At 37.1% G+C, this 72,089-nt stretch overlaps 1 pseudogene; it reads right to left on the reverse strand.

Annotated features, from left to right (window-relative positions):
* Positions 1-12,865: 12,865 nt before the first annotated feature.
* Positions 12,866-51,653, reverse strand: LOC148999585 (DNA mismatch repair protein MSH3-like; annotated as a pseudogene).
* Between the last annotated feature and the right edge of the window lie 20,436 nt (positions 51,654-72,089).

Raw genomic sequence — 72,089 nt, forward strand, 5'->3', positions numbered from 1 at the left:
AAATTGTTAAAGCAAGTGGTGAGGGAGGTTGGAGAGAAGAATGTGATCCAGATTGTGACTAATAATGGCTCTAACTATAAGAAAGTTGAGTTGAAGATAATAGAGAATCCTAGGTAACAAAACATTCTTCTATTTTTGGTATTAATTTAAATACATATTACATTTACATACATACTTAATATTGTTGGTTTATTACTAATTTGGACATTTTTATCTGCACAGATATAAGCTCTTTTGGACTCCACGTGCTGCTCATTCCATTGACCATAAGGGTCATGTCAAGCTTGTGAATAAGACCATGGAGCAAGCTCAACATTTCAGCACCTTAATCTATAATCATACCTATACACTATAGATGATGAGGGACCGATGTCAGGGTGAGTTGGTGAGGCCCGACATAGCCAGATTTGCAACCATTTGGATTGCCCTACCGAGCTTTGAGAGTAAGAATGTTGGCCTTAGGACTATGTTTGCATCAGAGCAGTGGTATAATTGGGAGGGTTCTTCAACCACAGGAGGGAGGAGAGCACTGAATACTATACTCAGTTACACCTTTTGAACTAATGTGAGTATTACTATGAAGATGCTTGAGCCTGTGGTGCATGTTTTGATGATGGTGGATCAGCAGAGAAGACTTATTTTACCATACATATGGGCCGCAATAGATAAGATGAAGTAGCAAGTCACTCAGACCTACCCACGGGGCAACAAGAAAATCCTTGATATCATTCAAAATTGGATGGGAGAAGTAGCTGCCGCATACACTACATAAGGCTGGTGAGTTATTTAAGTCTAGTGGTGGATTTAGTTTTCATTTTATTATCACACTGTTCACTCTTAGTCTTGCTTTTTGTCACACAACATACTATCTAAATCCTAAGTACCACTACAAAGACATGCTTGGGATAACGCAAGATTTGATAGATGCTGTCTAAACTATAGTGGAGAGGATGGAACCGGATCCATCTAAGTAGGCAGTCATCATTATGGAGGTGAGATTGTGATTTCATAATTCACAATTCATAGTTTCATACTAAGTTATTAGTTATTAACCTAGTTAATGTTTTTACTTTATATTAGATGAAGGCATTTAGGGATGCTACTGGGAGTTTCGATCACCTCGTCGCCATATTGAGACAGGAATCCACCTTGGGGATAAGTTAATTCATTATATATTTAATTAGTTATATTTTATCTTTTAGTTAGTTACTCAAGTATTGACTTCAAGTCTATGTTTATTGCAGCTGAATGGTGGTTACAATATGGCTGTGACTCACCCCATTTTGAATGTGATTACATGTAGAGTGCTCTCCCAGACATGTCTTGCCACTGGGTAAGAGTGGAATTGGAGCACCTTCAGCCTCATCCATTCAAAGAGGCTCAATTGAGTGGGTGAAGCGTCCTGGAGGACCTTGTCTACATACACTGTACTATGAGACAGCGGAAGGATCATATTAGACAATGGATGGACAGAAAGAGTAACGTGATTGAGTTAGATGATGATGATAACCCAATGGTTGAGTGGATTAGGGATAGTGGAGAGCCATTGTTGGATGAGGAGGGAGGTCGTTCTAGTGGACATATTGCAAAGTGGATGGGGGTTGATGTGGATGACGACTTCTTGGCACAAAGGGAAGTGCACATGCAATCTTTGCTCATCCCTTAGTGCCACACCCCAGTGCATCTACCTAGAGTGAGGATTTAATTGTGTGGTCAGACACTAAGGATGATGCAACTTAAGCATCCCTCACTCAGATGATGATGAGGATGATGATAATGATGATGATGATGATGATGATGATGATGGAGGAGATGATGATGATGTTGGACCTTGTGATTATAATTTGGCCGAATCTAGGGAGAGACCTCCACCACCAATTGAGAGTCAAGGATGGGGAGGACGATCACTGAGATTCACAAATGAGATTTAATTCAGCCATGCGACACAGGATCAAACCATGGTGGAGCTACAGCTCGAGGTTTGTTCTGCTTCAATATATATCATGAAAGGGAAGGGGAAACAACCACGGAGGACACATCATCATATGGGTCTTACCATCCGGTTGATGTGGGAAGCAAGGTGGGCTCTATGGGATCCATGAGCTTAGATGATTCCAGAGCCTCCACCTTTAGAGGATCAGGATGGTATAGACCTGCCGATTCCCAGTCATATAATAGTGCTATTGAGAGTGTTGTAGCTGCTTCTGGTTCCAGTTATAGACCTTATGCTCATTATAGTGTCCCTTTTGACTACCAGGGTTCTTTGGGGGTCACGTACATTTGTGGAACAAATCTTCAATATTCAACCACCACCAACCCCTCCAACAACCTTTATTTATTTGGACTTTCCACCATCAGGACTTCTTAGCCATGTGGATGAGGTGACGTATAGAGTTGCAATTGTCGACTACCTCAACAACCATATGGTCCATATGTCATGGGATATGTAATGTGCTTGGTATGGGGCAGACATTATGGGGACACATGTATTAGACGGTAGTCTATCACTTTTGTTAATTTGTTGTCGACTTGTCTATGTACTTGTATTTCTTGAAACTTTGTAAGTTTTAAGTTTTAAGTTCTAACTTGAGTAACTTCTAACCATTACCATCCTATGTAAATGTAAACAGTTGGTACTTCTTGGTTTTTGTCATATGGTAGTATATACTTGAGTGTTAGCTTTTCAGTGGTTTTTTTTTTTTTTTTGATGAAATAGGAGTTCCATTTTGTTTATTATGCTTTGAATAGGTAGGAGACAAGAATTTAGGCCATTTGGAGGTCATATGAGGCCAACATCTAGCCACAAGACCTTGGTTTTGATTGAAATTTTCTCAATGGTTGGAAGGAAGAGGAATGGGTTAATATGGATATGGTTTGAGATACCCAAACACACCCAAGGATGATAAGGGAAGCCACTGATTGGGTCTTGGGAAAAAGATGGTCCTAAGGTCTTGCGGCTAAGGGGGAAGAATAGTTGATTGCCACAGGTAGGGGAAGGGGGCTGTGGGGCTTGCAATGGGAGGAGGGGGACTGGGGAAGTCTTTCAATGGGAGGGGGAAGGGGAAGGGGGAAGGTGCAGTTACAGGTTTAGGCAATGGCTGGCTGCTTGCTCCTGAGATGAAGATATTTTTGTTTCAAATACTAACTTGAAAACTACAGCCCAGACCATGAAATGTCTTCCATGAGTCCCAGCTTTAATTTCACTCAACTTCAACTGAATTTTACAAGGATATGTGGGGGCTATATATAGCTTAATATGATAGAACTTGGACTTGGGACTAAATCTTGAAAACCTAATTGGACTCAACCAAAAAATAAAATAAAAAAAGAATGCTTGTAAAACACCACAAAATTTACCAAAATGAAATACTAATTATTTAGAAGGAATCTTGTAAGTGGATTCCAACTAGGACTCATAAGTAAAATTGAATAAAACAAAACCAATTAAGAAATCAAAATAGTTTTGGATTCCTTAAGAGGCAAGGCGTCTTACTGGACCTAGGACACCCCAAGGGGTATGAAAAATGACCAAAATGCCCCTTAGGTCATTCGACCAGGCTTGGTTGCCGCAAGCTAAGGGGTTGTTTTGGGCCCAAACTTTCGGGCCTTATTGGGTCTGCTGACCCTAGCTACACCCATGGAGAAAATATCGGTCGAAACCACCAAGACCAAAATTTTCAAGTTTTGACCGAAATTTCGGTCGAAACCTAATACTTTATTCTAAAAGTTTTGACCTTATATGACTCTAATGGTCTGAATTCTTGCCTCCTACCTATTTAAAGCATAATAAACACAATGGAACTACTACTTTACTAAGAAATCATAGAAAAACTAACATTCATGTATATACTACCGTATGACAAGAACCGAGAAGTACCAATTGCATTACATTTACATAGCACGGTAATGGTTAAAAGTTAGAACTAAAAACTTACAACTTAGAAAGTTTCAAACAATACATAGGCAAGTAGACAACAAATGACAAAAGTGATACCCTGCTACTATGCTAGCCGACTAGTGCTAGGTCTAATGCATGTGTCCCCACAATCTCTGCTTCCCATACCAAGCACAATACATATCCCATTACATATGGACCATATGGTTGTCGAGGTGGTTGACAATTGCAGCTCTATACGTCACCTCATCCACATGGCTAAGAAGTCTTGATGGATAGATTGGTGGTTGTGGTTGAATGTCGAAGATTTGATCCACAAACGTATGTGACCCAAAAGAAGAACCCTGGTAGTCAGAAGGAATACCATAATGAGCATTACCATAAGGTCCTACTGATGTCTGACTTTGATAGCTAGGAGGGACAGCATAAGGTCCATAATTGGAATTAGAAGCAGAACCAACACTCTCAATAGCACTATCATGTGACTGAGAATTGGCAGGTTAATACCTTCCTAACCCTCTGGAGGTGGAGACTTGGAATCATCTAAGCTCATGAATCCTATAGACCCCACCAAGCTCCCGCATCAAAAGCAATACAACATGCTCCAAAAATTACAAATGTTCTTTTACTAATATTCTCATATTTTTAAATACAAAACATAAATGAACTAGTAGAAAATATTTTAATATTTTTCAAATAATTAACAACAAAAAATTTGATTCATTACCATCACAACATAGATTAAGTTGAAGCTAATACATCATGTATGCATATATATATATATATATATATATAATATATATATATATATACTATATATATCATGTATATATATATATATATATATATATACTATATATAAAAAATCTTAGCAATAGAAAAATTAGGTGTGAACAAAATTTAATTTTAACACCACACTATCATAGATCAACACTCTAGACTAAACATACTTTAATCCAAAAGCAATCCAACATGATTTAAGGCATGAACAAAACAAAAATAAAAAATGAGAAAGTTTTGTTGACTAACAAAAATAAAAATTGAGAAAGTTTTGTTGACTCACCTTGCAAGAATCTTAGAAATCCACCAAAGGAGGACCAAATTTGGCGTTTGAATGCATTGTAGTTCTAGAAATTAGGTGAAATGAGGGAAGAAAGTAACAAAAAGTGAACAAAAATCACAAAGGGGGTCGAAATCCCCACTGGCGAAACAAGGAAAAGCTTGGAACCTGCAAAATAGCACAGTTTCCGATTGAAAATAAGTACATTATAAGGTGGGAATGTGTTGTTTTGGCCGAAAATGGTTGAACCCAAAATTTTGGCCAGTTTCAACCAAAATTTCCCCATGTGTTTTGGTCGAAACCAAGTATTGGGACAAAAATTTTGAAATTTCGTTTCATTCTTAAAAAATTGCCGGTATGAAATTTATTCCATGGTTACATCACAGTTTCTTGCTTTGGGCAGTGCCAAGAACCAGGTTAGTAGGATCATCATGCAAGTCCACCAAACTATAGTTGCTACCTCGTGCAACTCGAATGAGGTTAGCATCCTTGATTCTAGACCCACCAGGATGTGCAACACGGAATTAAAATTGGCGAGGATCCATGAATATTCATACCCACTTGTCCACACAACAGAGAAGATGAATATGTTTTGCAGTATTTAAGCATGGGTGAGCCCTACCAACAAATCCTCCAAGGAAAAAGAGGAAGAGAAAGAAGATGGAAAAAAGGTTCTAGAACTCTGAATTATGGAAACAGAGTAACAGGAGCTGTTCTTAAAATTTACAAAAGAATGAAATAAATGGCAGAAAATAAAGTCATTCTAGTAGGGATTCAAAATTCACCATTCTGAATAATTTTGAGTAGGAATTAATAGTAGGAAAAAGCTGCTATAAAATTATTCTATTCATTATCATGCATTTAGCTGTCTGACCTAGAAGCCTTACGTTGACTTCAGTTGATCATGACTTCTATTGAAGGAACTAGAAGAGCTAGGGGTAGACCTAAGATAACCTTAGGAGAAGTGGTGAGAAAGGATATGTATAGCTTAGGCCTTGTATCTAGCATGGCCTTGAACAGAACTGATTGGAGGGCAAGAATCCATGTAGCCAACCCCATTTAGTTGGGAAAAGGCTTATTGTTGTTGTTGTTGTTGTAACGTGCTACAGATGACTAGAGGACGGACCATGAAAAAATAATCTTGACAAAATTTTTAACTCCCATACCGCATTGTAGAGAAATCTCCATTCTAAAGCAAGTTGCTTTAGATGATGACTGGTTAAGGCCAGTGCTCGGACAGCCAACTCTCGCATTGCAATGGTTCCCCCAAAAAAGCCAAAGAGTTTATTTAAAACATATCCTTGAAGTTCCAAAAATACAAGCTAATGAGTAAGCCAGCAAAACAAGAACTAGATAAACCAAATATGAAAACTCAATATTAGTAGCTTGTGCAAATCTGCACTCAAAGAAGGCAACATAATTAACCATACCTCAATCCCTAGCCAAGGCTTTTCCGATTCTGTAGCGTCTGAATTTTGCTTTTGATGGTAGTCCACTGTAGGACATTCCCTTGTCTTCTCCTATAAGGATATGAACTCAGTTAGTGCCGCACCATCACATAGGCATTTGCGTGATGCAGGCTCAACTTGAACATTGGATGCTGGCTCAGCATAATCGACCAGCAACTAGAGTTCCACAAATGGATGATTAGAAAATGGGAAACAATTGGAAATATGTATCAGAATGGCCTAAGATTGAGGAGCAAGATATGTAAACAAGCTTAGTTTCTGTTGCCACTGTATTTTAAATCACGACAAGAATCTAAACCTGTAAAAGAAAACTGGAGTTTAAAGCAGCCATGTATCCAGTCAAGAACTCAAGTTTGCAACAAAAATCAACAATAAGCATTTAGGGATCCAATAACCGAATGAAGAGTAAACAAATTGAATAGTTTTACCCAGACTTTAATACCATAAGATCACAAAGAATCTTCAACATATTCAAACATTTCAAAATGACCCCCCCTCAAGGCCAACCTCTCAACCATACATAATAAACTGAAATGAATCATAAAATATAGTCTACTTAGAGAGCATAAAATCGAGAGAGAGAGAGAGAGAGAGAGAGAGAGAGAGAGAGAGAGCACAAAACCATAACTGGAAAATCATCTTCAACAAATTGAAGCTGTGGCAACAGCAAACAAAAAAGGGTACCATCAAATTATTTAGAAGATATAACACATACAAATTTCAAATGAATATAAAACATAGCTGACTAAAGAGCACAAAACCAGAAAGAGAGTAATATCCTTTGACCAAGTCATTTAACCAGATACCCATCTGGAACAAATCGAGACCTTAGCAACAATAGAAATATATGAGCACCAATAGATTGTATTAAAAAATATGACACTTATAATTCTATTCACTGAGAATAGAGTCCTCTTACTCTAAGAGAGCAGAGAGAGAGAGAGAGAAATCCCTAGACCAACACCTTTAACTAACAAATCAAGGAATCATCACATTATACCAACACCCTTAACCAGGAAAATTTGAACAAATTGAGATCCTGATGAAAACTAACAAATCAAGGAACCATCACATTATACCAACACCTTTAACCAGGAAAATGTGAACAAATTGAGATCCTGATGAAAAGTAACAAATCAAGGAACCATCACATTATACCAACACCTTTAACCAGGAAAATTTGAACAAATTGAGATCCTGATGAAAACTAAGAAATCAAGGAACCATCACATTGTATTCAGAAATATTACTCTTATAAGATTCAAAAGAATCGAAAATTAGAATCCTAGTTCATTTGATAAGTTATCAAACTAAAATTGGAAAAGTTTGGTTAAAATGTTAGGATGTTAAATAGATGAATCCATGAGGGCTTTCTATTTCACATAACATGGGGTAAGCAAAGTATTTTGAGAATGAAAAACCTATATCATAATAGGAAATAGAAACTTCATGCAGTAATTGAGAAGGTCAATAATAACAACTCTTCCCGATTTGTTGTTTGACATCTCTAAAGATTTGTGCAACATCTGGAGACTAACAATTGCATAAGTAATTATAATGCATTTCATCTCAAGTTCCACACTTCCACTAAAGTGGGATACAATGTACATAGTTTAATGAGCTATGCTGTCTTTTGTGCATCTATTTTGCATATTCATATTATGATTTGTGAGTTATGTCATATTTTGTATGGCTAATTCATATTCATATTGAAATAGAAAAGAAAGTAAAAAAGGATGGAGAAAAGAGAAAGAAGGTGAACTAGAATCTCAGAAATATAATTTCAACCTTTTATTATCCTGAAGCCTAACATGCTAACACAACAATATGCACCTTGGGTTAAGTGAGTTGCATTTGCCAACTTACACAGATTTCCTGGTTGGATCAGCAAGAGGGCATGTGGATCCTCCCTGAGCCCACCTCAGTCTCGGGGCTCTATTGAAAGGCTGCCTGTCAGGTTTGTCGACAACGATTCTTTCCTCCACCATCAATCCTAATAGACACAAACATCAGAAATTATTTTTCACACTCTGAAATGATAGTTTCCTTGTTAATCATTTGCTATCACTATGAAGCGCTGAAGTTGTATCAGGCTTAACCTTCTCAGTATAGAATACATCATGATAAGATCTGGAACTCAGCAGACAAACAATGGTGGAATTGACACACAGAGGTAATAACAATGCTGAACTTTAATCAAATAATCTCTAGAACAGAGCACACTACAGCAGTAGGTAATCCTACTCTACCGGAGAGCAATTGCCCTCTCCCTTATTTCCCTAACAACTCAAAACGTAAGACTCTCCTAATCTCCTTTCTCATACTAATAGTAATTACTTTCCTATCATATCTCTTAACCAAATCACTCAAAATCCATTCCTAAAAGGCAGTCTGTATCTCAACAAAATCACCCCAAATTTATTCTTATAAAGCAGTCTATATTTCTCAATTATTTCCTTCCATCCTTTGCTGTTGTGCTGCAGATCTTGAATCTTGCTTACCCTGTTTGCAAGTATAGACTCGCGAGATAAGGGGTCTATCAATACTCCCCTCCAACAGTTCACCTTGTCCTCAAGGTGAAAGTCTGGAAAGTTGGACTGCAAGGGCATTAAAATCTTCTCATTTATTCTCACAAGAGGGAAGCCCTTTCCATTGAATCAGAACTTCCAACACCCCCTGAGCAGAGAAGCGAATGTTGACCAAATGTCCGCGGGCCGCACTGGTGGATGTGAGGTCGCAGACCTCATCCCCAACTCTGGTAGCGCCTTTGGCTTTTCTGGGCGGCAGAATAGGATGGCTGAAGCTTGGAAGCCGCATCCCGATCTTGGAGCCACCCCGGAGTTTAGATCCTTGAGATCCATCTGGGCCACCCGAGGTTCGTGTCATCCACGAAGGAATACATCAACATCATCTACCTTGGAGCGGCCATCCTCCCAACGCAAGAGAGAAGGCGGATCACGGCCATACACAATCTGGAATGGAGTCATTTTAGTGGCCGAAGGAAACATCGTGTTATACCAGTACTCCGCCCAAGGTAACCAATTAATCCAATCCTTCAGTTGGCGAGCGCAAAAACAGCGTAAGTAAACCTCAAGGCTGTGATTTACCACTTCTGTTTGGCCGTCTGTTTATGGATGGTAGGTGCTACTATACTTCAGGTGGGTGCCAGCTAATTTGAATAACTCCATCCAAAAGTGACTAAGGAAGACAAGATCTCGATCAGAAACAATGGAGCGCGAAAATCCATGCAAGTGGATAACTTCCTTAATGAATGAGACAGCCACATCCTTCGCGGAATATGGGTGCAAAAGAGCAAGGAAATGGGCGTATTTTGAGAGACGATCAACTACCACCAGCACTGTATCCCCGCCTCTAGTCTTGGGTAACCCTCCAATAAAATCCATACTAATATCCTCCCAAATGTGTTCCGGAATTGGCAGTGGTTGAAGGAGACCAGATGGCTTCATAGCAAGATATTACTGCATTGACAAGCATCACAACTAGCCACAAAGTCACGAACGGCAGTCTTCATTCCTACCCTCTAGACCACAGCCGCCAATTGCTTGTAGGTCGGCAAAAACCCTGAATGCCCACCGAATGGGGTGGAATGATACTTTGACAATAATTTGGGAATGAGTGTGGACCCCTCAGGGATGACTAACCTGTTTTTATAGAGTAATGTTCCCTGTTTTAGCTGGTAGCTAGGGTAGTCTTGGGATCCCTTCATCAAGGCTTGAATAATCTTCTACTAACGCTCTGAGGCGTGAACTTCCGCATCTAAACCCTCACTCCCGGCCAGTTGCTGCTGTCATAGAGAGAAGCTGCATATCACTCTCTGACCGTTGAGAGATAGCGTCAATGGCTTTGTTCTTGCTGCCCGGAAGATACAATATCCCCAAATCAAACCCCAATAGCTTCAAGACCCACTTTTGTTGATCAGTAGCCACAATATGTTGTTCCAACAAATATTTCAGACTTTTTTTATCGGTTCGTACTTTGAAATGTCTCCCCATCAAGTAGTGACGCCATTTCTGGATAGCAAGCACAATTGCCATTAGTTCTTTCTCATAAACACACTTGGTTTGTGCATGAGGTGACAACACCTAGCTCCAGTAAGCAATTGGATGGCCATCTTGCATCAAAACCGCACCTAACCTAAAACTTGAAGCATTAGTCTCCACCCAAAACTCCTTTGTGAAATCCGGCATAACCAACACAGGGACGGTCGTTATGGCTATCTTTAGGGCATTAAACGCCATTGTTGCCTCGTTATCCCATTGAAATGCGTCTTTCTTCAATAAGTTAGTGAGCGGAGTGGCAATCTTACCATAATCTTTGACAAATCTGCGGTAATACCCGGTTAACCCTAAAAACCCTCGTAGGGCTTTAACATTTTAGGGTTGGGGCCACTCCACCATGCACTTGATCTTACGTGGATCTGCTGCTACTCCGTCTTTAGATATGATGTGCCCTAAATACTCCATTGTAGCAAACCCAAACATACATTTTTTTCGGTTGACGACGAGGTTGTGCTGTGTGAGTGTAAAGGTGGTTCCTAAATGACCCACATGTTCCTCCATGGTCCTGCTATACACCAAAATATCGTCAAAGAACACCAAAATAAATTTTCGCAAATGTGCTCGAATTACCTCATTCATGAGTGATTGAAATGTGGCCAGAGCATTCGAGAGCCCAAATGGCATCACTTGGAACTCGTAATGTCCATTATGGGTACGAAAAGCCGTCTTTTCCTCATCACCTTCCGCCATTCTAATTTAGTGGTAGCTTGCTTTCAAATAAAGTTTGGTGAACATTGTGGCTCCTCCTAACTCATCCAACAGTTCGTCAAAATCAGGAATAGGGAACTTGTCAGGAACCGTAAGTTTATTTAGGGCAATAATCCACGAAGAAGCGCCACCCGCCATCCTTCTTCCGGACCAACAATACCGGACTGGAGTAAGGACTCACACTAGGTCATATGAAACCTGCAGTTAACATTTCATGTACTAACCTTTCGACCTCGTTCTTTTGAGAGTGTGGGTAACGATAGGGCTGAATATTAGGTGGTGTACTTCCCTCGGCTAGCCGTATCCTGTGGTCCTGTTTCCTCCTTGGCGGCAATTCAGTGCGTTCCGCAAATAGTTGAGCAAAATCGGTTAATAAATTGGATACAGCTGCACTCTCGTGTCCCTCTATAGCTTCACATTTGGGACATTGAGGTTGTAGCCAGTATCCATCATCGCGTGTCTAAAAGGACTGTAGCACGCTTTTCAATGTTGTTTCCAATCCCAACAAAGTCGGATCCCCATTCAGTTTCACGGGTCTTCCATGCCACTCAAAATTCATGGTTCTCAAACGCCAATTACTTTTGACCTCCCCGAGTGTTTGCAACCATTCTACGCCCAAGATTATGTCAATACTACCCAAATTGAAAGGGTAGAAATTCTGTACAAAGATCTCACCGCACAAGTGAATCGAAACATGTAGACAAACTCCAGTACCTTTGCTAATCGTGCCATCCCCCAAAGCTACTTGAAATTTTGTGTTATGTACCTCCAATCCCAACGGCTCCACCAACTCTTGAGCGATGAAATTGTGCGTTGCGCCACAATCAATCAAAACGATGATATCGCAGCCATGGATTTGCCCTGTCAGTTTCAGGGTATGTGGGGAATCGATTCCCACCAGAGAAGTATGCGGGAGTTCCGTCTCAAGCACAGGTTCAATTTCGACTGCACCACTGTCGACATCGAGCACTCCTACCGTCGCTGCAACTTCTGGATTATTGTCGTCGTGTAATAGCAGCAACCTTAGTTGCTCCAAGGGGCATCGATGGCCTTTGTTGTATGGAGCGTCGCACCGGAAGCATACTCCTTTGTCCATTTTTTCTTTAATTTCTTCTTGGGATAGCAACCGCGATGGTCCTGAGTTTCCTGTCGCCGCTGGAGTTGCAGATCGAGGCTGTGAGGAAGAAGAAGATGATTCGACTTTCTGCTTTGGTCGAGCCGGAGTGATGAGTCCCTGGTTCATTCCGGTTCCCTAAGTTGTACCGGTTCCTTTATAATGGGTGTTGGAAGGGCTGAAGTTTATGTAGCATGGGTTTGAAGTTTGGGCTGTTTGAGTGGGCTGTGCCCAAGAGGATTTCTTAAATTTCCCAACCTCATTCTTGGCCTCCACTGCTTGGGCTAGATCCATTATTTGGCCCAAATTAGTGGGTCCAAATAGACGAACCTCAGCTCTCACATCTTCGTTTAACCCAGCTAGAAATACCCCTTCCAACCATTCCTCTTCTACAGCTCTAGCAGCCGCTGCAAGTATCTCAAACCCCTCTCTATATGCTGCAAACGTCCCAATCTGCTTATGAGTAATCATCGCCTCTTGGGGAGTCTTCATTTGTGCCGAACTAAATCGCTGGATCATCGCCTCTTTCAAACCTCTCCACTATAGCAATGGCTGCTGTAATTCTCGGAAGTGTATCCACCCCAATGCTGCCCCTTCAAAACAAAGAGTTGCAGTTCGGGGTTTCTCTCCATCGCTCAGTTTATACAGATCAAAATACCTCTCAGCCTTTGCGATCCACCCCATCGGATCTTCCCCCATAAAAATTGGCATTTCAAGTTGCCTAGGAAGGAAGTCTCTCGGCTTTTCTGTTTCGCCCATTCTCTCGCCGTATTCTGGAGTCCCATCGATCTCAGTCACCTCCAGCATTAGGGTATGCACATCGGCTGATTTTCCTTTCAGAAACATAAACCTCAGTTCCTCTCTGAAGTCTTCATTCGCCTTTTCTCCTTTTTCTATTTGTTGTGCTAAGACCCCTACTTGTCCTTGAATCTCTTTCTTGATACTCTCCAATTCCTCTACCCTTTGCTCCATTCGGCTCTTTACCATTCCCTTGGAGTCGATGGCTCTGATGCCAGATTGATAAGACCCCGTACTCAGCAGACAAACAATGGTGGAATTGACACACAAAGGTAATAACAATGCTGAACTTTAATCAAATAATCTCTAGAACAGAGCACACTACAGCAGTAGGTAATCCTACTCTACCCGAGAGCAATTGCCCTCTCCCTTATTTCCCTAACAACTCAAAACGTAAGACTCTCCTAATCTCCCTTCTCATACTAATAGTAATTACTTTCCTATTGTTAGAAAACAAGCTTTAAATAATCAAAACAGCAATTGAACTTGACAGAGAAAAGAGAGAAGAAGAAGAAGAGGAGAGATGAAGAACAGAGAAGAGGCCGGATTCTTGCTAAGAGTCTAGAATCACGAGCCTTATTTATAGCTTCTAATGAATCTAATACAACGAGAGACAAGTAATGTCCTCTAGAAAAGGAAACAAAAATTACGACTTTAGTAACTTCCTAGCTCCTAAAATAGAAAATTCTGAAAATAGAAACTACCACCAAAATAGAAACTATGCTTTTTAAAAACTCTCAAAACTTATGTAGCAAGACTCCAACATTTAGAAATAGAAAGTAGAGTAGCATCACTACCATATCGCATGTGAACGAACATCCGGCGTCACGTGCGACGCAAAAAAACAGATTTTTACTGTTCACGTGAATAGTGTCGTGAACAGTAAATAGCCCAAGTGTATATACTTCAACACCTATCATATCTCTTAACCAAATCACTCCAAATCCATTCCTAAAAGGCAGTTTGTATCTCAACAGAATCACCCCAAATTTATTCATATAAAACAGTATATTTCTCAATTATTTCCTTCCATCCTTTGGCTGTGTGCAGCAGATATTGAATCTTGCTTACCCTGTCTGCGAGTATAGACTCGTGAGATAAGGGGTCTCTCACATCACTACAGGAAGAGACTAACCAAACCCAGAAACATAGTGCAAAATATCTTTCTTCAACATCGTTCATGCAAGCTCAATACATATCATAAACAATTCAGAGAAGGCATTTGACTCACTACGAGGAGCCACCAAAAGTCTCTAGCTTCTGTTGATGTGTCTATAACAAAAAGTAACTACAATTGAATAACTAATAACTAGCTTTACAATTACAGTCCAAGAACAGAGAAATATTTCACTAAAGAGTTAAGGCACCAAGTGCCAATAATATGATATGATATTATCTAAAAAATCAAAATGAAGTAATCTTACGTTCAATCAATCACCTGCATAAACAGGTTGATGATTTTATTCTATTGATTCTATTTACTAACAACAAGCACACTTTGTAACATCAAGTTTATACCAACTAAACAATTGAGAATAAACAGATGAGATGTCAAAATAAGAGACAAACAACGTAGATAGGAAAACAAGCCTTCCCAAACAAACAAAAAGAGGAAAAAGGAGGAAGAAGAATTTTGATGAGACTTCATGCATAAGAGGAGCTTAACTGAACCAATTTTTCGGAGGAATTCTCGTCCATAGTAAGAGTTAATTGTGTGAACTTTGGACCATTAATTTGAAACCACTAAAATACTAAGTATGAAGCAAGAGTAGAGCAGAGAACAATGAAATAGCGAAGTCATCAATAAAATGTACATACGATGCAAACTGAAATATTTTGTTACAGCCTCAATTCTAAAGTAAACAGAAATCAATTACTTAAAAAGAGAAAATAGAAGCATAAATAACACTTGAAATACCCAATATTTCAACAATACATTTATTGAATACCAATCACTAGTGAAATTATATTTTTATAAAATGTACCTACAATGCAAACTGAAATATTTTGTTACAGCCTCAATTCTAACATAAATAGAAATCAACTACTTAAAAAGAGAAAATAGAAGCATAAATAACACTTGAAATTCCCAATATTTCAACAATACATCTATTGAATACCAAGCACTAGTGAAATTATATTTTATAAACCTAGTTTCATAGTTCCGACTATACCTACAAGTACTATATCATAGCTATCTCTACCAACACGAATGCTGCCACTAATGCTACTCCCAGCCCAATGCGCCTCCTTCCCACAAGAGCTAGAATCCCACCCATGTCAACAAATTGCTCCCCATCTATTGTGATATACTCTCTCTGAATCATCTTTCAATCGTACCCCCATCGCTCGTGCAGTTTGCAACCGATTACCACCCCACCCATCTTCATTATGCCCTGATCTCTTTTTCCTTGGTGTGAGGCTTGGCCTTGCCAATTTACCTAACAAGAAACAGCATTCTCATATTAGAGATGACTAAAGAGAAGAACTAAGACCCCCAGGATACAACAATGAGTCTGTTCTTTGAGGAGTCAACAAATGGAGGATGGGGGAGAGAGGAGAGCCTACCTGAAACATCAAAATGGATGGACTTAAGAGAATTCCAGCACCATATACTGAGATACTACAAGTATTATATGTGATAATATTTTCCTCTTGATGTGTTAGATTTTGAAATAATCTCTACTTGACAAAGTAAGACAACTTGGGAATCATACGAAGAGAGATGTGATGTGCAATGACATGGGGTTATGTTTTGGAACTATGATGTGTTGCAACAATAGGTTATGTTGTGCCTACAACGATTGGGTTACATTGGTGTTAGTTGTGGTGGCCGGAGGGTGATGGCATTGTGATGGGGATGGGCTTGCAATAGTAAGCAATGGGGTTTTCCAACAGTGAATGCAGCGAGGTTGTGGGAATACGAGTCAAAGAGTCAGTATTGGTGATTTTGGTGGTTGATGTGGTGGTATAACTATATAAGTGAAGCATGCCAACTTTGAGACTGCCCCTCCTATTTGATCGAGTAAATTTTATTATCTGAATATCTGCAAATGGGTCCTTTAATTTGTTGAAGGTTGCTTGACACTTTGTGGATATGAAGATGTTTACTTTGCCAACATCTCACCTCTTGTTGAATCATGACCATGTTTTGAGTTTGGAGTGAAGTGAAAGATGGCCATTTGGGAGTTGAACTGATCAGCAAAAGAACCAGACATATCAAAATACAATGAGAGATCAGATAAATACATGAAAAATAGGCACTCACTCTCAAAATTGCTTTAGATGAACAAGACACCCTAGAACTAGGAAAGCAAGTACTAGAACTAATGAGAGATCAGATAGAATAGATGCAAAATTAAGGAGTCAACAAATTGAAAGGCCATACATAACCATCAATCAGGTGTCATATCCCAAAAAAGCCCATATTTTTCTTGCACAAAACATAACCTTAATGACAACTGATGAAACAGTTTCAAAATTTAGTCGGAAAAATAACACTGATAAATTGAACTAAATCATAAAATGCAGTCTACTTAATAGCATAAAATTAGAGAGAGAGAGTGATCATTTCACCAACACCTTTAACTGCAAACACATCTTTCACAGGAGACAAACAAGGACCCACAAAATTCTATTTAGAAATTACAACACACCTAAAATTCAAAGGAATCTAAGATAGAGCTAACTAAGAAAGCACAAAACTTGATACAGACTGATATCCTTCAACCAAGTCATTTAACCAGAAACCCATGTTTAACAAATTGAAACCTCAGTGAAAACATACATATAAGGGCACCATTAGATTGTATTAACACTTACAATTCAGAATATCTGAAAATAAATATTTTTTACAGAACATAGAGAGAGAGAGAGAGGGGGATAGACCAACACCTTTCGAAAACCTTCTGAACAAATTGAGACCTAGGTGACAACGGCCAAATAAAGGAATCAACAGGTTAGATTCAAAAATATACCTCATATAGGATTCAAAAGAATTAAAATTGTAATATTACCAAGAGATCATAAAACTAGAGAGCGAGTGATAACCATTGACCAAGACCATTAATTAAAACCCACCTTGAATACATCCAAACCTGAGAAACAATTAAGAAAAAAGGCATAATCAAATTATATTCAGATATATAATACTCATTAAGTTTAACAGAATATAAACATAAGTGTCTACTTAGGATTAGAAAGCAAAAAATCAGAGAGAGAAGGTTACCCCACTAAACAACAAAATTTTTAATTAAATGAACTATCAATTTTATCTAATTGTGTGAACTTCGTAACATCAACATTTTACCCACTAAACAATTGAGAATGAATAAATGAGCTGTCAAAATAAGAGATAGCCAAAGTAGATAGGAAAATAAGCCTTCTCAAACAATCAAAGAAAAAATAATTCTGTGCTACGAGACTACATGCATGAGATAAGATTACCCCAATCCTTTGCTCAAGGAATCCTTATCCACAACAGAAGACAATTGTGCGAACCCTGTATCAATAATTTACAAAACTACTAAATATGAAAGAAGAGCAAAGCAAAGAACAATCAATAGCGGAGTCATCCATAAAAATGGACCAACAATGCGAACTGAAATATTTTATTGCAGCCTCAGTCCTAATGAGAACAGAAGTCAACTACATTAAAAGGGAAAACAAGAGAGTAAATAACACTTGAGACACCCAATGTTTTGACAATCTGCCATTGACTACCCACCATTGGTGAAATTATATATTGGAAACCTAGTGCCAGATCTAGAAACCACCCATGTCATCTTTAACTGCTCCGCATCTCTAGCAATCTTTTCACTCTCCCCAAGTCCAATACTTTTCTGATAATTGCACCCATCACCCTCGCAGGATGCAACCTCATGACCTTCCCACCTACCCTTGCTATACCCTGACCTCTGTATCCTTGGTCTGAGGCTAGAAATGGCTCCTCCAACCATATCTCACCCCTTAATGAATCGTGATCTGGCTTTGAGTTTGGAGTGAAGTGAAAGAGGGTTTACTTGTTTGTTGAACAGATCAGGTAAGAAACAAGACGCCTAAGAAATAGGAAAGCATGGAGTAGATTTAATGAGAATCAGATAAGTATAATACATACGCACTCAATCTCAAAACTTCTTTATCTAAAAAAGACATCTAAGAACTAGGTAAGCAAGGAGTAGAATTAATTAGAGATTAAATAAATGCATAATAAATTTTTGGCTACATGCACACTTAATTTTTTAGGGACATGTGCAAAAACCAACAATTTGCAAGCACAATGTAAGTCTAGAGGTTGAAAAAGAAATAAAAAGAAACTTAACAGCTAAATAAAAAATGGATGATAAGTAAAAGAGAATCAGAATAATTCATGACCAACAATTATCAGTCTACAAAACAATTTCTTCAATGTTAAAGGAAAGGAGCCAAAGGAAAGGAAAACCTAAAAAAGGATAGCAGGGGAATGATTACTACCCTTCTATGTGACACCAGCTAAAAAAGATGCTATTAATGTCCATAATAGAAATCTCTCATGAGTCTCATATATGTTTGAACAGAATGTAGAATCAACTTGCAAAAAGGGAACAATCTCTTTTTTCCCAAATCTAGAACAGTGTCTAAAGCACGACTGCCATGTATCCAATCATGAAATCAAATTTGTAGTAAAACCCAAATATAAGCATCTAGGGATCCAATAAGAAACTGAAGAGGAAACAAATCCAATAGTTTTACCCCAACTTTAATATCTAAGATTGCAAAGAATCCAAATTCTTCAACATATTTAAATATTTAAAAAGAATGCCCCTTCCCTCCCCCCCCCTTCAAAAAAAAAAAAAAAATTCAGGTGTCATAAGAGGATCTCCACACTCATAACAATGTACACACCATGATATATATATGAAAAATTAGGTTTCAAAATATCTCATATCCAGCAAAGAATGTTTTCTTGCACAAAGCATAGAATTGATAAGGTCATATAAAAAATTCAGTCAGAAAATAAAACCAATAAAACTGAACTGAAACAAAGAAATAGTCTACCTAGAGAGCATAAATCAAAGAGAGAGTGGTCCTTGGACCAAAATCTCTACCCAAAAACCCTATTAAATAAATTGAAACCCAGTTGACAGCAAACAAATAAGGGTACCATCAAAATATATTCAGAAAATATAACTGTTAGAAAACAAGCATTAAATAATCAAAACAACACCTGAACTTGAACAAAGAAAAGAGAGAAGAAGAAGAGGAGAGATGAAGAACTAGTAGAAGAGGCTCGTGATTCTTGCTTAAGAGTCTAGAATCACAGAGCCCTTTTATTTATAGCTTCTAATGAATCTAATACAACTTGAGAGACAATTAATTGTCCTCTAGAAAAAGGAAACAAAAAATTACAACTTTAGTAACTTCCTAGCTCTAAAAATAGAAAGTTCTGAAAATAGAAACTACCACCAAAATAGAAACTATGCTTTCTAAAAAACTCCCAAAACTTACGTAGCGAGACTCCAACATTAGAAATAGAAAGTAGAATAACATCAATAGCATAATACTGTTCACGTAAACAGTACAAACAAAGTTACTGTTCACGTGAACAATACCGTGAACAGTAAAAACATATTTTTACTGTTCACGTGAATAGTGTCGTGAACAATAAATATCCCAAGTGTATATACTTCAACACTCCCCCTCAAGCTGGAGTGTACACAAAGAAAACTTCAGCTTGCACAATAAGAATAAACTTGAAAAGTAGAGGAAAGGGGGGGAACCGGGAAAAAAAAAAAAGAGAACAAAAGGACGGGCGCAAGTAAGAACCAATGCCGTGGGGAGAAATCAAGACTCAAAATTGTAACTCCAAAGTCCATATAAATGCTTCACAAGAACGCAAGTAGTAGGTAGGCAAAAAGCCTTATCCACGTAATGCCGGTAGTAGGGAGAAATATCCACGCTAAATCTTCAAAATTGCAACTCCAATGTCCATATAAATGCTTCACAAGAAGGCAAGTAACAGGTAAAGTATGGGTAGGTAAAAGACAATATTGATTATTCTGGACCAAGTAGGTAGGTAAAAGACAGTATAGGTTACTGTGGACCAAGTAGGTAAGGTAGTATGGGTTACTACGGACCAAGTAAGTAGGTAAAAGACAGTATGGGTTACTGCAGACCAAGTAGGTAGGGTAAAAGACAATATGGGTTATTGCGGACCAAGTAGGTAAGGTAAAAGACAATATGGTTATTGCGGACCAAGTAGGTAAGGTAAAAAGAAGTATAGGTTACTGCAGACCAAGTAGGTAAGGTAAAAGGGCAATGTAGGTAAAGATAGGTAATGATTTAGTTGTAGAATGCCATAAGTTGAGGACAAAGATCTTCACAAATAATATCCATCAGCACATCTTGAGTAGATATAGAATAAGGTACCATTCTCCCCCTCACGTGTAGCATTACACGTGGACAATTAATGATGAGCAGTGTATTATTCACCAATAAAGTTGATCAAGCAGCAGAAAATCATCTCACAGGACAAAGTCTTGTGCACCAAGGGGGAAAAAAAATTATGGACCACCGCTATCCCTTAGGCAGGAGCAAATTAGATCAGGAAAAATATATATATTGAACCAGTTTGGAATCTCAAAATTGCAGTAGTCGCTGCAGCAATCCACTCAGAAGAAGTGCAATAACAGTAGTTGCAGTAGCAAATAATATCAGATCTCGGACCATAGCAACAAACTTCTGCTAGATTTGAAACTCTAACAGATCTTAATATGAAGGAAAAGTAGTCCTCTAGGTCTTTGTAGAAATATTAGATAAAAAGAAGGTTAAACTTGATTCTGAAATAAACAACGGAAGAAGTAGTAAAGCAAGAAGGTAGCAGAGAATTTTTCGAAGAGAGAAATTCAATGAAACAAGGGGTACTAGTATACGACTTGCAACTAAACTTATAGCACAAACAATGGAAGACAATACTTAGGTCTTGCAATCCGAATTATGGGCATATCTTTGCAAGAATCAAGAGGAATCCCAAGACATCAGTATAGTGCGGAGTTGAACTTCGATTTGCACACAAAAAAGGGTAGTAGCAGCCTCAGTTGAATCACATAGGTAGACATATCCCCAGAAAGCTTAGGGCCTTTTTGTAGTATTAATACATAGATACTTGGTGCTTCAAAAGTTAAAGAAGAAGAACAGCCATGCACAATTCTGGCAGCGAAGGTTGGGGCTGCCCTAGATAAGAAAAAGGGAAAAAAAAAATTGGGTAGCCATGAGAGAGAGAAAACGGTCCCTAAGTTGATTAAAGTTGCTTTGATACCATGTTAGAAAACAAGCATTAAATAATCAAAACAACAGCTGAACTTGAACAGAGAAAAGAGAGAAGAAGAAGAAGAGGAGAGATGAAGAACTAGTAGAAGAGGCTCGTGATTCTTGCTTAAGAGTCTAGAATCACAGAGCCCTTTTATTTATAGCTTCTAATGAATCTAATACAACTTGAGAGACAAGTAATTGTCCTCTAGAAAAAGGAAACAAAAAATTACAACTTTAGCAACTTCCTAGCTCTAAAAATAGAAAGTTCTGAAAATAGAAACTACCACCAAAATAGAAACTATGCTTTCTAAAAACTCCCAAAACTTATGTGGCAAGACTCCAACATTAGAAATAGAAAGTAGAATAACATCAATAGCATAATACTATTCACGTAAACAGTACAAACAAAGTTACTGTTCACGTGAACAGTAAAAACAGATTTTTACTGTTCACGTGAATAGTGTCGTGAACAGTAAATATCCCTAGTGTATATATACTTCAACAACAATGCTCATGGAATTTAAAGGAATTCAAAATAGAGCCCACTAAGAGAGCACTCTAACTGAAAGAGACTGATATCCTTCGATTAAGTACTTTAACCATGAACCTAACATGAACAAATTGAAACCTTAGTGACAACATATAAAGGAACAATAGATTGTTTTAAAAAAATATAACACTTTTAATTCAATGGAATCTAAAACAGTCTTCTCAGAGAGCATAGAGAGAGAGAGAGATTGGGTGAAATCCTCATATCAATACCTTCAACTGGAAAACACCTTCGAACAAATTGAGACCCTGATGACAATGGACAGATTAAGGCACCATCAGATTATATTTAAAAATGCAACTCTTATAAATTCAAAAGAATCTATTATAAATTATAATATACTATGAAAGCATAAAACCGAAGAACGAGTGAAATCCTATGACTAAGACTTCTATTAAAAAATCTATTTTGAAAATATCCAAACCTTAGCAGGAATTGACAAAAAAGGCAGCATTAAATTATATTAAAAAATCTGGTACTCATACAATTTAAAGAAAATAGAATCAGAGAGAGAAAGAGAGAGTCACCACTAAACAACTGAGAATAAATAAATGAATTGTTGATTTTGTCTCGTCTATAGGAAGAGATAGTTGTGTGAACATTGTAACATCAAGTTTATACCACTAAACAATTGGAAATAAATAAATGAGTTGTAACAATAAGATATAAACAAAGTAAATAGGAAAACAAGCCTTCCCAAACAAAAACAAAAAAACAGTAATTGAACCAAAAAAAAAAGAAAAAGAGATAAGATTGAACTTTGTACCACCGATTTGTTACCCTACTAAACTACTAAGAATGAAAGAAGAGCAGTGCAAAGAACAGTCTATAATGGAATCATCCACTAAAATACCTATTATGGAATTAGCAAACAATTATTACATCATACCCATCCAAATTCCGAATGGAACAAAAGGCAAATGCTACAATAGGAAAGTGCAACAATGATCCAAGTAAAATACACGCCTAAAAATAAGACTATACTAGCCGTGGTAAACCTACTCTAATATCTTGCAACAATAACTTGTTTTACCCTGCCAATAACATCTTATTTTTATACTCACCGGAATGTTGAAAATCACATACCAAACTATTAGGTCTAATATCAGAAAAAGGAATACATTAATGAATAAGAGCACTAAACAAAACATAATCAAATGATGGGTAAAAAGATCCAAGTTGAAGTCAGAGTCTATTATTTTAGGCTATAAATAGCCTCTTCATGCATTGTGAATTGCCTAAGTGATGGGGTTCCATTGAGGGAGACCCTATGGTTGTCTTTGAGAGAGCTCTTAAGTTAATCCTAGCATTTATGCAAGCCTGCATTCAAGTTTTGAAGCTTCAATCATCAAGTCCAACCATCTTCAGGTTCTTAGCAAGCCACGTTAAGTCACAGCCCCTCCCCCACCCTTTTCCCTTTCCTGTGCAACCCTAGAAGACCTTCCCTCTTCCACCATTTCCTTTATTGCCCCTCCCCTCTTGTCTAGCCCTAGAAACACTGACAACCCCATTGCAATTACCCCTCTCCACTTCCTGTTCTCGTTCAACAACTCCTACCCCTTCCCCTTGCAGTCGTAAGTCTCCCCCACTTCTCCCCTGTTTCTGCGATTGCAATAGCATCGTCCCTTGGTTAAACCACCTCCACAGCCCCCCTCTTGACCCCTTTCCTCCTATCTTGGATAGCACCATACCCTAAAATACAATCTTCTAGTTGTTTGCCCCATCAAGCCTACTTTCCCTAACCTAAAAATTTTGCAAGTGTTCTTCAACCTTGGAATTCTGCGGAATTTTTAAGACTTCTAGAAATCTGACTTCTACCAAGTTTGTCAATTAGATTCCATTCTAGCTGGAGTAACAATGGGTGACAGTTCTAACGGCAGGAACAGCAAGGAGTATCCTTATTCTATCCCTAGCTGAACCCTCTAAACCCTAAAACCTGAACCTGCAATAATCCTGAACCCTTTCACACTGTGTCTGAACTTAAGAGTGAGAAAATACCCTCTAAAATCCTAGGAATTTCATCCCTCTTTGCCAGAATTTAGTGGGCAGCCACAAATCTAGGAAAATTTACAGCTTTACCCTTAACCCTAAATTTGTGGTTGCATCACATTATCTCATTCAATGCAACATATATCCATTCAAAACCATGTCCTAGGATAAAAAGCCATCACAAAGAGGAATAAGATGCAACATCAATATATGCACTGATTCAAAGAGCACCAAACCTAATCAAAATAAAAGAAAAAAAGATGAAAAACAGCTCAAAACTAGTTTAATGATTGTCATTCTGTATCTGTGCATCACAGAATGCAACCCAAGCACAGAAATCGTGCTTCATTTATCCTGAACAGAAAGGTGTACAATAACCACCCATGAAATCTTAATCAAAGCATCACCATCTTTCCCCGTCAATGGAAAGGGAAAGATAGTAAATGGGGCTCAGCACCAACCTTAACATCCCTATATCGCTAAGAAAATGTAATTCAGCTCCAAAACAAATTAAAAAATGGGGAGCAAATATAAGTTTGATGTGTTCAATACCGCAACTAGTTTCCATACCATGCAATCCTCAATCCTCAGATATTCATGTGTTTCTGTGCACATCATTGTATAACTTCCATGTATGATGAATCAAAAAATTAGGCCTCCAATCCAACAAAGATATGACACAACGCAATGTGAAAAAGAAGTACCAACCAAGGTGTCAAAACCGTGAAATCTTCAGCTTGGTGTCAAAAGTTGTGTTCATTTTGTGCAATACCATGTAAACGATGCGCAACATATATCAATGAATAGCGCTTCTTAAGATAAAAAGGCTCACATCTTGCATTGTGAAAGCAAACTATCCAACCGAGGCACAAAATAAGTAGATCTAAATATAGATCTATGTGTCAAACCGTGCAATATTCAGCTTGGTATCAAAAGTTCTGTTCATTTGTGCAGTATCATGTAAATGATGTGCATCATATATCAAAGAATCATGCTTCTTAAGCTAAAAAGGTTGACATCTTGCATTGTGAAAGCAAAGTAACCAACCGAGGCACAAAAGAAGTAGATCTAAATATAGATCAAGATAAGAATCATGCTTCTTAAGCTAAAAAGTCTGAAATCTTGCATTGTGAAAGCAAAGTAACCAACCGAGGCACAAAAGAAGTAGATCTAAATATAGATCAAGATGCAATGCAATAAAAATGTTTTATCAATGTTTGCTTTGAAGTACAGTCACAACTCACAAGCATCACCTAGCCTTACAACCAACCCTAAAGGATAGAAACATATATTCGAAGATTGTATGCTTGTATAAGCACCACTAAAATGAGAATATGAGATAACCTTTCATTTAGAGTGGTTATATAATTTTACCCTTACAAGATACCTATCAACTAGGTCAGATGGGGGAGGGGAACAAAAGAAACAAAAAGATTCGCACCCATTCTTTCTAGTATATACCCATTTTTCTTCCTTCATTTAGAAGGGGGCTGAGGTAGTAAATCACTAAAACACACAGAATAATATTCAACATAAGCAATTTAAGAACATTATGTGTGGACATCAAAACATATTTATTTGATAAAAAAATTAGATTAAATTGTGAGCAGTGATCCATATTTCCAATCCTGAGGTGTCTTAATCAGTGAAAGAAACTTCACAAAAGTGTGATAGGTCCGAACTTTTATTAACTCAAGGCCTAGCAAAGCCAATACACCTACTTGTCTAGTATGCTAGAAAAGGTTTAGACATTTTGGTGAAATTAACAAAGTGATTATCATCTATACCAACCAGTTCATTCTCAACAGAAGGGGAAATGACGACCATTTTGCATGCTTACCTGGGACATTCAGCTTGAAGTTGCAATAGTTATCTGTATCTATATAATCCTCCAACTAACAATAAACAAATCAGCCAATATCTTGAGAAGTCAACATGCATATTAAAGCAGTCACATAGAGTCAAATTCTTGAAAGAGAATTAAGACATTCCATACAGTAATATGATAAAATAACTACTGAGAGTTTGACTTATATCTGATAGTTAGATCTAGAGTTGCCACTATGATTCTGACTTTCAGGTTTCCAGAACGGTAGACAAAATCAGAATTTTAAGTATCCAAACCAGCAATCAACAGACGAACAGATAAGTAACAGATCTAAGTAATAGAAATATAATACAAATTTGGTACCTGAACTAAAACAAAAGATCAGAAATGAAGATCTCAGATATTGGACTAATGGGACTCTCAAGGAATCAATGTGAAAAGCAGATCGTGAACAAAGGAATAGATTGATAGGTATGGAATCAGAATAGGAAACCATTTTAAAATTTAAAATTTTCAAAAAATCTTACCGGAAAGATTCCTTGAGATTGATGTAAAGTTGAAGAGTTTCTGGTATTTCTGTCTCGAATTCTTGTACCCATTCGGAGATTGATCAATTATGACATTTTTGTTGCAATCGGAATGGGACTTCTCCCAAGGACTGCGATGTTAGAGTAGGGCTTGCACCTATTATGCCTATTTTGGAGGTGCAAAGGCAAAACCAAGTCGCACAATAGAAAATGACCTACCTTGTAGGAGTATTAACATACTTCTGTGGCTTGTTGTATAGGAAAGTGAAACAAGACGTTGGGGAATTTTGAGTTGGGACTTTTTTGGGTAAATGTTCTTCCATAACTAGTCTTCTTGAGAGATCTCTGTTGTCCCTCTCTTCCAAACTTCAGCATCGCTTGGGAGGCAGCATATTTTAATTGCATATAAACCACATTAAATCGGCATGTGATCTTTGCTTTGTTTCATTTTTCCTTTGTGTTTCCTTGGTGTTTGTGTTCACAATTCCAGATAGTGATTTGAAAACAATTCCCGAAGATTATAAACAGAACTTAAAGTTGTAGTTTCAGAATGGAAGACTCAATCAGAAGTACAATATGATAACAAAAGAAATTGAATGAATGCAAATAAGCATGATATTCCGAAATACTAATCTAAACCCACGTAGAAGTGTAGAACCAATGAAGAATAAGAACCAGGAATACGGAGATGTGGTGGGCAGTAGGTAGGTTGAACCCTAGGTTTGGGCTTGTCACCTTCTGGATAACATCCCCAAGTAAAAACAAACCAAAAAATTATCATAAAAGTCAACAGAAAAGTCAACATCCTCAAATGAATGTCAGATTATTCATCAATCACAAATTGTGGGGAAACCCATTAGAAGATTGTAATGAGTTAACTGTCAGATTGAACGTAATCAATCAAAATCAAGAACTCAAATTAACGTCAAGTTCTTGAGCTCTTAGGAGGTCTAATCAATTCCCAACTTATAAATCAAACCTAGAGATATAATTGAGATAATCAGGAAAATTTAGTTCTGTGATTGTAGCCCAAAAACAGGAGATTTTTAATGTAACTCCAGAATGAAAACTCAGAACACACTGGTCAAAGGATCCTTTGAAGTGGTTCCCTTAAATGCTTCAAAACATCACCCCTACCAATGAAGGACATTTGCATATCCCTAGATTCACAGCAAAACCTTTTATTCTGTTTCGACACTGAAGTTAGATGGTTACATGCAATGAAATATAAAAACTAAAATCATAATTCATTCCTGGAACTGAAAGTGTACTGAACTCGAACTCTAACACAGACTAAAATAAGACCACACGTTAAATGACAACAACTACTACCACTATATAGCTGCCATTGAGGTCAATGCTACCTTGCAAATGCATCATCAAGTAAATGAAGCAACGTTTCTTAAATGTATCCACGAAAGTAAACCTGAAATATTAACTTGAGGCTGAAGAAGCAATACTGATTGAGGATGGTTCATATATCTGAAATGCAGTTAAATTCTACTAGAAATACATACTGTATGGCGCCCAGATCGAATATGTATCTGGACAGGTTCATCATCATCCACAAAAGTTGGCCAAACAAAATTCTGCAACATATGCTTAAAGAATTAAAATATAACTGAACCATCCAACAAGTAACAAATTGACGTGAAAAAATAAGTGCATTCCACTAAAAAAGAGATTAGTTATGACAGAATTAACCTTATTTCTCGAAAGGATGGCAACTGAATGCAGACAATCCAAAGCAGCTAGAGCTTGTAGAACAGCTCGAAGTTCAGGATAATATTTTAGAGAAGCCCATTAAGAAAATATCCCATGCAGCCCCAAGCAACAACAAGTTCCTCTTTGGAAAGTCATAACTGATCTAAAGTTGTAATGACTTCAAGAGGGTGACAACGAACTGTCGTTTTGGTACTACTGACCTCAATCCATTTTAATGAAACCTTTACATTCGAAGGCAACTGGAGCCAAAGCAAGCTGAATCAAGTTAACCTCCAACTAAACACCAAAATGATGAATAAATTATCCAGAAATTTTAAGTTTACTGCATGACCAGTTGAATGGCTTGAAATGACTAGGATTGAAACAATGCCATCAACTAGTAGTAATTTTGGCTATAAAAAGATAATATTATCCTAAACACGTTAAAAATGAAAAAGGTAGAGTGTATATAATTAACAAACGAAAAGACAGAACTTTTGTTGAACAAAATTACCTACTAACTTTGATGAAAACATTAGGAAGGAAAATTAATAAATAAAACCAAAAAAAGATAATATTATCCTAAACATGTTAAAAATGAAAAAGGTAGAGTGTATATAATTAAGAAACGAAAAGACAGAACTTTTGTTGCACAAAATTACCTACTAACTTTGATGAAAACATTAGGAAGGAAAATTAATAAATAAAAAAGTAGTCCAAGAATTCTACCTTAATAGGAGTCCAAATCCTCACCCCATCAAACTGTTTCATGTAAACCAGGCATAAAAAGAACAAACACCAACCAAAACCTGTGTCCAATCTGAAACTTGAGCCTGATCTCCCCAGCATATTAGTTTGATTACCATAATACTAAGAAAATGCCCAATTACCATTTACAAGTAAGACTTTGCAAAAGATAAGAGAAGAAAAGAAAACAATCTCAGGTTCTTATAGATATTGTCAAGGACCATTCACAGTTTCCCCATTGTGAAGTGAGTTGAGTCATAGAGTTAATTTGGTTTTTATCTTTCCTTATTTTCTTGTAATTATCTGTTAGTGTAAGGTTCTAACATCAGGTTCACCCCAGCCCCAAGAACGAGATAGGCCAGTTTTCAACCATATGTCAATCAAAAATTTTCCATGCTCCCATTTTTTGACATATTGAACCCAAACCATGCATTGGTTTACAAACAAAGACTCAGAATAGTACTTGCATATTTTACACAAGTTTGATACTATGTAAGTATGTATTATTCTTGGAAATGGTACCAAACCAGAATCGACACATCTTACATATGGAAATATCAATTAAATGTTATTCCATTTACTAAAGATATTATTCATAAATAAGCAAACACATTTAAATCCAATAAAAATATTAGATTGAAATATAGGGAACAACAAAATATGTACTGAACTAAAGCAAATGCAAGCAGACTAGAATTGAGTGGTTAAAATAAAGTTATGGAGGACAGTAGAATTAAATAAAGTCTATGTGCTGATCGATAACAACTGACTCCATAATTTTTCTTTTCACCAGTTCAATGTTAATGTAATTACCTGTATTAATTCTTCAAAAAGAAAAAGAAATTACCAATATTAGATGTGTGGATCGTGATGCATACATGTATTCCAAATTGTGCAACCCAAACTGTTTCTGGTTAGACCAATTAATAAATTCAATTTTCCTTTGCGATTTTAATGCCACTTTGAGCTCCCAAGAACTTTGTGCAATTTTTGGGTATCTCAGATAAGCAGACAGAAAACAAGTTAAGAAGTCACAAAGTTAAAGCAGAAAGCAGATCAATGGCAGAAACAGTTCGACAATTTTGCAGTCCCCTCTGGGTTTTGTCTATTAGAAATATTAAGTTCTCCTAATCCCCTTGGTCAGCTACACCTTTGTTAAGAACAAGAAGAAGTTTAGAAGCATGACCAATAATGTTGGATGATGAGACTGTCAAAAAGTCTAAAAATTAACCTTCTCAGCAGAGCTGAATACACAACCTGCTCCTCCACCCTCCCACTGCAGTCCTCTACTTCAATATTGAGTTGCTGAAATTGTTTCCCAGCATCTAAAGTAGCATGCATCACTGTAACAAACTGTAGCATTTTGGCATAGTAAACGTAGTGCACAGAGACAAGATGACAAACTGATAGTATTGAACTATAGCAGCAGATTAGACCAAAGCAAGGTTCAGAAATCTAGGAAACACGTGTAGGACTTCATGAAATGATTGACCTAAAGAAGAGAGAGGAAGAGAAAAATGATATAAAATTTTATACACAGAAAAACAAGATGAACTGGAAAAGTAGTACATTTGGTGTACATCCAAAGCAGTGTTTGACAGTACTCAATTGACCAGAAAATAGATCAATGCATTTGAATTGCTTAGTTTTGATCATAAAACAGATCTTTTGGGGACAAAATAAACATAAGCAGGCTTATTGTTTCTGAGTGAAGAAAAACCATAAAAAAAGGCAAAGTTTTAGTTCTTTCTTCTAAGATGAAGTATGCAATGGTATCAAGTTTACACAAAAAATAGTTGTTAAAGTTGAAATTAAGCATCTTAATAGGTGTTGGTGCAAGAATGTTATCTTAACAACATGGTTCGCTCCTGATCCAGCTCCAGCTCCTGAGACCAAAACATGGTGAAAGTGGGCCGCCTCTGAGGACGGGAAGCCACCTCCGACGATCAAGTTAGTCCAGGCCAACAAATAGCATTCTTCCTTGAGGAGAGAAGACCCCAAGAGGTGATGAAGACCATCCCCTTGAAGGGTTAGAAAGCTGAAGATCATGAAGGCTGGAGTGTAGAGCTTAACCTACTTTTCGCCTCCCCTCCTCCTTATAAACCGGATCCTTACCTCTTACGGTGGCTCCCTGGTTGTAGAGCGAGACAAAGGTCCCTTCAGCCGCCCCTGCCCTTCTGCGAGTAAGGGCCGTTAGACATCCTGTCGTCTCTGGGCTTGAGGAGATCCAAGGCCGTGTCAGTTGTTGACCTTATTCGGATATTTTGGCTGCACACGTGGGCTACCTCTTACACAGGCCTCCTGGCGGGGAGAAAAGGACTTGATACCCCGGACCGCCCAGAACCGGGCCTGATCCCATCCAGCTGGGCCAGAAATATCTGTGACTATAACAATAGGTAAGCTATTTAGATTCCTACATAACACATAAGGAAAATAAGCAGCAGTTTGTATAGGCCAGTATGATAGGAAATGCCTCTTAGTCTTCGTCTTCATCTTCTTCTACAAAAGGCACCATCAAATTATATTGGCCAATACAATACAATTGATAGATAATGACACCAATGATTCAATTTGTAAATCGTGGATGCTTTAATACCTATCAGTATGCATTTTACATATCAAGTTATATTAACCACCACTGCTTGATACATCACGTACCAATACCATTGATACATTTGATACATTCCATATATATATTAAAAAAAAAAAAAAACTTTTGATTCAAAAACTCGATATAAGAGGAAAATTCACAAAAAATAGTCTCATATCTTGCACTTAATCATGGTCTTTTCACAATTTTGGGTTAAAAAATGAATCATGAAGTGCTACAATACCATCCTTTCCATGTTTCCAGCATCCATTACTCTTCATGGTTAGATAATTATATATTGCTTATGCATGTGGTTCCTTCCCCCCCCCCCCCCTTAAAAGTGTATTTCCACGCATATGTTGACTATTTTCATATGTATCTCCAATATGATATGCCTCTTAAAATCAATGACAGATATGATACGTGATAGTTGATACTTTTCCCTTGCATTTAATATTACAATATGTCCTGGGAAAGACACTTTGGTACCTCAGATGGAGTGGCAGTCTCGTGAAAAATTCTTGTAATCCCACGCTGAATATCAGGTGACCTTCCTAAAGTTGTTAAAACTGAAGAAATCAAAGATATGACTTTACATCGTGCAGTCACACATGAATCTTTCTCATAAACCAAAACTCTGTAGAGGTCCACACAATTTGATTGAATCTGCAATCTCAGAAAGAGCATTCAGAATTTAGACGCACACATATTGAGCTTCTATACCACAAAGGAATGGTTACCTGCAAGGCTGCAAGAAAGATGAAAGATATGTTAAGAGTGCGATTCATTAACTGTAGTAAACTGCCAGCCTCAGACCCATAGTAATTATTCTTCAACATCCTAAGGACCATTAACTGACTAATTTAACAGCAGACTTGGGGGTGGGGGTCACAAAGAAACACAATTCAACTAAATGAATAGAATTCATGAACATTAAAATGGGTAGTCAAACCACTATAACACATCAACCATGTAGCCTCTGCAACTGGCCCACCACTCTGACTCAATCCCTTCTGAATATATATGGGCACACAATCAGCTAACACCCACTTTGGGTCTTTGAATTGGTCTAATGTTTGGACCCAATTTCCTTTTCAACATATGCTAGTACCGTTGAAAAATCATCAACTGCTTCTTCTTATTTTTTTCTATCTCTTTCTTTCATTTTCTTTCCGGGTGGGGAGTGGATTGGTTTTAAAAGGATTATCAACCACCAGCGATGAATTTCTTGCAGCCAGCCTATTTCCTAAAACCAACTTAAAATCTCCAATCAGTCTCCATCTTATTGACAAAAAATACCCACAAAAAGTGGTAGGTGTAATGTTTTACATTAACATATTTGAAAATAAAATAGTAGGCCTTCTGATGGAACCTGACATCCTTTTTCCTTGCTTCCTATGAAACAAAACTCCGTAATTGCAAACTTCACAGCCTATAAATTCAAGGAGCACAAAAGACATAGAAACTCACCAAACAAAGGAGCACAAAGACAAGAGAAAAAAGAAAATACACACAGTCACCCTCTGCTTTCAATGGAAGTTCATATCTGGTGAGAACATCTGAGTAGAAAGATCTCAAGAAAGGACAACATATCCTTTTTTGACTTCAGCATTAGTACATCAAAGTATCAAACAAAACAGAGCCCCAAGGAAATCAATACATTCTTTCTATGGAATTTTTTTCTACGTAATGCGAAATGGAGAGGACTAGAAGGCAACAAGAAAAATAAATAACTCTGATTCATGATTATTATGGAAGAAACAGGCAAAGCAAAAATAAAAAGCTTTATTCACAGGGAAAGAAGTACAGACAATGGTGTACATAGGTTTAATCACCCGATTATTCAATGAACCAAGCTCCAATTAGAATGTTCCAGGTCACTTAAGGTTCAGAAGCATGTTACAGAGGACCCTTTAACTATAATTTCGAGTCAATTTTGGTGAACAGTTGACCACTGAGGTGATTGTTTGTACAGTGACACAAAGTAGGGTTCAACAAGTTATTACCAGCATATGGGAAAAGATTTAGAAGTTCAAATGGTAGTACTTCTAAAATCAATTTCAAAATAAATCTTTTAACCAATATGTCATAAGCTTTTTGATCATCAACATACAAGTGCCATTCTTTCTATGTCAATTAACATTCCACCAAGTAACCAAGTAATCAAGCTCATCTCTGGTGGCAATGGTTACATATGGTGTTGGATTAGTGAGAACACTAGGAGAAGAATGGCAGTTTTTTGTTTTAAAACATTAAATTACTACTTTGCCTATCAGAATAACCATGTACACATCAAAGAGCAAGAGTGAAAAATGAACAGAAATTCAGCTATTTCAGAATCTCTATTTCATTGCAATAAACTGCACAAATCAAACCAAACAATTTTTCAGAAATTGATATCACCCAATGAAATTGAAATTGAAATTGATTTGGAAATCATACCAAATCAGCATTAAACGATGACCTCCATCCTATGGTGTTCCACTGCCATTTATGAGTGGATATGGGATCTGATACCACATTAGCTTGGAATTCAAGACCCTTGCTGCACCGTAGAGGTGCATCCTTTACTTATATTAAATCTTATGAGATATGATCAGAGATTACATGGAAAGACAATAACATTGTGTATGAAAAGAAAGATAGATTACTATACATACTGAAGGTGCCACCAATGGAAATATCGATTGTCACAATTGTGAAGTGAGGTGGCTCAAATCTTCTGAACTAATGGAAAGTGGGTATAAGCTGCAAAAATCAAACCAAACAATTTTCAGAAATAGATATCACCCAATGAAATTGAAATTGATGTGGAAATCACACCAAATCAGCATTAAACGATGACCTCCATCCTATGGTGTTAATGCCACTGTCATTTATGAGTGGATATGGGATTTGATACCATATTAGCTTGGAATTCAAGACCCATGCAGCACCATAGAGGTGCATCCCTAATTTATAATAAATTTTATGAGATATGATCAGATATTACATGGAAAGACAATATACATTGTTTATGAAAGGAAAGATAGATTGCTATACATAACAAAGGTGCCACCAATGGAAATATCGATTGTCATGATTGTGAAGTGAGGTGGCTTAAATCTTCTGAAATAATGGAAAGTGGATATCATGCCATCTTTAGAGGGTCACCATTATACCAGCCGGTATTTGACCTACCCGAATACCCGTGGCTGTGATCCATCACCAAGATCTAGGTTCACGGCCAATCCATAACCAACAATACACAATAGCACAATCAAAAGAGCAAAGGAATGAAAGGTATCAAATATAAGTTATTACAGCTATCCAAAATGATTCCTAAGTTATAATCAAAGTTAAATCAGACTTATAGTTAAAACAACAGAAGTCTCAAAGTTTTATTAGGAAATGTTTAAAAGGTATGTTATGCACCTTGCCTAACAAATAGATAAAGATTATAACAGATCACAATCAAGGCAACTACATTTCCAAATGGCCTCAGAATGGCTGACTCCATAGAAGCAGTCTAGATAGGGGCACGACTCTTTGTGTGCCTCGGTGTCCTCTCCAGCTGGTCCCTCGTGGGACTCGTAGGCGGCAAACTCTCTAAGAAAATGGCGTCCTCATAACTTGCAATTGAATATAAAGAAAATATATCTTTAAGGAATGAGTTCCATAGGACTCAGTGAGGTTAACAAAATCACATATCACTCATCCAATACATGTACCATATATAAAGTATAAATGTAAATGAAATGGAGTAATGTATTGTATATACACAAGTCTGTATCTATACTCTAACAAGTGCTAGTCTCTATGGCGAACAGCATCAAGTAGTAACACCAGCCTCCTCTAGGAAGTCTCATCAATATGATCCCTCACGGACTAGTTGCCTCTGTTAGAATCCCATAGTATAGGGGTCTGGTCACATCACATCATAGGCTCATAGCTAGGGATTAGGTCACCATTCTCTCATGACACCATTGGTATGAGTATTGGCGCATCTCAGGGATAAGTCTAGCCCGGTGCAAGGTCAACTACATGTGGTCTGGATACCTTCCCTCATGCCTAGTGCCTTGCCCTTTTGGTCCCCATATCCTTCTCCAGCTAGGAATGTTATTCCTTACGAACTGGTTACCTCTGTTGGATTAACATTTTGTAACCCTATGTTCTCGTGTCTCCCCATGGACTTAGATACCTCTTTGTTGGACAACCACGAGTCCAAATCGTCCAGATTATGCAACCTTACCATTGCATGATAACAATTGGTATGTGTATTCTCACGGACTAGTTACCTCTATTGGACATCCACAGGACCCAACTACTGCTATCATGGTTCACTTGGCTTCATTACCTATGCCGAACGGGTAGTTGCATGCAGAAAGAGTAATCTAGCCATGCATCTAGACACCTATATATAATGCATATAAATGACTAAATGAATGCAATGGCACCAGGGATAATAGGCTGACCCACAAACCCGGGTTGATATACATGTAATGCATCACCATTCAATTCCCAACACATCACATTCACAATTATAATTTGAAATAAAATGAATAATGACTAGCATAAACAATTAAAAATTATATTACCACCCATGCATGCATGTTCTACTATACCAATCATAAAGAACACACACAACAATTATAATTGCATGAAATGGAATATGAATCAAATACTTAAAATGCGTAATGATGTATCCCTAGAAAATATGTAGGTTCAATTAGGTTTGGGTTGGAGACATGTATCAATAGGATCAAAAAGCACACACCCAAACAAGGCGGTTAGTTCAGACCCTCCAAGACCGGTCGACCGCCCCTGGTCGATCACCCCCTAGGTTGTGAACCAAGTTTTCCACTTCTTGCTCAATTTGAAAAAGTTTTGGGGACTTATGGGGCTTTAATGGAATAATGATTATGCCCTAAAAACACCCAACAAAATGTTGACACAAAAACCCCCAAATTGGTTAACAAAGTGTTTCCCGCGGGCATCTCTAAGATGGTCAATCGGTCTCAAATAGAGGAAATAACACGATTCACCACTTAATGGGGTTGGGAGACACAATGGAAAACATAAACAAGCATTCAATTCCAACTAACTACCACAACCACAAGCATCAACACAAAGAATCATCTTAAATATTATCTCAAAAGAATAGTTGCAAAGAGGGTTTTAGAGGTTTCCTTACCCCGACACACAATAATCCTAGTGATTTTCGCGCTTAGGCACCAACAATCTTGTAAAGACCCCACTAATTCCCAAGCTTTTCTCCTCACCCAAGCTCTCAACCTCTAAGAATATAAAATATTTGTTTGAGAGACAAAAAAAAGGGTTCCAAAACCTGACCCCAAAATTACCCTTTTATGGGTAGGGGGCGATCAGTCAGTTGAATTAACCGCTCCTGGGAGATAACCCCTATAACTTATCCGGATGCAATTTCGGTCAAGCTTTTGGGGGTAGATACCTCTAAACATGCTTGACTCAATGCTTGACTCATTGGGATCTTCTAGCCTCGATTTGTGTATGTGCCATAAACGCCTTTTTAACCTATCTGAGTTGGCTTTCTCTCTCCTTCCAAAATCATCTAAGGTGGCTGGGTCAACTCTTATCTCATCTATGTCCATAGGTTCAATTTTTGAACTCCCAATCTCGACTTGAATGGTCCAGAGCTGCCTTCTACTAGCACTCTAGGTTCTTAGAGTTGCAATGATGGGTTGTCGGGTTAGGATTTTACATCCTTCTCCCCTTATAAGAAATTTCATCCTCAAAATTTGATGTATCTGAGGCTCCAAAAAGATAGAGATACTTTGCTCACATTTCTTCCTCCTTCCCCCACGATGTTTCTTCAAAAGTATGATTCTTCCATTGAATCTTCACTAATGGTATGGTTTGGTTCCAAAATTGTTTGTCTTTGCAATTCAAAATCCAAGCAGGTTCTTCTTCATAAGTGAGGTATGCACTAAAAATTTTGGGCTCTTGTGGTAGGAGGCATTCCGGGTTCTACATGCATTGTCAAAGCATAGAAACGTGAAACACGTCATTCACACCAGCTAAAGATGAAGGAAGTGTCGATCTATATGCAGCTGGTCCCAACTCTCCGAAATCTCAAACGGCCCAATATACCTTAGATTAAAAGCTTTCCCTTGATGTTGAATCTCATCACACCCTTCATTAGCAGTACCTTTAAGAAAGCTCGCTCATCTACTTAAAATTCAAGATCGATCCTTCTTGTGTCTGCATAAGGTTTCTGTCTAGACTGAGCTGTCTTAATTATCTCCCTGATCAGATCAACCATAGCTCTGGTGGCTTCTATCAACTTAGGATCCAAAACTCTCTAGCTTCATCCCAATAAAAAAGAGTCCTACTTGTCTGTCCATACATGAAGGGTGCCATGCTGATTGTGGACTGATAGCTATTGTTATAGGCGAACTCTACCAAAACTAGGTGCTCATCCCAGCTTTCAGTATTAAAGGAGAAGATTTCTTCAGATCCACAAGAGGTATTATACTTTTCTTTGTCTTTTGATAATGCTTTGATGCATAGGGGAAGGTTATGTGTGCCAACTAATGAAGAGCTTAAGAAGGAAATTTTTGATAAGGCACATCACTCCATATTCACCGTACATCCCAGTAGCACACTAGCACCAAGGTGTACAAGGACTTGAAGGAACATTATTGTGGATCGGATTGAAGAACGATGTTGAAGATTTTGTGGCCATGTGTGGAACTTGCCAAAGGGTTAAAGCTATTAGACAACCATCCGCAAGTCTTTTATAACCACTCCCTTTGCCTAGTTGGAAGTGGGAAGATACCACGATGGATTTTGTCACAAGTTTGCCTCGAACTTACCAAGCTAATGATTTGTGGGTAGTTGTGGATAGACTAACGAAGTCGACACACTTCATACCGATGAAGATTACCTTTACCATGGACAGATTGGCAAGGTTATATGTGGAAAATGTAGTGAGACTACATAGCATACCAATTAGCATCGTACTGGATCAAGATTCTGGAAAAGCTAGCAGAAAGCCTTGGGTACTCAGCTGAATTTGAGCACTGCTCACCATCCTTAGACTGACGGATAATCTGAGAGGACCATACAGATTTTGGAAGATATGCTTCGTGTATGGGTGCTTGACATGGGTGGAAACTTGGATGAGCACCTAGCTTTGGTTGAGTTTGCCTACAACAATAATTATCAATTCATAATCAGTATGGCACCGTTTAAGGCTTTGTATAAATGAACATGTAGGACTCCTCTGTATTGAGACGAAGCTAGAGAGCATAGAGTTTTAGGCCCTTAGTTCATAGAAGCCACTAGGGATATGGTTGATTTGACCAGGGAGAGAATCAAGAGTGCTCTATCTAGACAGAAATCTTATATGGACAATAGAAGGACCAATCTTGAATTTCAAGTAGGTGAGCGAGCTTTCTTAAAGGTAAGGCCGATGAAAGGTGTGATGAGGTTCAACATCAAGGGAAAGCTTATTCCAATATATATCTGGCCATTTGAAATTGTAGAGAAGGCATATCGGTTAGCACTTCCTTCATTTTTATTTGGTGTGCATGACGTGTTCCATATTTCTATGCTTCCGCAATGCATGGAGAACCCATAACACCTCCTACCACAAGAGCCCAAAGGTTTGAGTGCCGACCTCTTTTATGAACAAGAACCAGCTGAAATTTTGGATCGCAAGGACAAGTAACTTCGGAACCGAACCATACCATTAGTGAAGATTTGTTGGACGAATCATACCTTGGAAGAAGTATCGTGGGAGAAAGAAGATAAATGAGAGCAAAGTATCCCTATCTTTTTGGAGCCTCAGGTATGCCAATTTCGAGGACGAAATTTCTTTTAGGGGGGAGGAAGTAATATCCCCTAAAATTCTAACTTGATAACCCGTTGTTTCAAGTCCATGAACCCGGAGTTCTAGTAGAAGGCAACTTTGGACCATTCGAGTTAAGCCCGGGAGTTTGGGAAGTGAATATGGACTTAGATGAGGTAGATGGTGACCCGGCCACAAATGATTTTAAGAGGAGAGGGAAAATAGTATAGAAGGTTTAAAAAGGAGATTTTGGCATGCACAAAAACCAATGCAAAAGGATCCTAATGCCAAGGTAAAGTATATCATTGAGTCAAGCATGTTTAAAGGATTCTACCCTCCAAAGCTCATCGAAAACCACAATTGTATGAGGATTATAGGGGCAGTGAGGCAATTTGACTACCTACCCTCTACCCAAAAAAAGGGTGATTTCAGATTTTACGCTTTAGAACCCTATTTTATTGTTCTCTAGCCTCATAAACGAATTGTTAATGTTTTTCGAGGTTGAGAGCTTAGGAGAGGAGAAGAACCTGGAGTTTGGAAGAATCTCTGCACGTTTGGTGGTGCAGAAACGCTAATCACAGGGATAATTGCGTGTTGAGGTAAGAAGACTCCAAAAACCCTATTTGCAACTATTCTTTTATGGTATTTAAGATGGCTGAATGCAATAATGGTAGTGGTTGTGGTAGTTGGTATGAATTGATTAGTTGTTTAGGTACCACATTGTGTTTCCCAATCTCTTTGAGTGGAGTGATGGATCATGCTATCTTTTCCATTTGAGACCGATTCATCATCTCAGAGATGGGCGACACTCTAAGAACCAAATTGAAGCCTTTTTATTTGAGACTTGTTGGGATGTTTGGAAGGTGTTTTTGGGACAATATTATTGTTCTATTGAAGTCCCAAAAGTTTAGTTTTCAAAATCGGGCAAGGAGACTCCTTTTTGGTTCGCAGCTTAGGGGGCAGTCAATCGAGGCAAGCTGCCCACAGTCGACCGGCTCTAACCAACCAGCCCCTGCTCAGGTGTGTGATTTTGGTCTGATTGGTGTTTAATCTTGTCCCAACTGAAGCCTAAGTTAATCTATATGTTTTCTAGGGTTGTTGTAGCTTGTTAACATCCCTAATTTCTAGATTTCTTGGACTCATAGAGATCATTCTTGTCATTGATAGGTGAAAAATGCATTATCATTTATTTGTGTTTTTGGTTTAAATTCTATTTCTTGTTATTGCAAATGTTGTATATATTCTTATGAATTTTATGTGAAACTTTGTACAGATAAAAGGTAATATGGTATTTTATGCCTATGTTATTATTCAATTTATTTAATGATGATTGTGAATGTGATATGTTAGGAATTTGGGTGATAAGGAATTACCTATATGTATATACCAACCTGGGGTTGTGGGCTCATCCATTACCCCTAGTGCCTATGCATTCACTTAGATTTACAATGTGCATGGTCAATACATGTTTAAATACATTGGCTAGTAAACCTTGATGAATGCTACTACTCATTCAGCATTAGCATTGAAGCCGAGTGACCTGTAATTGACAGTGGCTGGGTGGGTCCTCTTGCCATTCAGTAGAATGTGTGATTTCCATGGGGAGGCATAGGCCCACTGTCGTCATGCAAGTAGGAAGTTTGCATATGTAGATTGCTAGGCTCGTGGTTCTTTCAGCATAATGTGTGAATTCTGTGGGGAAGCCACGAGAGCGTCGGCTTATGCATATGTGGACAATCATATGGGTTACAGGATGTTAGTCCAGCACGATGTGTGATTTTCATGGGGAACATCCCTAGGCGACAAGGATATTTGAACCAAAAGGGCACTAGGCATGAGGGAAGGTATTCGGATCACATGTAGCATGACTGCATGAGATATAGATGACCTTGCATTAGGTTAGATATTCCTGACACACGCCAGTACTTAAACCAAATGGTGCGGTAAAAGATTGGTGACCTAATCCCCAACCACAGTATGATGTAACTAGTCCGTGAGGGAGAGTGATGAGACTGCCCAGAGGAGGCTAGTGTTGTAACTTAATGCATGTTTGCCATAGAGACTACACTTGTTAGTGGTTAGGAACATACTTGCATATATATATATATATATATATATATATATATATATATATATATATATATATATATATATAGAGAGAGAGAGAGAGAGAGAGAGAGAGAGAGAGAGAGAGAGTGTTCTGTGGAACTCACTCTTCAAAATATATTTCTTCTTAGATTCTGTTGCAGGTTGTGAGGATCCCTGTCGCCGGTGGAGTCCTACGAAGAACCAATGGAAGAGGACACTGAGGTACACAGAGAGTCTTGTCCCTGCTTGGACTACTTCTATGGAGTCCAACCATATTAAGACTCCAGAGTGATTTTATGGAGATATTGTTGCTTTAATTTCTTTGTTGTACACTCTTTATTATATTGTTAGGCAACGCTGTTGAATACTCTTACACCATTCATCGAGGTAGGCACATGCTCCTTCTCTGAGGTTCATTTCTCGCATAATGAGTCATAACATCACACCCAAAGGAGGACACCAGGGTGAAATCTCAATTATGTAGTAGGCCTTTATCACCTTCCCCTTGTATGTGGGATATCCCATAGATCTATCTTACATCATACAGAAGGCTATGATCTATCAGGTAAAGAACCCCCGGTGTGGCAAACCTGGCATACGGACGTCTTATGACTTGTCGGGTCTTCTAGTACTTCGGGGAGACTTTAGTAACATTGAGGAGCTTACTGGAGGTATGGGGGATCACATCGGGAGGGGACTTATCTACCAAATGAGGCTTTAGAATGGAGCTCACTCACCTAAGTTACTAGAGGAGGGAGGGGGCCAGGCACATGAGGAGGTACAGCCTGAGTGTCACATAGAGGAGGGAGGGTAAGTCTTCTCAAGATTGGGAGGCTCTATAGACACAGTTATACCGTAGGCAGATCCTTTGCAGTAGCCTATTTTACTTGCTGCCTTCGGGAGGAGTGAGGATAGGCAGCACCACATGCAGCGCCAGTAGCCTCTACTTGCTGCCTTAGGGAGGATTGAGGATAGGCAGTACCACATGCAGCGCCATATGGTGGACATTGAGGCTCACCAGGGGGATATGTACCAGTGTCTGCTAGATGTACAAAGCCAAGTGGCCACTAAGAATTTTCTTCGTCAGTATATGCCTACACCAGCACCGCCCCACAATTTTTTATGCCTTTGTCTCATCTGATGATCGTTTTAGTCATTGTCCTCTTATTTCAGCTTGTATTTGATTATGGACATACTTATACTTATTGTGCGTGATTTATCATGTTCCTACATATGACTTATGTGTAACTTATGCATTTTCTTATGTTTGTTTCATGTTATTGTGCTTTAGGCTCTACTTGGTTACTATCATTGTATGATTTTAAGTTTCACATCGTTATTGTGCATATGCTTGTATGATTTATCATGCTCCTACATTTTTTAGTTTGGTTTGCATGACTTATGCGTAACTTCTGCATTTGGTTATGTTTGTTTCATGTTATTGTGATTTGTGCTCTACTTGGTTACTATCATTGTATGATTTTAAGTTTCACATCGTTATTGTATATTATTCGGGTTAGCTTTGTTATGCTCCAATTATTACATTCTTGGTTTCTACTCCAAAGCTTATACCTATTATTCACTTCTAATTTAGTTGAGTCACTTTTGGATCCGTGACTCAAGGTGCTCCGCCATATAGTATTAGAGAATTGTAAGTAAACCTAGGCTCTGATCCAATTGGATGTGTTTGATTAGATTGATGCATAATAAGTGGGTGATCAAGATTATGCTTGTTTGAGTTAAAATGATGAAAATTTTGTGATTGTCCCAACACATCACATTCACAATCATAATTTGAAATAAAATTAATAATGAATAGCATAAAGAATTAAAAATCATATTACCACTTATGCATGCATGTCCTACTATGCCAATCAGAAGAACACACACAACCAATATAAAAGCATGAAATGGAATATCAATCAAACACATAAAAGACATAATGATGTATCCCTCACCTTCACTAATATTGGTCTCCAAGAATCCAAGAAGATCCACAAATCAAAGTGCTAACAAGTTATGCAATCCCCAAAAAACATGTAGGTTGGACTAGTTTAAGTTGGAAACAAGACTAGGCAACAACAGGATCAACAAACACACATTGAGCAAGGGCAGTTGATCTAGACCCCCCAAGGCAGGTCGATCGCCCCCTGGGCTATGAAACCAAGTTGGCCACTTCTTGCTCAATTCGAAACTCCAAGTTTTGGCAACTTTTGAGGCTTCAATAGAGCAGTGATTATGCCCTAAAAACACCAAACAAAGTGTTAACACAAAAACTCCCAAATTGGCTAACAGAGTATGGCCTACGGGCATCTCTGAGATGGTCAATAGATCTTAAATGGAGGAAAATAACACTATTCAACACTTAATGGGGTTGGGAGACACAATAGAAAACATAAACAAGTATTTGATTCCAACTAACTACCATAACCACCACCATCAATGCAAATAATCATCTTATCTCAAAAGAATAATTGCAAAGAGGGTTTTAAAGGTTTCCTTACCTCGATGCACGATTATCCTTTATGATTCGCACTTTGGGACCACCAATCTTGCAAAGACCTCACTAATACAGAGCTTTTCTCCTCTCCCAATCTCTCAGCCTCCAAGAATATAAAATATTAATTTTAGAGACAAAAGAACAATAAAATAGGGTTCCAAAACCTAAATCCCAAAATAGGGTTAGTCAATTGAATCAATCGCCCTAGGGAGACCGCCCCAATAACCTCTTCATCCGGATGTTGTTTCCATCGGGCTTTGGAGGGTACCTCTAAACATGATTGACTCAATGGTATACTTTACCTTGGCTTCTGAGTTGGCTTTCTCTCTCCTTCCAAATCATCTATGCTGGCCGGGTCATCTCTTTTCTTGTCCATATCCATAGGTTTAATTTCCAAACTCCCGGTCTTAACTCGAATGGTCCAAAGCTGCCTTTTACTAGCACTCTTGGTTCTTGGACCTACAACAATGGGTTACAGGTTAGGATTTTTGGGGATTTTACAATAAGAATATGCCATCTATAGAGGATCTCCAATATATGGAATGAGAATATGCCATCTATCATGGTTCTACAATTTATGGAATGAGAATCCCATATCCACTAACACCATTGAAAATAATTATTATCAAGCAACTGAACTTACTTTGTTCTCTATACCAAACTACAGTTTCTAGTTTTGGGTAGTGCCTAGAACCAAGTTAGTAGGATTACCATGCACGTCCACCAAACTATAGTTGCTACCTCGGGCAAATCGAAAGAGGTTAGCATCCTCAATTCTAGACGAACTACAATATGTAACAAGGAAATGTAATTGGCAAGAATCTATGAATATCTGCACCCACTTGTTCACACTAGGTTGAGCCCTACCAACAAACCCTCCAAGGAAAAAGAGGAAGAGAGAGAAGATGAAAAAGAAGTTCTCATGCTCTCATTTTTGGAATTGAAGTAACAGGACCTGTTCTTAAAATTTAAAACTAAAAAATAAAACTGAAAAACATGGCAGAATAATAAGACTGATTCCAATAGGGATTCAAAATTCACTGTTCTGAATAATTTTGAGTAGGATTTAATAGTAGGAAAGAACTGTTATAAAATTATTCCATTCACTATCATGCATTTAGCTGTCTGAGCTAGCAGCCATAGGTTAATTTTGGCATGCTTGATCCTTTTAACACTTTCAACTCACTACAGATGACCTAAGAACCATGAAGAAATAATCTTGACAAAGAGTACACTCCATACTGCATCATAAAGAAATCTCCGGCACTCCCTCTACAGTCAGAGGACATTGCCCGATTGAGACGTTTCCATGTTAGTAGAGAAAGGCCAAAATGAAGCACCACGGCTCAGAATCCATTCTAAATCAAATTTCTTTTGTTGAGAAGTGGTTAAGGACAATCCTTGGACAGCAAACTCTACCATTGCAATGATCCCCCCCCCCCCCACACACACCCCCCCAAAAAAAGCCACAAAATTTATTTAAATAACACATCATTGAAGTTCCATTAAACAAGCTAGTAAGTAAGACAGCAAAACAAGCCCTAGATAACCAAATATGAAAACTAAAAATTGGTAGCATGTGCAAATCTGCACTCAAAGAAGGCAACATAATTTAACCATACCTCAATCCCTAGCAAAGGCTTTTCCTGTTCCATAGCATCTGAATTTTTTTTTTTTTGATGGTAGTCCACTGTAGGACATTCTGCTGTCTTCTCATATAAGGATATGAACTCAGCTAGTGCCCCACCATCACATAAGAATTTCTGTGGCGCATGCTCAACCCAAACATTGGATTCAGGGTAACATAATCCACCAGCAACTAGAGTTCCACAAATGGATGATTTGAAAATGTGAAACAAATGGAAACATATATGAAAATGGCCTAAGATTGAGGAGCGAGAAATGAGCAATTAGATGGAAGCCACGTGTTGCATTTTTGATGTGTTGCAACAATCGGTAAGGTTGTGTCTACAAGGGCTGAGATACGTTGGTGTTTGTTGCAGTCCATGGGTGATGGCATTGAGATGGGGTTGGGCTTGCATCAGTCAACATTGGGGTTGCTCCAACTGTGAGGCCTGCCAGGTTATCGGATTATGAGTCATAGACTTAGGTGGTGTTGGGGAATTTATGGTTGATGTTGCGGTTGAAGTGAAACATGCCAATTTTGAGGCAGCCCCTCTTATTTGAACAGATAATTGTATTACCTGAATATGTGCAACTGGGTCTTTTTCTCATTTAATTAATTTAATGCTGCATGGCACTTTGTGGATGTGATGAGGGTTCCTTCGACCAGATCTATTATTGAGTGTGAATGATGGGATTTGGGACTTGAACAGATAAACAAAGGAACAAGACACCTAAGAACTAGGAAAGCAAGGAGCAGAACTAATGAAAGATCAGACAAATGCATTAATAAATAGGCACTCACTCTCAAAATGGCTTTACTCGAAGACGACACCTAAGAACTCGTAAAACAAGGAGTAGAACTAATGACAGATCAGATAAATGCATAATAAATTTATGGGTACATGCACATTGAAATTTTAGGGACATATGAAAAATCCACTACTTCCATGCATAAATGTTAGTCAAGAAGTTGAAAAAGCAATAAACAAATAAACTAAATTGTTAAAGTGAAAAATGGATGATAAGTAACAAAAAATCAAAATATTCAACTGCCACAAACATTAGTTTGCAAAAAAAAAAATCTTCATCAAAGGAATGAAGCCAAAGACAAGGAAACCCAAAAAACGAATAGCAGGAGAAAGGTCAATTCACCTTTGTGTGTGACACAAGCTTAAAAATAGCGTCAATGTCCATAGTGGAGACCTCTCGTTCTAAGTGTGAACAGAAATTCAAGATTCAGACCTGCATGAAAATGATCAAAACAGAATAAACCCAGCAAAAAGGAACATCTTCTTCTTTCCAAATCTGAAAGAATTTTTAAAGCATGATAACCATGTACCAATCAGAAAAAAAGGTTGCAGTAGAACCCAACAATAAACCTTTAGGGACCCAATAACCAAGAGAAGAGGAAACAAATCCAATAATTTTACCCCAACTTTAATATCATAAGATCGCAAAGAATCCAAACACTTCAACATATTTCAATATTTTAAAAGAATTCCCCCCCCCCCCCCCAAAGCTAACCTTACATGACTGTCAATCAGGTGTCAAAGAGGATCTCTATGCTCATCACAATGTGCACACTATGATTGATATTAAAAATTAACTTTCATATCCTATAAAGAATTCATATTTTCTTGCACAAAACATAACTTTAATGACAACTGATAAGGCCACATAAAAACACAGTCAGAAAAAGTAAACTGATAAAATTGAATTGAATCATAGAATATAGTCTAAGAGAGCTTAACATCAGAGAGAGCATTATCCTTTTACCAACACCTTTAACCAACAAGCCATCTTAAACAAATTTAAACCCTGGAGACATTAGACAAATAAGGGTGCCATCAAATTATATTCAGAATCTATAACACTTATTAAATTCAAAGGAATCTAAAGCATAGCGCACTAAGAGACAAAAAACTAGAAAGAAACTGATATCCTTAGAACAAGTCAATTAACCAGAAACCCATCAAATTGAAACCTTAGTGACTATAAAAATAAAAGGGCACCATTAGATCGTAATCAGAAATACAACAATTATAAGTCAATGGCGTTAGAAATATAGTCTTCTTAGAGACCATATAAAGAAAGAGAGAGAGAGAGAGAGAGAGAGAGAGAGAGAGAGAGAGAGAGAGAGAGAGAGAGAGAGAGAGAGAGAGAGAGAGAGAGAGAGAGAGAGAGAAACACCCTTTAACTGGAAGACCCTTTTGAACGAATTGAGACCCTGGTGAAAACTGACAAGTCAAGGCACCATCAGATTATTTTCAAAAATATCTCTTATAAGATCAAAAGAATCTAGAATTATGATATATACTATGAGAACATAAAACCAGAGAGCGAGTGATTTCCATTAGGCAAGACCTTTGGTTAGACACCCATCTTGAGCACAAGCAACAACTGGGAAAGGGAAAGAAAAAAAAGACACCGTCAAATTGTAGTCACAAATACAACACTCATATAATTCAACAGAATCTGAGAATAGTCTACCTAGAAAGCCAAAATGAGGGAGAGATAGAGTAACCCACTAAACAACTGAAAATAAATAAATGAACTGTCAATTTATCCCATCTATAGCAGGATATAATTATGTAAACTTTGTAACATCAACTTTAAACCCACTAAACAATTGAGAATAAGTAAATAAGCTCTCAAAGTTGATAGGAAAACCAGACCCAAAAAAAAAAGCCTATGAGACTTCATGCAAGAGAGGAGGTCACCCCGACCAATTTCTTGAGGAATCCTCATCCATTGTGTGAACTTTGTACCATTAGTTTGAAACTCACTACAATACTAAGTATGAAGGAAGAGGAGTGCAGAGAACAATCAACAGTGGAGTCATCAATAAAATGTACCTGCGATGCAAACTGAAATATTTTATTACAGCCTCAATTCTAACGTACACAAAAATCAACTACTTAAAAGAATAAATAAAAGCGTAGATAACATTTGATATACCCAATGTTTTGACAGTATGTCGATTTTACAAATCTAGTTTCATAGTTCCAACAATATCTGTAAGTACCATAGGTATCTCTGCCAATGCCAATGCCACCACTAATACTACTCCTAGCCCAATCCCTCTCCTTCCCACAAGATCTAGAACCCACCCATGTCAACAACTACTTACCACCATCTCTTGTGATATACCACCAATGTCACTCTCCCCAAGTCCAATCATCTTTTGATCATGACCCCATCTGTTGTGCAGTTTGCAACCATGACCACCGCACCCAACTTACTATGCCAGCCTCTCTTTCCTTGGTTTGAGGCTTGGCCTTACCAGCTTACCTAACAAGAAATTGCATTCTCATATTAGATATGAATTAAGAGAATTCATGCACCATCTACTACAACTATTATATGTGATAATATTTTCCTCCTGATGTGTTAGAATTGAAATAATCTTTGCTTGAGGAAGTACGAAAACCTGGGAATCATAGGAAGAGAGACGCGATGTGCAATGAGGTGGGGTTACATTTGGCAGCTATGGTGTGTTGTGACAATAGATCAGGTTGTGTGCTACAAGGGTTGGGTTACATTAGTGTTGGTTTTGGTGGCCAGTGGGTGATGGCGTGGAGATGGGGATGGGCTTGCAATAGTCAGGAATGGGGTTTCCAATCATGAAGGCAGTGGGGTTGTGGGAATACAAGTCATATAGTCAGGAGGTCTTCATGATTTTAGTGGTTGATGCTGTGGTACAACTGTAAAAGTGAAGCAGGCCAATTTTGAAACTGCCACTCCTATTTGATCACAATAAATTGTATTACCTGAACATCTGCAAATGGATCTTTTCTCATTTAATTTGTTGAAGGCTGCATTACACTTTTTGGTATGAAATGCCTTCTTTGCCAACATCCTACCTCTTTCTGAATCGTGTCCTAGTTTTGAGTTTGAAGTGAAAGATGGGGATTTAGGAGTTGAATTGACAAGCAAAGGAACAAGAAACCTAAGAACTAGGATAGCAATGAGTAGAAATAACGAGACATCAGATAATTGCATAATTAATTTTTGGGTACATGCACATTGATTTTGATGGACACATGCAAAAACCAAATAGTTGTAAGTACAATGTAAGTCAAAAAGTTGAAAATACAATAAATAAAGCAACTAAATTGGTCAAATAAAAAATGGATGACTTGTTGTTCATGCTATTGTAATTTTTCTCTTTGATAATGAATTATTTAGTAATCCAAAAAAAAAAAAAAATGGATGATAAGTGAAAGAAAAATCAGAATATTCCACAGCCACAAACATTAAGGAGCCAAAGGAAAGGAAAACGAAAAATAAAGGATAGCTAGAGAAATGTCATTTCCCCTTCAGTGTGACACCAAGTAAAAAGATGCCATTAATGTCCATTGTGGAAACGTCTTGTTCTAAGTGTGAACAGGATATTAAAGATTCAGACCTGAGTAATAATAATTTAAAAGGAAACATTCTCTTTTCTCCAACATCTAGAATAGTTTTTAAAGCACAACAGCTATGTATCTAATCGGTAACTCACATTTACAGCAAAATCCAACAATAATCATTTATGAATGAATGGATCCACTGACCAGCTGAATAGGAAACACATCCAACAGTTTTAGTAAAACTTTAATACCATAAAGTCGCAAAGAATCCGAACCCTTCAACATGACAAATATTTCTAAATAATTCCCCTCCCCTCCCTTCCCCTTCCCAAAACCCTAAAAGCCAATCTCAGCAGCCATATATAACCATGAATCAGGTGTCATAGGAGGATCTCTACATTCAATCACAATGTGCATACCACAATTCATATATGAAAAATTATGTCTCAAATCCCACAAAAAAATCCATATTTTCTTGCACAAAACATAACCATAATGACCACTAATAAAATAATATCAAAATTCAGTCAAGAAAATAACACTGATAAAATTGAACTGAGTCATAAAATGTAGTCTATTAAAGAGCATATAATTTAAGAGAGAGAGAGAGAGTGATCCATTCATCAATGACTTGATTTGGAAACACATCTTTGATAGGAGACAAACAAGAAAACCATCAAATTCCATTTAGAAATTATAACACATAAAATCCAAATGAAGATAAAATATAATGAACTAAGAGAACACAAAACCTGATACACACTGATATCCTTTGACCAAGTCACTTAACAAAAAACCCATCTTGAACAAATTGAAACCTTAGTGAGAACATACATATAAGGGCAACATTAGATTGTATTCAGAAATATAACACTAATAACTCAACAGATCTGAAAATATTGTTTTCTTAGAGAACATAGAAAGAAAGAGAAAGAGAAAATCCATAGGTCAAACACCTTTAACCGGAAAACCTTTTTGAACAAATTGAGACCCTGGTGACAACGGACAAACAAAGGAATAATCAGGTTAGACTGAAAAATATAACTCTTATAAAAGTCAAAAAGAATCAAAAGTTCTAATATACCAAAAGACTAAAACAAGAAAGCAAGTGATAAGTACCGACCAAATCAAAACCATTTTGAATACGTCCAACCCTAAGCAACAACTGACAAAAAAGGCACAATCAAATTCTATTCAGAAATATAACACTCATACAATTCAACAGAATATGAAAATATTATCTACTTAGAAAGCAAAAAATCAGAGAGAGAGGTTACCCACTAAACAACTGAAAATTAATAAATGAACTGTCAATTTTATCGCCTCTATAGAAAGAGATATTGTGTGATGTTTGTAACGTCAATTTTATAACCGCTGAACAATTGAGAGTGAATAACTGAGCTGTCAAAATAAGAGATAAACAAAGTAGATAGGAAAATAAGCCTTCTCAGACAAACCAAAAGAAAATCAGTGAATGCCTACTACACAAGATGCATGAGATAGGCTTACCTCAACCCTTTGTTCGAGGAATCCTCGTCAACAGCAAGATATAATTGAGTGAACTTTGTACCATTAATTTGATATTTACTAAACTACTAAACATGAAAGAAGAGCAATGCAAAGAACAATCAATAGCACAGTCATCTGTAAAGCGTACCCACAATGCAAACCGAATATTTTACTACAGCCTCAGTTATAAGGAAAGTAGAAGTCAACTACTTTAAAAGAGAACATAAGAGTGTAAATAACACTTGAGACACCCAATGTTTTGACAATTTTCTATTGACTACCTACCATTTGTGAAATTATATATTGGAAACCTAGTTTCATAGTTCAAACTATACCTACTAATACCATATGCCAATGCCGCCACTAGTACTACTGCCCAACCCAGTGCATCCCCTTCCTGATAGATATAGAAATCACCCATGTCATCATCAGCTGCTCCCCATCTCTTGCAATCTTTTCACTATCCCCAAGTCCAATCCTCTTTTGATAGTTGCACTCATCACCTTTGCAGTATGCAACCCCATGAGCACCCCACCTTCCCTTGCTATATCCTAACCCATTTATCCTTGGACAGAGGCTTGAAAATGCCTTCTTCGGCCATATCTCACCCCTTGATGAATAATGATCTGGTTTTGAGTTTGGGATGAAGAGAAAGATGGGCATTTTTTGTTGAGCAGATCAGGTAAGACACAAGACACTAGGAAATACGGAAGCATGGTGTAGATTTAATGAGAGATCAGATACATACAATAATAGCCGCTCCTCTCAAAACTGCTTTATCTGAACAAGACACCTAAGAAATAGGAAAGCAAGGAGTAGAACTACTGAGAGATTAGATAAATGCATGATAAATTTTTGGGTACATCAACACTTAATTTTTTAGGGACATGTGCAAAAACCAACTAGTTTTAAACACAATGTAAGTCTATAAGTTGAAAAAGAAATAACCAAAGAAACCTAATTGGTACAATAAAAAATGGATAATAAGTAAAAGAAAATCAGAATATTCCACATCACAAACATTAGCCTGCAAAACAATTCCTTCAACATAATACACCAAACAAAAAATTAAAAGGGAACATTCTCCTTTTTCCAAAATTGAGAACAATGTTTAAAGCATGATAGCCATATACCAATCATGAACTCAAATTTGTAGTAAAACCTAACAATAAGCATCTAAAGATCCAATAACCAACTAAAGAGGAAACAAATCCAATAGTTTTACCCTTTATATCATAAGATCACAAAGGATCCAAACCCTTAAGAATATTGGCGCAGAACCCCCGGACAGAAGAGAACCCGGGAAAACCAGATCATGAATAAACACCTACACAAAACGGAACGAGAAGGGAAGGGGGAAAGAGATTCAAAAAGCCGGCCACACAAACAGCGAAAATAGTAGGATGGACCCCACCAAACACAATTTATAATTATGACCCAAGATTGAAGTCTATAGATTTGAAATCTCTAGATATTTGAAATCCCTCATGAACAAGCCCTTAAATACTTCAAAAGAATTCCTCGTCCCTCCCCTCAGAGTTAGAAAATAAAGAAATTAGAGAGAGAATGGAGAGAGTTAGCCACTAAACAACTGAGAATAAATAAATGAATTCTCAATTTTATCTTGTCTACAAAAAGAGAAATTGTGTGAACTTTGTAACATCAATTTTAAACCCAGTAAACAATTGAGAATAAATAAAGAAGTTGTAAAAATAAGAGATAAATGAGGAAATAGGAAAACAAGCCACATTCTTGACAAACAAAAACAATAACAATTGACTCCCCCCCCCCCCCCCAAAAAAAAAAAAAAAAAAAGTGAATACCTACAACACTTCAAGAATGAGAGAATCTTACCCCAACCCTTTGCTCGAAGGATCCCACTACACAGCAAGAGATAATTGTGTGAACTTTGCACCATCAATTTGGTACCCAATAAACCACAAACAATGAAAGAAGAGCAGTTCAAAGAACAATCTATAATGGAATCATCCATAAAACGTACCTATAACAGAATTAGCAAACAACAACTACATCAAAACCATCCAAAATCCTAATGGAACAAAAAGGAAATGCTACAATAGACAACTGTAACAACTATCCAAACAAAATACACCCCACTTTCAAGGAAACCACCATTCTTCAATTTCATTTAACAACTTCGAAACATTGCATCATTGTATATATCTTCCATCATCCCAAAGCCGACTAAAGTTGAAAAAGACTTTACCAACGGTGCAAATTTACTCTTATTTTTACACTCACTGGAATGTAGACTGAAAATCACATACCAAACCATTAAGTCTAATATCAGAAAAAGGAATAAGAAGCACCAAAAAAACCTAATCATAGGATAGGTCAGAAGAACAACCATATATATCATTATTTCATTCAATGCAGAAGCCATCCTGAAGAGGAATAAGAAGCAACTTCAATATACCCACTGATTCAAAGACCACAAAACATTATCAAAATGAAAAAAAAAAGAAAGAAAGAAAACACCTCAAAACTAGTTTAATGATCATCATTCCTTATCAGTGCATCAGAGAATGCACCCAAGCAAAGAAATCATGATTCATTTCCCAACATATCCTGAACAGAAACGTGTACAATAACCACCTAGGAAATCTTAATCAAAGCATCACCATCTTTACCCAGTCCATTGAAAGGGAAAGATAGTAAATGGTTCAACACCAACTTTAACATCCCAATATTGCTAAGAAAACGTAATTCAACTCCAAAATCAATTAAAAAATGGGGAACATATATAAGTTTGATGTCTTCAATACCTTAACTAGTCTCCATACATGCACTCCTCAATCCTTTGACATGCATTTGTTTTCATGCACATTTATAACCACCATGTATCATAAATCAAACAATTAGGCCTCCTATCCAACAAAAACATGACGTAATGCAATGTGAAGAGAAGTACCGATCAAGGTGTCAAAACCGTGCAATCTTCAGCTTGGTGTCAACAGTTATGTTCATTGTGCAATACCATGTAAATGTTGTGCATCATATATCAAATAATCATACTTCTTAAGCTAAAAAGGCTGAAATCTTGCACTATGAAAGCAAAGTAATCAATTAAGGCACAAAAAGAAGTAGATCTACATATAGACCAAGATGCAATGCAATAAAAATGTCTTATAAGTGTTTGCTCTTAGGCACAAACACAACTCACAACCATCACCTAGCATTACAACCAACGTTAAAGGATAGAAACATATATTCGAAGATTTTATGCTTAGTAGATCTACATTTAGACCAAGATGCAATGCAATAAAAATGTCTTATAAGTGTTTGCCCTTAGGCACAGTCACAACTCACAACCATCACCTAGTATTACAACCAACGTTAAAGGATAGAAACATATATTCAAAGATTTTATGCTTATTTTTAAGCACCACTAAAAAGAGAAAACCTTTCATTTAGAGTGGTTATATAATTTTACCTTTTCAAGATACTTATCAACTAGGTTAGGAAGGGGGAGGGAAACAAAAAGAATCACATTCATCCTTTATAGTATATATAAATCTTTTCTTCTTTCATTTGGAAGTGGGCCGAAGTACCAAATTACTAAAGCACATAGAATACCAATAACATTGAGCAATTTAAGAACATTATGTGTGAACATCAAACATAATTATTTGAAAATCAAAATTTACTTAGAACATTCTGGTGAAATTAACAAGGTGATTATCATATATAACAACCATTTCATTCTCAGCCTAAGGGAAAATAACAAGCATTTTATATGCTTTACCTGGGACAGTCTGCTTGAAGTTGCAATAGTTATCTGTATGGACATAGAATCCTCCAACTAACAATAAACAAATCCGCCAATGTTTTGAGATTTCAGTAGGCAGATTAAAAGCAGTCACATAAACTCAAAGAGATAAAAGACATTCCATACAGTAATATGATAAAATAACTACTGAGACTTTGACTGAGACCTGATAGTCAAATCTAGAGTTGCCACTATGATTCTGGCTTTCAGGTATCCAGAATGGTAGACAAATCAGATTTTTAAGGATCCAAACCAGCACAAAAGACAAACAGATTAGTAACAATCTAAGTAATAGAAATATAATACCAATCTGGCACTTGAACTGAAACAGAAGACCAGATATATAGATTTCAAATATTAGACTAATGGGACACTCAAGGAATCAATGTGAAAATCAGATTGTGAATAAAGGAATAGATTGATAGGTTAGAAATCAGAATTGAAAACAATGTTAAAAATTTAAATTTCATTTTCAAAAAATCTTACTAGAAAATTCCTTGAAATTGATGTCAAGTTGAAGAGTATCCGTGTCTCAAATTCTTGTACCCATTTGGAGTTTGACCCATTATGACATTATTGTTGCAACCTGAATGGGACTTTTCCCAAGGATTATGATGGCAGAGTAGGGCTTGGACTTATCAAGGTGTAGAGGAAAGACCAAGGCGTACAATACAAAATGACCTCTTCTAGGAGTATTAACATACTCCTGTGGCTGCTTGTATAAGAAAGAGAAACAAGAGGTTTTGGGGTTTTTTGAGTTGGACTTTTCTGGGTAAATGTTCTTTCATGACCATTGGTCTCCTTGAGAGATATTTGATGCCCCTTTCTTTCCAACTTCAGCATTACTCGGGAGATACCACATCATAATTGTGTATAAACTACCTAAAATCTGCAAGTGAACTTTGCTCTGTTTCATTTTTCATTTGTGTTTCTTCGGTGTTTGTGCACACAATTCCGAATAGTGATTTGAAAACAAATCCTGAAGATGATAAACAGAATTAAAGCTGTAGTTTCAGAATATAATACTCAATCAGAAGTACAATATGATAAGAAAAGAAAACGAAGGAATGCAAATAAAATACTAATCTAAACCCATGCAGAATCAACGAAGAATAAGAACCAGGAATATGGAGATGAAGTGGGCAGTAGGTAGGATGAACCATATATTAGGGCTAAACAACTCCTGGATGAGATCTCCCAGTAAAAACAAACCAAAAAGCAACTTAAAAGTTAATAGGGAAGTCAACATTCTCAGATGAAGGTCAGTCAATTACAAATAAGTAGTGGGGACACCCATTAGAAGATAGTAATGAGTTTACTGTCTGATTGAATGTAATCAATCAAAATCAGGAACTCAAATTAAAGTCAAGTTCTTGAGCTCTTAGGAGGTCTAGTCAATTACCTAGGATATAATTGAAATAATTTGGAAAACTTAGTTTTGTGATTTTAGCCTGAAAACGGGGATTTTTCATGCAACTCCAGAAATAAAACTTTGAAAGGGGAGATGCCCTAGTTGAAGGATGCTCTTGACTGGTTCCCTTAAATGCTTCAAACATCATCCCTACCAATGAAGTACACTTGCATATCCCTAGATTCACAGGGATCAACTATCGACCAGTACACGAGGACCTTGAATGAACCAACAGAGTTCAACTAGGCCAATAGAGTATGGGGACCACTTGAGGAAACAAAGTTGAAGAAACGGCAATACTTGTGCACCCACAGCTCTTGGCAGCAACAACAGCAAAACCTTTTATTCCGTTTCAACACTGATGTTAGATGGATACATGCATCAAAATATAAAGACCAAAATCCTAAATCATACCCTGGAACTGAAAGTGTATTGAACTCGAACTCTAACACAGACTAAAATAATACCAAATGTTAAATGACAACAATAACCCCTAATAACTATATAGGTCCATTGAAGTCAGTCCAACCTTGCAAATGCATCACCAATAAACTGAAGCAACGTTTCTTAAATTGTTCACGGAAGTACACCTTCAATTTTAACTTAAGGATGAAGAAGAAAGACGTACAAGCAATACTTATTGAAGATGGTTCAACATATCTGAAAAGCAGTTAAATTCTACTAGAAATAAGTACCAGATGACGCACAGATCAAATATGTATTTGGATAGGTTCATCATCATCCACATTAGTCGGACAGACATAATTCAGAAACATATATTTAAAAGAATTAAAAAATAACCTACCTATCCAACAAGTATTAAATTAAAATGAAAAAAATAAGTGTACTCCACTAAGAAAGAGATCAGTTATGACTGAATTAACCTATTTCTCGAAAGGATGCAAGTGAATGCAGACAATTCAAAGCAGCCAGGGCTTGTACCAAAGCAAGAAAATCAGGATAATATTATACAGAAGCCCATTAAGAAACTATCCCATTCAGCCAGACAAGCAAAAGCAAGTACCTCTTTTTGGCGAGTGATAACTGATCTAAAGCTTTCAAAACATTAGGAGGGTGATAAAAAAAAAGCTGTCCTTTTGGTACTACTGACCTCAATCCAACTTAATGGAACCTTTACATTTGAAGGCAACGGCAACTGCAACCAAAGCTGAATCAGGTTAACCTCCAAAAAGATGAATAAATTATCCAGAAATTTTAAGTTTACTACATAACCAATACTCACTGAGCCTTGCAAACTTACATTAAGAGCCTAAAATGACTGGGATTAAACAATGCCATCAACAGGTAGTAATTTTAGGCATAAAAGAAAATATTATTCTAAACACATTAAAGATGAAAAGGGTAGAGTTTATATAACTAACAAACAAAAAGGCAGAAAAAGAACAAACATCAACTAAATCCTTTATCCAATCTGGAATTTGATGCTAATAATTACCCTACTACCAAGAAAATCCCCAAGTACCATTTCAAAATAAGACCTTGCAAAAGAAAACAGTTTCAGGATTTTATAGATATTATCAAGGACCATTCAGAACAGAGTGGAGTGTCCCCATTATGAAGTAAGTTGAGTTGTAGATTTATTCAGGTTTGTGTCTTTCCTTATTATCTTCTAATTAGATGTAAGGTTATACTCTCAGGTTCACCCTAGCCCTGAGACCGACATATGCCAATTTTCAACCATATCACACTCAAATTTTTCCGTGCACCCCATTTTTGGATTTTGAACCCAAACCATGCATTGGTTTCACAAACAAACACTCAAAATAGTACTTGCATATTTTACACGAGTTCGATACTATATATTATTGGTCAAATTACATATAAACCCCCTGGATTTTGAATCAATTACATGTACTATACTGGGAAAAAATCAATTACAAATGCCCCCTACAGTTAAGTGTTGTAGATAAATGATGATGTCATCGGTTAACAAATATATTAAATGCCCATTTTACCCTTCTTTCTTCTGGTGCCCTTTAAAGGGTAAATTTAATGTAGACCATCAAGTTCTTTAACCATGAACCAACATGAACAAATCAAAACCTTAGTGACAAGTGACAACATATATACAAGGTAACAACAGATTGTATTAAAAAATATAACACTTAAAATTCAACGGAATCTGAATATAGCCTTCTTAGAGAGAGAGAGAGAGAGAGAGAGAGAGAGAGAGAGAGAGAGAGAGAGAGAGACTGGGTGAAATCCTCATACCAACACCTTCAACTGGAAAACACTTCTAAATAAATTGAGACCCTGATGAAAATGGACTGATTATGGCACCGTTAAATTATATTTAAAATTATAACTCTTATATTCAAAAGAATCAGTGATAATATACTATGAAAGCATAAAACCAAAGAATGAGTAATATCAAAACAATGTTCTAGGATAAAAGGCCATCACAAAGAGGAATAAGAAGCAAATTCAATATACACACAAATTCAAAGAGCACCAAACCTGATCAAAATAAAAAGAATAAAGATAAGAAAAATAGCTCAAAACTAGTTTATTAATCATCACTCATAACAGATCATGAACAGAAGAGTGTACGTCCCTATATCACTAAGAAAGGGATGTACATCCCACCCATGAAATCTTAATCAAAGCATCACCATCTTTCCCGATCAATGGAAAGGGAAAGACGGTAAATGGTTCAACACCAACTTTAACATCCCTATATCGCTAAGTAAACGTAATTCAACTCCAAAATCAATTAAAAAAAGAGAAGTTTGATGTCTTCAATACCTCAACTAGTCTCTATACCATGCACTCCTCAATCCTCTGACATGCATGTGTTTCTATGCACATCATTGTATAACCTCCATGTATCATAAGTCAAATAATTAGGCCTCCTATCCAACAAACAAATGAAAGTTGTGTTCCTTTGTGCGATACCATGTAAATGGTGTTCATCATATATCAAAGAATAATGCTTCTTACGCTAAAAAGGTTGACATCTTGCATTGTGAAGGCAGAGTAACCGACCAAAGCACCAAAAAAGTATCCAAATATAGATCAAGATGCAATGCAATAAAATGTTTGATCAATGTTCAAAGATTGATCAATTTTCAAAGATTGTATGCTTATTTAAGCACCACTCAAAAGAGAAACTTTACACTTAGAGTGGTTATATAATTTTACCTACCAACTTGGTCAAGATGGGGGGGGGGGGGAGGGAAACTAAAGAAACAAAAAGATTCACACCCATTCTTTCTAGTATATACCCATCTTTTCTTCTTTCATTTGGAGTGGGCTGGGTAGCAAATCACACAGAATAATATACAATAACATGAGCAATTTAAGAACATTATTTTTGAACATCAAAACCTAATTATTTGAAAATAAAAAAAATAAAGAATTTACAGTAAATTGTGAGTAGTGATCCATATATCCAATCTTAAGGTGTCCTAATCAGTAAAAGAAACTTCACAAAGTGTGATAGGTCTGAACTTTTATTAACTCGAGGCCTAGATAAGTGTTAGGAATAACCTCAAATGCGCAGCAGAATCAGGCATAAAAGAGAGACAAGAGACAATGATTTACTTGGTTTAGTCAAGTGACCCACATCCAAGGATGAGTCCAAAGGACTCAAGATAACATGCACAACTAAATCAATGTAAAGTTGGGTACAAGGAGACTCTCAAATAACATAGACAACCTCTCTACAAAAGGAACTTTCAGGAGATCAACCAAGAAGACATGGCGTCACAATCGAATACCAAAGGAAAGATCTCACCTGGAACATGCACAGCAGCAGCACATCCACGCACAGCATGAAAGTAACACCGAAAGCTAGAACACCATCGAATCACAAAGGAAACCAACCACAAAGCCTCAAACAAGAGAGCAAGAGAACTAGAGAGGAATTGCAACTCAAAGAGAAAGAAACCCAATGTTGAACATATGAAACCCTAAACCTAAAACAGGGGTTTAAATATACAACACTAGAAAGGACTGAAAAGCCCCTCTAAATGAACATAAACTACAAGTAAACACTTGAACAGAGAATGACCAATATGCCCTTGCTAAGAGAGAGATATTCTTACACTAAGCCAATCAATAACTTTTATTTGTCTAGTCTATTAGAAAAGCTTTAGGACATTCTGGTGAAACTAACAAGCTGATTATCATCTATAACAACCATTTCATTCTCAGCAAAGGGGGAAATTCCGTATTATATGCTTATCCTGGGACAGTCAGCTTGAAGTTGATAGTTATTTGTATCTATATAGAACCTCCAACTAACAATAAACAAATCAGTCAATGTTTCAAGAATTCAATAGATAGATTGAAGCAGTCACATGGAGTCAAGTTCTTAAAAGAGATTTAAGGCAATCCATATAGTAATATGATAAAATAGCTACTAAAAGTTTGACCTAGCTCTGACAGTCAGATCTAGAGTTGCCACTATGATTCTGGCCTTCAGGTTTTCAGAGCAGTAGACAAAATCAGACTTCTAAGGATCCAAACCTGCAATCAACAGACAAACAGATTAGTAACAGATCTAAAATAATAGCAATATAATTCCAATCTGGCACCTGAACTGAAAGAAAAGATCAAGCTTCGTAGATTTCAAATATTAGACTAATGGGACTCTCAAGGAATCAATGTGAAAAGTAGATTGTGAACAAATGAATAGATTGATAGGTTAGAAATCAGAAATAGAAAACCATTTTGTTAAAATTTAAAATTTTCAAAAAATCTTATTAGAAAAGATTCCTTGAAATTGGTGCAAAGTTGAAGATTTTCCGGTATTTGTGTCTTGAACTCTTGTACCCGTTTCGGAGATTGACCAATTATGACTTTTTTGCCACATTCAGAATGGGACTTTTCCCAAGGACTGTGATGGTAGAGTAGGCTTGCACCTATCAAGCCTATTTTGGAGGTGCAGAGGCAAATCAAAGGCATACAACACATATTGACCTATCTTGTAGGAGTATAACAACATACTTCATTGGCTTGGGGGTTTTTGGGTTGGGACTTTTCCGGTAAATGTTCTTCCATGACTATTCGTTTTTTTTTAAGAGATCTCCGATGTCCTTCTCTTCCCAACTTCAGCATCACTTGGGAGGAAGCATATCTTAATTGCAAGCCATGTTAAGTCACAGCCCCTCCCCTCTTGTCTAGCCCTAGAAACACCAACAACCCCATTGCAATTACCCTCTCCACTTCCTGTTCTTGTTCAACAACTCCTACCCCTTCCCCTTGCAGCCGTAAGTCTCCCCCACTTCTCCCCTGTTTCTGGGATTGCAATATCATCCTCCCTTGGTTAAACCCACCTCCCCAGCCCTCTTGACCCCTTTCCTCCTCTCTTGGATCACACCATGCCCTAAAATACAATCTACTAGTTGTTTGCCCCATCCAGCCTACTTTCCCTAACTTGAGAATATTGCAAGCCTTTTTCAACCTTGGAATTCTGCGGAATTTTTAAGACTTCTAGAAATCTGACTTCTACCAAGTTTGTCGATTAGATTCCATTCTAGCCGGAGTAACAATGGGTGACAGTTCTAACGGCAGGAACAGCAAGGTGTATCCTTATTCTATCCCTAGCTGAACCCTCTAAACCCTAAAACCTGAACCTGCAATAATCCTGAACCCTTTCACACTGTGTCTGAACTTGAGAGTGAGAAAATACCCTCTGAAAGCCTAGGAATTTCATCCCTCTTCGCCAGAATTTCCTGGGCAGCCACAAATGTAGGAAAATTTACAGTTTTACCCTTAACCCTAAATTTGTGGTTGCATCACATTATCTCATTCAATGCAACATATATCCATTCAAAACCATGTCCTAGGATAAAAAGCCATCACAAAGAGGAATAAGATGCAACATCAATATATGCACTGATTCAAAGAGCACCAAACCTGATCAAAGTAAAAGAAAAAAAGATAAGAAAAACAGCTCAAAACTAGTTTAATGATTGTCATTCTGTATCAGTGCATCACAGAATGCAACCCATGCACAGAAATTGTGCTTCATTTCTCAACAGATCCTGAACAGAAAGGTGTACAATAACCACCCACGAAATCTTAATTAAAGCATCACCATCTTTCCCCGTCAATGGAAAGGGAAAGATAGTAAATGGGGTTCAACACCAACCTTAACATCCCTATATTGCTAAGAAAATGTAATTCAGCTCCAAAACCAATTAAAAAATGGGGAGCAAATATTAGTTTGATGTGTTCAATACCCCAACTAGTATCAGAACCATGCAATGTTCAATCCTCTGATATTCAAGTGTTTCTATGCACATCATTGTATAACTTCCATGTATGATGAATCAAAAAATTAGGCCTCCAATCCAACAGAGAAATGACACAACGCAATGTGAAAAAGAAATACCGACCAAGGTGTCAAAACCTTGCAAACTTCAGCTTGGTGTCAAAAGTTGTGTTCATTTTGTGCAATACCATGTAAAGGATGTGCATCATATATCAATGAATATCGCTTCTTAAGATAAAAAGGCTGACATCTTGCATTGTGAAAGCAAACTATCCAACCAAGGCACAAAAGAAGTAGATCTAAATATAGATCAAGGTGTCAAACCTTGCAATCTTCAGCTTGGTATCAAAAGTTCTGTTTATTTTTGCAATATCATGTAAACAATGTGCATCATATATCAAAGAATCATGCTTCTTAAGCTAAAAAGGCTGACATCTTGCATTGTGAAAGCAAAGTAACCAACCGAGGCACAAAAGAAGTAGATCTAAATATAGATCAAGATGCAATGCAATAAAAATGTTTTATCAATATTTGCTTTGAAGTACAGTCACAACTCACAAGCATCACCTAGCCTTACAACCAACCCTAAAGGACAGAAACATATATTCGAAGATTGTTTGCTTTTTAAAGCACCACTAAAACGAGAATATGAGATAACCTTTCATTTAGAGTGGTTATATAATTTTACCCTTGCAAATTACCTATCAGCTAGATCAGGATGGGGGAGGGGAACAGAAGAAACAAAAAGATTCGCACCCATTCTTTCTAGTATATACCCATTTTTCTTCTTTCATTTAGAAGGGGGCCGAGGTAGTAAAGAACTAAAACACACAGAATAATATACAACATAAGCAATTTGAGAACATTATGTGTGGACATCAAAACATATTTATTTGATAAAAAAAACTAGAGTAAATTGTGAGCAGTGATCCATATTTCCAATCCTGAGGTGTTTTAATCAGTGAAAGAAACTTCACAAAAGTGTGATAGGTCCGAACTTTTATTAACTCAAGGCCTAGCAAAGCCAATACACCTACTTGTCTAGTATGCTAGAAAAGGTTTAGACATTTTGGTGAAATTAACAAAGTGATTATCATCTGTGCCAACCATTTCATTCTCAACAGAAGGTGAAATGGCGACCATTTTATGTGCTTACCTGGGACATTCAGCTTGAAGTTGCAACAGTTATCTGTATCTATATAATCCTCCAAATAACAATAAGTAAATCAGCCAATATCTTGAGAAGTCAACAGGCATATTAAAGCAGTCACATAGAGTCAAATTCTTGAAAGAGATTTAAGGCATTCCATACAGTAATATGATAAGATAACTACTGAGAGTTTAACTTAGATCTGATAGTTAGATCTAGAGTTGCCACTATGATTATGGCTTTCAGGTTTCCAGAACGGTAGACAAAATCAGACTTTTAAGTATCCAAACCAGCAGTCAACAGACGAACAGATAAGTAACAGATCTTAAATAATAGCAATATTATACAAATTTGGTACCTAAACTAAAACAAAAGATCAGAAATGAAGATCTCAAATATTGGACTAATGGGACTCTCAAGGAATCAATGTCAAAAGCAGATCGTGAACAAAGGAATAGGTTGATAGGTATGGAATCAAAATAGGAAACCATTTTAAAATTTAAAAATTTCAAAAAATCTTACTAGAAAAAATTCCTTGAGATTGACGTAAAGTTGAAGAGTTTCTGGTATTTGCGTCTCGAATTCTTGTACCCATTTGGAGATTGATCAATTATGACATTTTTGTTGCAATCGGAATGGGACTTTTCCCAAGGACTGTGTTGTTAGAGTAGGGCTTGCACCTATTAAGCCTATCTCAGAGGTGCAAAGGCAAAACCAAGGCATACAATAAAAAATGACCTATAATGTAGGAGTATTAACATACTTCTGTGGCTTGTTGTATAAGAAAGTGAAATAAGACGTTTGGGGAGTTTTTGAGTAGGGACTTTTCTGGGTAAATGTTCTTCCATGACTATTGGTCTTCTTGAGAGATCTCTGATGTCCCTCTCTTCCAAACTTCAGCATCCCTTGGGAGGCAGCATATTTTAATTGTGTATAAACCACATTAAATCGGCATGTGATCTTTGCTCTGTTTCATTTTTCCTTTGTGTTTCCTTGGTGTTTATGTTCACAATTCCAGATAGTGATTTGAAAACACATCCGAAGATTATAAACAAAACTTAAAGCTGTAGTTTCAGAATGGAAGACTCAATCAAAAGTACATCGAATGCAAATAACCATGATATTCCAAAATACTAATCTAAACCTGCATAGAACCAATGAAGAATAAGAACCAAGAACACGGAGATGTGGTGGGCAGTAGGGAGGTTGAACTCTAGGTTTGGGCTTGACACCTCCTGGACAACATCCCCAAGTAAAAACAAACCAATAAATTATCTTTCTTAAAAGTCAACAGAGTAGTCAACATCCTCAAATGAATGTCAGATTATTCATCAATCACAAATTGTGGGGAAACCCATTAGAAGATTGTAATGAGTTAATGGTCAGATTGAACATAATCAATCAAAATCAAGAACTCAAATTAAAGTCAAGTTCTTGAGCTCTTAGGAGGTCTAATCAATTCCCAATTTATAAATCAAACCTAGAGATATAATCGAGATAATTTGGAAAACTTAGTTGTGTGATTGTAGCCTGAAAACAGGAGATTTTAATTGTAACTCCAGCAAGAAAACTCAGAATAGGGAGACACACTGGTTGAAGGATCCTCTGAAGTGGTTCCCTTAAATGCTTCAAAACATCACCCCTACCAATTAAGGACATTTGCATATCCCTAGATTCACAGCAAAACCTTTTATTCTGTTTTGACACTGAAGTTAGATGGTTACATGCATTGAAATATAAAAACTAAAATCATAACTCATTCCTGGAACTGAAAGTGTACTGAACTCTAACTATAACACAGACTAAAATAAGACCACACGTTAAATAACATCAACAACTACCACTATATGGCCGCCATTGAGGTCAATGCTACCTTGCAAATGCATCATCAAGTAATAGAGGCAACGTTTCTTAAATGTATCCACAAAAATAAACCTGCAATTTTAACTTGAGGCTAAAGAAGAAAGAAGTACAAGCAATACTGATTGAAGATGGTTCATATATCTGAAATGCTGTTAAATTCTACTAGAAATACATACTGTATGGCACCCAGATCAAATTTGTATTTGGACAGGTTCATCTCATCCACAAAAGTTGGCCAAACAAAATTCTGCAACATATGCTTAGAGAATTAAAATATAACCAAACCATCCAACAAGTAACAAATTGACGTGAAAAAAATAAGTGCATCCACTAAAAAGAGATTAGTTATGAAAGAATTAACCTTATTTCTCGAAAGGATGGCAACTGAATGCAGACAATCCAAAGCAGCTAGAGCTTGTAGAACAGCTCAAAATTCAGGATAATATTTTAGAGAAGCCCATTAAGAAAATATCCAATGCAGCCCCAAGCAACAACAAGTTCCTCTTTGGAAAGTCATAGCAGATCTAAAGTTGTCAAGACTTCAGGAGGGTGACAACGAACTGTCGTTTTTGTACTACTGACCTCAATCCATTTTAATGGAACCTTTACATTCGAAGGCAACTGGAGCCAAAGCTGAATCAAGTTAACCTCCAACTAAACACCAAAAAGATGAATAAATTATCTAGAAATTTTAAGTTTACTGCATGACCAATTGAATGGCTTGAAATGACTAGGATTGCACAATGCCATCAACTAGTAGTAATTTTGGCTATAAAAGAGATATTATTATCCTAAACACGTTAAAAATGAAAAAGGTAGAGTGTATATAATTAACAAATGAAAAGACAGCCTCACCCCATCAAACTGTTTCATGTAACCAGGCATAAAAAGAACAAACACCAACCAAAACCTGTATCCAATCTAAAACTTGAGCCTGATCTCCCCATCATATTAGTTTGATTACCATAATACTAAGAAAATTCCCAATTACCATTCACAAGTAAGACTTTGCAAAAGATAAGAGAAGAAAAGAAAACAATCTCAGGTTCTTATAGATATTATCAAGGAATATTCACAGTTTCCCCATTGTGAAGTGAGTTGAGTCATAGAGTTAATTTGGTTTGTATCTTTCCTTATTTTCTTGTAATTATCTGTTAGTGTAAGGTTCTAACATCAGGTTCAACCCAGCCCCAAGAACGAAATGGGCCAGTTTTCAACCATATGCCAATCGAAAATTTTCCATGCTCCCATTTTTTTGGCATTTTGAACCCAAACCATGCATTGGTTTACAAACAAAGACTAGAATAGTACTTGCATATTTTACACAAGTTTGATACTATATATTATTCTTGGAAATGGTACCAAACCAGAATCAACATATCTTACATATCGAAATATCAATTAAATGCTATCCCATTTACTAAAGATATTATTCATAAATAAGCAAACACATTTAAATCCAATAAAAGATATTAGATTGAAATATAGGGAACAACAAAATGCGTACTGAACTAAAATGCAAGCAGACTAGAATTGAGTGGTCAAAATAAAGTTATGGAGGACAGTAAAATTAAATAAAGTCTATGTGCTGATCGATAACAACTGACTCCATAATTTTAACTGCCGCCTGAGCTCCAGCAACCTGTGCAATTTTTGGGTATCTCTGACAAGCAGACAGAAAACAAGTTAAGAAGTCACAAAGTTAAAGCAGAAAGCAGATCAAGGGCAGAAACAGTTCGACAATTTTGCAGTCACCTCTGGGTTTTGTCTATTAGAAATATTAAGTTCTCCTAATCCCCTTGGTCAGCTACACCTTTGTTAAGAACAAGAAGAAGTTTAGAAGCATGACCAATAATGTTGGATGATGAGACTGTCAAAATCAACCTTCTCAGCAGAGCTGAATACACAACCTGCTCCTCCACCCTCCCACTGCAGTCCTCTACTTCAATATTGAGTTGCTGAAATTGTTTCCCAGCATCTAAAGTAGCATGCATCACTGAAACAAACTGTAGCATTTTGGCATAGTAAACGTAGTGCACAGAGACAAGATGACAAACTGATAGTATTGAACTATAGCAGCAGATTGGACAAAAGCAAGGTTCAGAAATCTAGGAAACACGTGTAGGACTTCATGAAACGATTGACCTAAAGAAGAGGGAGGAAGAGAGAAATGATATAAAATTTTATACACAGAAAAACAAGATGAACTGGCAAAGTAGTGCATTTGGTGTACATCCAAAGCAGTGTTTGACAGTACTCAATTGACCAGAAAATAGATCACGCACTTGAATTGCCAAGTTTTGATCATAAAATGGATCTTTTGGGGACAAAATAAACATAAGCAAGGCTTATTGTTTCGAGTGAAGAAAACCATAAAAAGTGCAAAGTTTTAGTTCTTTCTTCTAAGTTGAAGTATGCAATGGTACCAAGTTTACACAAAAAATACTCGTTAGATTTGAAATTAAGCATCTTAATAGGTAAGCTATTTAGATGCCTACATAACACATAAGGAAAATAAGCAGCAGTTTGTATAGGCCAGTATGATAGGAAATGCCTCTTAGTCTTCGTCTTCATCTTCTTCTACAAAATGCACCATCAAATTATATTGGCCAATACAATACAATACAATTGATAGATAATGACACCAATGATTCAATCTATAAATCGTGGATGTGTTAATACCTATCAGTATGCATTTCTACATATCAAATTATATCAACCGCCACTGCTTGATACATCACAATACATACCAATACCATTGATACATTTGATACATTCCATAAAAATAAAAAAATAAAAACCTTTTGATTCAGAAACTCGAAATAAGAGGACAATTCACAAAAAATAGTCTCATATCTTGCACTTAATCATGGTCTTTTCATACTTTTGAAATGAATCATGAAGTGCTACAATACCATCCTTTCCATGTTTCCAGCAACCGTTACTCTTCATGTTAGATAATTATATATTGCTTATGCATGTGGGCCCCTCCCCCGCCCCCCCTAAAAGTGTATTTCCACGTGTACGTCGACTACTTTCACGTGTACGTCGACTATTTTCATATGTATCTGCAGTGTTTGATGTGCATCTCCAATATGATATGCCTCTTAAACTCACTGACAGATATGATACGTGATAGTTATACTTTTGCCTTGCATTTAATATTACAATATGTCCTGGGAAAGACAGTTTAGTACCTCAGATGCAGTGGCAGTCTGGTGGAAAATTCCTGTAATCCCACACTGAATATCAGGTGACCTTCCTAAAGTTGTTAAAACTGAAGAAATCAAAGATATGACTTTACATCGTGCAGTCACACATGAATCTTTCTCATAAACCAATACTCTGTAGAGCTCCACACAGTCCGATTGAATCTGCAATCTCAGAAACAGCATTCAGACTTCAGATGCACACATAGAGCTTCTATACCACAAAAGAATGGTTACCTGCAAGGCTGCAAGAAAGATGAAAGATATGGTAAGAGTGTGATTCATTAAATGTAGTAAATAGTCAGCCTCAGACCCATAGTAATTATTCTTCAACATCCTAAGGACCATTAACTGACTAATTTAACAGCAGACTTGCGGGCGGGGGTCACAAAGAAACACAATTCAACTAAATGAAGAGAATTCATGAACATTAAAATGGGTAGTCAAACCACCATAACACATCAACCATGTAGCCTCTGCAACTGGCCCACCACTTTGGCTCAATCCCTTATGAATATATATGAGCACACAATCAGCTGACACCCACTTTGGGTCGTTGAACTGGTCTGATGTTTGGACCCAATTTCCTTCTCAACATATGCTAGTACCTTTGAAAAATCATCAACTGCTTTTTTTATATTTTTTTTCTCTCTTTCTTTCATTTTCTTTCCAGTGGGGAGGTGCGGGGTGGATTGGTTTCAAAAGGATTATCAACCACCAGCGATGAAATTCTAGTAGCCAGCCTATTTCCTAAAACCAAGGTAAAATCTCCAATCAGTCTCCATCTGTATTGACAAAAAATACCCACAAAAAGCGGTAGGTGTAACATTTTACATTAACATATTTGAGAGTAAAATAGTAAGCCTTCTGATGGAACCTGACATCTTTTTTCATTGCTTCCTATGAAACAAAATTCCATAATTGCAAACTTCACAGCCTATAAATTCAAGGAGCACAAAAGAAATAGAGACTCACCAAACAAAGGAGCACAAAGACAAGATAAGAAAGAAAATACACACAATCACCCTCTGTTTTCAATGGAATTTCATATCTGGTGTGAACATCTGAGTAGAAAGATCTCAACAAAGGACAAAATATCCTTTTTTGACTTCAGCGGTAGTACATCAAACAAAACAGAGCCCCAAGGAAATCAATACATTCTTTCTATGGAATTTTTCTACGTAATGCGAAATGGAGAGGACTAGAAGGCAACAAGAAAAATAAATAACTCTGATTCATGATTATTATGGAAGAAACAGGCAAAGCAAAAATAAAAAGCTTTATTTCACAGGGAAAGAAGTACAGACAATGGTGTACATAGGTTTAATCACTTGATTATTCAATGAACCAAGCTCCAATTAGTATGTTCCAGGTCACTTAAGGTTCAGAAGCATGTTTCACAGGACTCCTTAACTATAATTTCGAGTCAATTTTGGTGAACAGTTGACCACTGAGGTGATTCTTTGTATAGTAGACACAAAGTAGGGTTCAACAAGCTTTTACCAGCATATGGGAAAAGGTTTAGAAGTTCAAATGGTAGTACCTCTAAATTCATTTTCAAAATAAATCTTTTAACCAATATGTCATAAGCTTTTTGATCATCAACATACAAGTGCCATTCTTTCTATGTCAATTAACATTCCACCAAGTAACCAAGTAATCAAGCTCATCTCTGGTGGCAATGGTTACATATGGTGTTGGATTAGTGAGAACACTAGGAGAAGAATGGCGGTTTTTTGTTTTAAACATCAAATTACTACTTTGCCTATCAGAATAACCATGTGCACATCAAAGAGCAAGAGTGAGAAATGAACAGAAATTCAGCTATTTCAGAATCTCTATTTCATTGCAATAAGCTACAAAAATCAAACCAAACAATTTTCAGTAATAGATATCACTCAATGAAATTGAAATTGAAATTGATTTGAAATCATACCAAATCAGCATTAAACGATGACCTCCATCCTATGGTGTTCCACTGCCATTTATGAGTGGATATGGGATCTGATACCACATTAGCTTGGAATTCAAGACCCTTGTTGCACCATAGAGGTGCATCCTTTACTCATACAACAATTATAAGTCAATGGTGTTAGAAATATAGTCTTCCTAGAGACCATATAAAGAGAGAGAGACAGAGACAGAGACAGAGTGAATTCCTTAGACCAACACCTTTAACTGGAAAACCCTTTTGAACGAATTGAGACCCGTGACAACTGACAAGTCAAGGCACCATCAGTATATTCAAAAATATCTCTTATAAGATCAAAAGAATCTAGAATTCTGTTAAAACCAGAGAGCGAGTGATTTCCATTAACCAAGACCTTTGGTTAGAAACCCATCTTGAACACAAGCAACAATTGGGAAAGGGGGGAAAAAAAAGGCACCATCAAATTTTAGTCACAAATACAACACTCATATAATTCAACAAAATCTGAGAATAGTCTACCTAGAAAGCCAAAAGGAGGGAGAGATAGAGTAACCCACTGAACAACTGAGAATAAACAAATGAACTGTCAATTTATCCCATCTATAGCAGGATATAATTCTGTAAACTTTGTAACATCAACTTTATACCCACTAAACAATTGAGAATAAATAAATGAGCTCTCAAAGTAGATAGGAAAACAAGACCAAAAAAAAAAAGCCTATGAGACTTCATGCATGAGAGGAGGTCACCTTGACCAATTTCTTGAGGAATCCTCGTCCATTGTGTGAACTTTGTACCATTAATTTGAAACTCACTACAATACTAAGTATGAAGGAAGAGGAGTGCAGAGAACAATCAATAGTGGAGTCATCAATAAAATGTACCTGCAATGCAAACTGAAATATTTATTATAGCCTCAATTCTAACGTAAACAAAAATCAACTACTTAAAAGAATTGATAAAAGCATAGATAACATTTGATATACCCAATGTTTTGACAGTATGCCTATTGAATGCCTATCACATTTGAAATTATATTTTAGAAACCTAGTTTCATAGTTCCAACAATGTCTATAAGTACCATAGGTATCTCTGCCAAAGCCCATCCCACCACTAATACTACTCCTAGCCCAATCCCTATCCTTCCCACAAGATCTAGAACCCACCCATGTCAACAACTGCTTACCATCTCTTGTGATATACTCACTCTCCCCAAGTCCAATCATCTTTTGATCATAACCCCATCTGTTGTGCAGTTTGCAA

The sequence above is a fragment of the Hakea prostrata genome, chromosome 11, assembly GCF_041222555.1.
Source record: "Hakea prostrata isolate BN-2017 chromosome 11, UWA_Hpros_2, whole genome shotgun sequence".
Classification (NCBI taxonomy): domain Eukaryota; kingdom Viridiplantae; phylum Streptophyta; class Magnoliopsida; order Proteales; family Proteaceae; genus Hakea; species Hakea prostrata.